Source organism: Chiloscyllium plagiosum, unplaced genomic scaffold, assembly GCF_037043375.1.
Source record: "Chiloscyllium plagiosum isolate Xiang-an unplaced genomic scaffold, Cpla_swu_hap1 HiC_scaffold_52, whole genome shotgun sequence".
Classification (NCBI taxonomy): domain Eukaryota; kingdom Metazoa; phylum Chordata; class Chondrichthyes; order Orectolobiformes; family Hemiscylliidae; genus Chiloscyllium; species Chiloscyllium plagiosum.
This window is the reverse complement of record NW_028270190.1, coordinates 20,353,371-20,424,536: the sequence shown is the minus strand read 5'-3', so window position 1 is coordinate 20,424,536 and position 71,166 is coordinate 20,353,371. Positions and strand designations below refer to the sequence as shown.

Below are 71,166 nucleotides of genomic sequence, written 5' to 3'. Positions count from 1 at the left end.
CGTTTGCAACTGTTCCATTTTCAAATGTAGGATGTAGCATGCTGTCTGAAGCAATCATCTTAGCATCTGATCTGTCACTGACGAACGCTGCAGGAAGGGGTGATAACTTGCTAAATATGCTGTCAAACGAAGATTGCATGAGCAACGTAAGTGATTGAGGAAAACGTGCAATTGGCTTCTGAGCTGTTGCTGACACCAAAGCAACTGCGTCGTTCGGGAGCAGAAAAAATCCCACTGTTCGATTACAATTCAAATGCATTTGGCATAAGGTTCGTAGCAGTTTATCAGCAGCACATAACCCTGACTCCAAAAGTCTGTGAGTATCCAGGAGAACAGTGAGCGATCGTTGAAGGTACGTTTCTCCAGACGATATTTGACAACATGACAAGCTGCAGCTGAGCTGGTGGCATTGCGATTGAAATTGCATGCGTCCGGACATTGTGCTTAATTTTGAATATCAGAGCAAATGGTTAAGTCGAGTAGGCGCGTTCGGAAAACTAAATGCTTTTTTTTCGTTGAAAAGCTTTGCAACGAAAGGAAGTATTTCAGACGATCGTGCGATCGACATGAAGCAGAAAATGAACAGCCGCCGCGGTTGTGAGCACCGGGAATATAGGCATTTGCTTTCGCGACTTGACTGCGTTGGTCGATTAGCTCAGCTGGTTAGAGCGTGGTATTAATAACGCCATGGTCGTGGGTTCAATCCCCGCACTGATCATGTGAGGCGCTTCCGTCGTTAGCAGGTCTGTGTCAGTGTTCGCCGTGGCTTTTACTTTCACCGTCTGCAAGAACTTGTCACATGGTCGGTTGAGATGTGCATTCATTCGAAAGGCGACCATCGCTGTCATGGAACATCAACCCGCTGGTCCCATGCCGGATCTCAGCTGCGTTGCTATTTTTCCAAACAACGTGCTCCACCAAACCACGAAACAGGAAGCCTCACCTGCGCAATAAAACATTTGACAGGGATAGACGCACGACTTTATCGCCGTACCCATGATGACTGCTGGATGTTGTCTGCAGCAAATCAATCAGTCTCAATTGTTTTCACAAACAAATGCAAAGCATGAAATATATGCAGTATTAAGCAGACCTGGCACAGTCTCGGAGCAGAACCAGAGTTCAGGCTTCAATTCAAATCAAAGATTCGTTCATGTTATTTTCCTTGATCTCTGTTAATACTTGTCACGCGACTTCCAGAGGGAATTCATTCGCTTGCACACCTCTCATGCATCGAAGCTGGAGTTATCATGACACCAGCAATACCATAGAGCCATTAATAAAATGAAATTACTGCGGGTGCTGGAATCGGAAACCAAAAGAGAGAATGCTGGAAAGTCTCAGCAGTTCTGGCACCATCTGCAAGGAGAGAAAAGAGCTGACGTTTCGATTCTAACTGATCATTTGTTAAAGATAAAAAAGGGGGAGAATTAGGGAGCTGTTTACACCAGGCTGAGAGATGGTGAGTCAGAGCTCCAGATGCAAAGGTGATAATGAGAGTGCATGGAGAGATCTAAGGGAGATTAGGAGCCGTGAATGACGCAGGTTGTAGCCAGTGCTATGTGAGAAAATATGTGGGGGGTGGGTGAACCTGAGACAAAATGGAAAACAGGGGAGAAGGGTAGCAAAGCGGGAAGTGGAAAGGAAAAAGATATTGATGGTGTGGGGAGCGAGAGAAAGAGAGACAATCAAGAAATAAGAGTTACAGAACAATGAAAAAATCACAAATAAAAAAGATAAATAAAATAATTGAAATAACATTACCTGAAGTTTTTTGAATTCAACAACTTGAGACAATTTTCTTCATTGAATTTATTTATCTTTTTTATCATTTCAGCTGCACTATCATAGAGCTCATTAGATATGGACAGCACTGAAAGCACAGTCTTCGGCCGAACTCGTCCATTCCAAACAGATATCTTCAATTGATCCAACCGCGATTGCATGCACTTGACCCATGTCTCTCCAAACCCTTCCTATTCAAATACACGTTAAGATTCCTTAAAAGTATTGGAATTATACCATCTATCACCTGCTTGTCTGGCAACTTATTCCACAAACACACCACCCTCTGCGCGCAGCCAATGCCCATCACTGCCTTTCCAATTCTCGCCCTCCCACACCTGGTTTATACCCTCTAGTTCTGCACTGCCACACTTGAGCGAAAGAAACTTATCTATTTACCCGATACATGCCCCTCATGATTGAAAAGCCTCCATAAGATCCGCTCCCAGCCTCTGACGCGCCAGGCAAAATAGTGAGTGAGTGTTCAGCCTGGAAACGTTTGGAACTGTTCCATTTTCAAATGTAGGATGTAGCATGCTGTCTGAAGCAATCATCTTAGCATCTGATCTGTCACTGACGAACGCTGCAGGAAGGGGTGATAACTTGCTAAATATGCTGTCAAACGAAGATTGCATGAGCAACGTAAGTGATTGAGGAAAACGTGCAATTGGCTTCTGAGCTGTTGCTGACACCAAAGCAACTGCGTCGTTCGGGAGCAGAAAAAATCCCACTGTTCGATTACAATTCAAATGCATTTGGCATAAGGTTCGTAGCAGTTTATCAGCAGCACATAACCCTGACTCCAAAAGTCTGTGAGTATCCAGGAGAACAGTGAGCGATCGTTGAAGGTACGTTTCTCCAGACGATATTTGACAACATGACAAGCTGCAGCTGAGCTGGTGGCATTGCGATTGAAATTGCATGCGTCCGGACATTGTGCTTAATTTTGAATATCAGAGCAAATGGTTAAGTCGAGTAGGCGCGTTCGGAAAACTAAATGCTTTTTTTTCGTTGAAAAGCTTTGCAACGAAAGGAAGTATTTCAGACGATCGTGCGATCGACATGAAGCAGAAAATGAACAGCCGCCGCGGTTGTGAGCACCGGGAATATAGGCATTTGCTTTCGCGACTTGACTGCGTTGGTCGATTAGCTCAGCTGGTTAGAGCGTGGTATTAATAACGCCATGGTCGTGGGTTCAATCCCCGCACTGATCATGTGAGGCGCTTCCGTCGTTAGCAGGTCTGTGTCAGTGTTCGCCGTGGCTTTTACTTTCACCGTCTGCAAGAACTTGTCACATGGTCGGTTGAGATGTGCATTCATTCGAAAGGCGACCATCGCTGTCATGGAACATCAACCCGCTGGTCCCATGCCGGATCTCAGCTGCGTTGCTATTTTTCCAAACAACGTGCTCCACCAAACCACGAAACAGGAAGCCTCACCTGCGCAATAAAACATTTGACAGGGATAGACGCACGACTTTATCGCCGTACCCATGATGACTGCTGGATGTTGTCTGCAGCAAATCAATCAGTCTCAATTGTTTTCACAAACAAATGCAAAGCATGAAATATATGCAGTATTAAGCAGACCTGGCACAGTCTCGGAGCAGAACCAGAGTTCAGGCTTCAATTCAAATCAAAGATTCGTTCATGTTATTTTCCTTGATCTCTGTTAATACTTGTCACGCGACTTCCAGAGGGAATTCATTCGCTTGCACACCTCTCATGCATCGAAGCTGGAGTTATCATGACACCAGCAATATCATAGAGTCATTAATAAAATGAAATTACTGCGGGTGCTGGAATCGGAAACCAAAAGAGAGAATGCTGGAAAGTCTCAGCAGTTCTGGCACCATCTGCAAGGAGAGAAAAGAGCTGACGTTTCGATTCTAACTGATCATTTGTTAAAGATAAAAAAGGGGGAGAATTAGGGAGCTGTTTACACCAGGCTGAGAGATGGTGAGTCAGAGCTCCAGATGCAAAGGTGATAATGAGAGTGCATGGAGAGATCTAAGGGAGATTAGGATCCGTGAATGACGCAGGTTGTAGCCAGTGCTATGTGACAAAATATGTGGGGGGTGGGTGAACCTGAGACAAAATGGAAAACAGGGGAGAAGGGTAGCAAAGCGGGAAGTGGAAAGGAAAAAGATATTGATGGTGTGGGGATCGCGAGAAAGATAGACAATCAAGAAATAAGAGTTACAGAACAATGAAAAAATCACAAATAAAAAAGATAAATAAAATAATTGAAATAACATTACCTGAAGTTTTTTGAATTCAACAACTTGAGACAATTTTCTTCATTGAATTTATTTATCTTTTTTATCATTTCAGCTGCACTATCATAGAGCTCATTAGATATGGACAGCACTGAAAGCACAGTCTTCGGCCGAACTCGTCCATTCCAAACAGATATCTTCAATTGATCCAACCGCGATTGCATGCACTTGACCCATGTCTCTCCAAACCCTTCCTATTCAAATACACGTTAAGATTCCTTAAAAGTATTGGAATTATACCATCCATCACCTGCTTGTCTGGCAACTTATTCCACAAACACACCACCCTCTGCGCGCAGCCATTGCCCATCACTGCCTTTCCAATTCTCGCCCTCCCACACCTGGTTTATACCCTCTAGTTCTGCACTGCCACACTTGAGCGAAAGAAACTTATCTATTTACCCGATACATGCCCCTCATGATTGAAAAGCCTCCATAAGATCCGCTCCCAGCCTCTGACGCGCCAGGCAAAATAGTGAGTGAGTGTTCAGCCTGGAAACGTTTGCAACTGTTCCATTTTCAAATGTAGGATGTAGCATGCTGTCTGAAGCAATCATCTTAGCATCTGATCTGTCACTGACGAACGCTGCAGGAAGGCGTGATAACTTGCTAAATATGCTGTCAAACGAAGATTGCATGAGCAACGTAAGTGATTGAGGAAAACGTGCAATTGGCTTCTGAGCTGTTGCTGACACCAAAGCAACTGCGTCGTTCGGGAGCAGAAAAAATCCCACTGTTCGATTACAATTCAAATGCATTTGGCATAAGGTTCGTAGCAGTTTATAAGCAGCACATAACCCTGACTCCAAAAGTCTGTGAGTATCCAGTAGAACAGTGAGCGATCGTTGAAGGTACGTTTCTCCAGACGATATTTGTCAACATGACAAGCTGCAGCTGAGCTGGTGGCATTGCGATTGAAATTGCATGCGTCCGGACATTGTGCTTAATTTTGAATATCAGAGCAAATGGTTAAGTCGAGTAGGCGCGTTCGGAAAACTAAATGCTTTTTTTTCGTTGAAAAGCTTTGCAACGAAAGGAAGTATTTCAGACGATCGTGTGATCGACATGAAGCAGAAAATGAACAGCCGCCGCGGTTGTGAGCACCGGGAATATAGGCATTTGCTTTCGCGACTTGACTGCGTTGGTCGGTTAGCTCAGCTGGTTAGAGCGTGGTGCTAATAACGCCAAGGTCGTGGGTTCAATCCCCGCATTGACCATGTGAGGCGCTTCCGTCGTTAGCAGGCCTGTGTAAGTGTTCGCCGTGGCTTTTACTTTCACCGTCTGCAAGAACTTGTCACATGGTCGGTTGAGATGTGCATTCATTCGAAAGGCGACCATCGCTGTCATGGAACATCAACCCGCTGGTCCCATGCCGGATCTCAGCTGCGTTGCTATTTTTCCAAACAACGTGCTCCACCAAACCACGAAACAGGAAGCCTCACCTGCGCAATAAAACATTTGACAGGGATAGACGCACGACTTTATCGCCGTACCCATGATGACTGCTGGATGTTGTCTGCAGCAAATCAATCAGTCTCAATTGTTTTCACAAACAAATGCAAAGCATGAAATATATGCAGTATTAAGCAGACCTGGCACAGTCTCGGAGCAGAACCAGAGTTCAGGCTTCAATTCAAATCAAAGATTCGTTCATGTTATTTTCCTTGATCTCTGTTAATACTTGTCACGCGACTTCCAGAGGGAATTCATTCGCTTGCACACCTCTCATGCATCGAAGCGGGAGTTATCATGACACCAGCAATATCATAGAGTCATTAATAAAATGAAATTACTGCGGGTGCTGGAATCGGAAACCAAAAGAGAGAATGCTGGAAAGTCTCAGCAGTTCTGGCACCATCTGCAAGGAGAGAAAAGAGCTGACGTTTCGATTCTAACTGATCATTTGTTAAAGATAAAAAAGGGGGAGAATTAGGGAGCTGTTTACACCAGGCTGAGAGATGGTGAGTCAGAGCTCCAGATGCAAAGGTGATAATGAGAGTGCATGGAGAGATCTAAGGGAGATTAGGATCCGTGAATGACGCAGGTTGTAGCCAGTGCTATGTGACAAAATATGTGGGGGGTGGGTGAACCTGAGACAAAATGGAAAACAGGGGAGAAGGGTAGCAAAGCGGGAAGTGGAAAGGAAAAAGATATTGATGGTGTGGGGATCGCGAGAAAGAGAGACAATCAAGAAATAAGAGTTACAGAACAATGAAAAAATCACAAATAAAAAAGATAAATAAAATAATTGAAATAACATTACCTGAAGTTTTTTGAATTCAACAACTTGAGACAATTTTCTTCTTTGAATTTATTTATCTTTTTTATCATTTCAGCTGCACTATCATAGAGCTCATTAGATATGGACAGCACTGAAAGCACAGTCTTCGGCCGAACTCGTCCATTCCAAACAGATATCTTCAATTGATCCAACCGCGATTGCATGCACTTGACCCATGTCTCTCCAAACCCTTCCTATTCAAATACACGTTAAGATTCCTTAAAAGTATTGGAATTATACCATCCATCACCTGCTTGTCTGGCAACTTATTCCACAAACACACCACCCTCTGCGCGCAGCCATTGCCCATCACTGCCTTTCCAATTCTCGCCCTCCCACACCTGGTTTATACCCTCTAGTTCTGCACTGCCACACTTGAGCGAAAGAAACTTATCTATTTACCCGATACATGCCCCTCATGATTGAAAAGCCTCCATAAGATCCGCTCCCAGCCTCTGACGCGCCAGGCAAAATAGTGAGTGAGTGTTCAGCCTGGAAACGTTTGCAACTGTTCCATTTTCAAATGTAGGATGTAGCATGCTGTCTGAAGCAATCATCTTAGCATCTGATCTGTCACTGACGAACGCTGCAGGAAGGCGTGATAACTTGCTAAATATGCTGTCAAACGAAGATTGCATGAGCAACGTAAGTGATTGAGGAAAACGTGCAATTGGCTTCTGAGCTGTTGCTGACACCAAAGCAACTGCGTCGTTCGGGAGCAGAAAAAATCCCACTGTTCGATTACAATTCAAATGCATTTGGCATAAGGTTCGTAGCAGTTTATAAGCAGCACATAACCCTGACTCCAAAAGTCTGTGAGTATCCAGTAGAACAGTGAGCGATCGTTGAAGGTACGTTTCTCCAGACGATATTTGTCAACATGACAAGCTGCAGCTGAGCTGGTGGCATTGCGATTGAAATTGCATGCGTCCGGACATTGTGCTTAATTTTGAATATCAGAGCAAATGGTTAAGTCGAGTAGGCGCGTTCGGAAAACTAAATGCTTTTTTTTCGTTGAAAAGCTTTGCAACGAAAGGAAGTATTTCAGACGATCGTGCGATCGACATGAAGCAGAAAATGAACAGCCGCCGCGGTTGTGAGCACCGGGAATATAGGCATTTGCTTTCGCGACTTGACTGCGTTGGTCGGTTAGCTCAGCTGGTTAGAGCGTGGTGCTAATAACGCCCACGTCGTGGGTTCAATCCCCGCACTGCCCATGTGAGGCGCTTCCGTCGTTAGCAGGTCTGTGTCAGTGTTCGCCGTGGCTTTTACTTTCACCGTCTGCAAGAACTTGTCACATGGTCGGTTGAGATGTGTATTCATTCGAAAGGCGACCATCGCTGTCATGGAACATCAACCCGCTGGTCCCATGCCGGATCTCAGCTGCGTTGCTATTTTTCCAAACAACGTGCTCCACCAAACCACGAAACAGGAAGCCTCACCTGCGCAATAAAACATTTGACAGGGATAGACGCACGACTTTATCGCCGTACCCATGATGACTGCTGGATGTTGTCTGCAGCAAATCAATCAGTCTCAATTGTTTTCACAAACAAATGCAAAGCATGAAATATATGCAGTATTAAGCAGACCTGGCACAGTCTCGGAGCAGAACCAGAGTTCAGGCTTCAATTCAAATCAAAGATTCGTTCATGTTATTTTCCTTGATCTCTGTTAATACTTGTCACGCGACTTCCAGAGGGAATTCATTCGCTTGCACACCTCTCATGCATCGAAGCGGGAGTTATCATGACACCAGCAATATCATAGAGTCATTAATAAAATGAAATTACTGCGGGTGCTGGAATCGGAAACCAAAAGAGAGAATGCTGGAAAGTCTCAGCAGTTCTGGCACCATCTGCAAGGAGAGAAAAGAGCTGACGTTTCGATTCTAACTGATCATTTGTTAAAGATAAAAAAGGGGGAGAATTAGGGAGCTGTTTACACCAGGCTGAGAGATGGTGAGTCAGAGCTCCAGATGCAAAGGTGATAATGAGAGTGCATGGAGAGATCTAAGGGAGATTAGGATCCGTGAATGACGCAGGTTGTAGCCAGTGCTATGTGACAAAATATGTGGGGGGTGGGTGAACCTGAGACAAAATGGAAAACAGGGGAGAAGGGTAGCAAAGCGGGAAGTGGAAAGGAAAAAGATATTGATGGTGTGGGGATCGCGAGAAAGAGAGACAATCAAGAAATAAGAGTTACAGAACAATGAAAAAATCACAAATAAAAAAGATAAATAAAATAATTGAAATAACATTACCTGAAGTTTTTTGAATTCAACAACTTGAGACAATTTTCTTCTTTGAATTTATTTATCTTTTTTATCATTTCAGCTGCACTATCATAGAGCTCATTAGATATGGACAGCACTGAAAGCACAGTCTTCGGCCGAACTCGTCCATTCCAAACAGATATCTTCAATTGATCCAACCGCGATTGCATGCACTTGACCCATGTCTCTCCAAACCCTTCCTATTCAAATACACGTTAAGATTCCTTAAAAGTATTGGAATTATACCATCCATCACCTGCTTGTCTGGCAACTTATTCCACAAACACACCACCCTCTGCGCGCAGCCATTGCCCATCACTGCCTTTCCAATTCTCGCCCTCCCACACCTGGTTTATACCCTCTAGTTCTGCACTGCCACACTTGAGCGAAAGAAACTTATCTATTTACCCGATACATGCCCCTCATGATTGAAAAGCCTCCATAAGATCCGCTCCCAGCCTCTGACGCGCCAGGCAAAATAGTGAGTGAGTGTTCAGCCTGGAAACGTTTGCAACTGTTCCATTTTCAAATGTAGGATGTAGCATGCTGTCTGAAGCAATCATCTTAGCATCTGATCTGTCACTGACGAACGCTGCAGGAAGGCGTGATAACTTGCTAAATATGCTGTCAAACGAAGATTGCATGAGCAACGTAAGTGATTGAGGAAAACGTGCAATTGGCTTCTGAGCTGTTGCTGACACCAAAGCAACTGCGTCGTTCGGGAGCAGAAAAAATCCCACTGTTCGATTACAATTCAAATGCATTTGGCATAAGGTTCGTAGCAGTTTATAAGCAGCACATAACCCTGACTCCAAAAGTCTGTGAGTATCCAGTAGAACAGTGAGCGATCGTTGAAGGTACGTTTCTCCAGACGATATTTGTCAACATGACAAGCTGCAGCTGAGCTGGTGGCATTGCGATTGAAATTGCATGCGTCCGGACATTGTGCTTAATTTTGAATATCAGAGCAAATGGTTAAGTCGAGTAGGCGCGTTCGGAAAACTAAATGCTTTTTTTTCGTTGAAAAGCTTTGCAACGAAAGGAAGTATTTCAGACGATCGTGCGATCGACATGAAGCAGAAAATGAACAGCCGCCGCGGTTGTGAGCACCGGGAATATAGGCATTTGCTTTCGCGACTTGACTGCGTTGGTCGGTTAGCTCAGCTGGTTAGAGCGTGGTGCTAATAACGCCCACGTCGTGGGTTCAATCCCCGCACTGCCCATGTGAGGCGCTTCCGTCGTTAGCAGGTCTGTGTCAGTGTTCGCCGTGGCTTTTACTTTCACCGTCTGCAAGAACTTGTCACATGGTCGGTTGAGATGTGTATTCATTCGAAAGGCGACCATCGCTGTCATGGAACATCAACCCGCTGGTCCCATGCCGGATCTCAGCTGCGTTGCTATTTTTCCAAACAACGTGCTCCACCAAACCACGAAACAGGAAGCCTCACCTGCGCAATAAAACATTTGACAGGGATAGACGCACGACTTTATCGCCGTACCCATGATGACTGCTGGATGTTGTCTGCAGCAAATCAATCAGTCTCAATTGTTTTCACAAACAAATGCAAAGCATGAAATATATGCAGTATTAAGCAGACCTGGCACAGTCTCGGAGCAGAACCAGAGTTCAGGCTTCAATTCAAATCAAAGATTCGTTCATGTTATTTTCCTTGATCTCTGTTAATACTTGTCACGCGACTTCCAGAGGGAATTCATTCGCTTGCACACCTCTCATGCATCGAAGCTGGAGTTATCATGACACCAGCAATATCATAGAGCCATTAATAAAATGACATTACTGCGGGTGCTGGAATCGGAAACCAAAAGAGAGAATGCTGGAAAGTCTCAGCAGTTCTGGCACCATCTGCAAGGAGAGAAAAGAGCTGACGTTTCGATTCTAACTGATCATTTGTTAAAGATAAAAAAGGGGGAGAATTAGGGAGCTGTTTACACCAGGCTGAGAGATGGTGAGTCAGAGCTCCAGATGCAAAGGTGATAATGAGAGTGCATGGAGAGATCTAAGGGAGATTAGGAGCCGTGAATGACGCAGGTTGTAGCCAGTGCTATGTGAGAAAATATGTGGGGGGTGGGTGAACCTGAGACAAAATGGAAAACAGGGGAGAAGGGTAGCAAAGCGGGAAGTGGAAAGGAAAAAGATATTGATGGTGTGGGGAGCGCGAGAAAGAGAGACAATCAAGAAATAAGAGTTACAGAACAATGAAAAAATCACAAATAAAAAAGATAAATAAAATAATTGAAATAACATTACCTGAAGTTTTTTGAATTCAACAACTTGAGACAATTTTCTTCATTGAATTTATTTATCTTTTTTATCATTTCAGCTGCACTATCATAGAGCTCATTAGATATGGACAGCACTGAAAGCACAGTCTTCGGCCGAACTCGTCCATTCCAAACAGATATCTTCAATTGATCCAACCGCGATTGCATGCACTTGACCCATGTCTCTCCAAACCCTTCCTATTCAAATACACGTTAAGATTCCTTAAAAGTATTGGAATTATACCATCCATCACCTGCTTGTCTGGCAACTTATTCCACAAACACACCACCCTCTGCGCGCAGCCATTGCCCATCACTGCCTTTCCAATTCTCGCCCTCCCACACCTGGTTTATACCCTCTAGTTCTGCACTGCCACACTTGAGCGAAAGAAACTTATCTATTTACCCGATACATGCCCCTCATGATTGAAAAGCCTCCATAAGATCCGCTCCCAGCCTCTGACGCGCCAGGCAAAATAGTGAGTGAGTGTTCAGCCTGGAAACGTTTGCAACTGTTCCATTTTCAAATGTAGGATGTAACATGCTGTCTGAAGCAATCATCTTAGCATCTGATCTGTCATTGACGAACGCTGCAGGAAGGCGTGATAACTTGCTAAATATGCTGTCAAACGAAGATTGCATGAGCAACGTAAGTGATTGAGGAAAACGTGCAATTGGCTTCTGAGCTGTTGCTGACACCAAAGCAACTGCGTCGTTCGGGAGCAGAAAAAATCCCACTGTTCGATTACAATTCAAATGCATTTGGCATAAGGTTCGTAGCAGTTTATAAGCAGCACATAACCCTGACTCCAAAAGTCTGTGAGTATCCAGTAGAACAGTGAGCGATCGTTGAAGGTACGTTTCTCCAGACGATATTTGTCAACATGACAAGCTGCAGCTGAGCTGGTGGCATTGCGATTGAAATTGCATGCGTCCGGACATTGTGCTTAATTTTGAATATCAGAGCAAATGGTTAAGTCGAGTAGGCGCGTTCGGAAAACTAAATGCATTTTTTTCGTTGAAAAGCTTTGCAACGAAAGGAAGTATTTCAGACGATCGTGCGATCGACATGAAGCAGAAAATGAACAGCCGCCGCGGTTGTGAGCACCGGGAATATAGGCATTTGCTTTCGCGAATTGACAGCGTTGGTCGGTTAGCTCAGCTGGTTAGAGCGTGGTGCTAATAACGCCCACGTCGTGGGTTCAATCCCCGCACTGCCCATGTGAGGCGCTTCCGTCGTTAGCAGGTCTGTGTCAGAGTTCGCCGTGGCTTTTACTTTCACCGTCTGCAAGAACTTGTCACATGGTCGGTTGAGATGTGTATTCATTCGAAAGGCGACCATCGCTGTCATGGAACATCAACCCGCTGGTCCCATGCCGGATCTCAGCTGCGTTGCTATTTTTCCAAACAACGTGCTCCACCAAACCACGAAACAGGAAGCCTCACCTGCGCAATAAAACATTTGACAGGGATAGACGCACGACTTGATCGCCGTACCCATGATGACTGCTGGATGTTGTCTGCAGCAAATCAATCAGTCTCAATTGTTTTCACAAACAAATGCAAAGCATGAAATATATGCAGTATTAAGCAGACCTGGCACAGTCTCGGAGCAGAACCAGAGTTCAGGCTTCAATTCAAATCAAAGATTCGTTCATGTTATTTTCCTTGTTCTCTGTTAATACTTGTCACGCGACTTCCAGAGGGAATTCATTCGCTTGCACACCTCTCATGCATCGAAGCTGGAGTTATCATGACACCAGCAATATCATAGAGCCATTAATAAAATGACATTACTGCGGGTGCTGGAATCGGAAACCAAAAGAGAGAATGCTGGAAAGTCTCAGCAGTTCTGGCACCATCTGCAAGGAGAGAAAAGAGCTGACGTTTCGATTCTAACTGATCATTTGTTAAAGATAAAAAAGGGGGAGAATTAGGGAGCTGTTTACACCAGGCTGAGAGATGGTGAGTCAGAGCTCCAGATGCAAAGGTGATAATGAGAGTGCATGGAGAGATCTAAGGGAGATTAGGATCCGTGAATGACGCAGGTTGTAGCCAGTGCTATGTGACAAAATATGTGGGGGGTGGGTGAACCTGAGACAAAATGGAAAACAGGGGAGAAGGGTAGCAAAGCGGGAAGTGGAAAGGAAAAAGATATTGATGGTGTGGGGAGCGCGAGAAAGAGAGACAATCAAGAAATAAGAGTTACAGAACAATGAAAAAATCACAAATAAAAAAGATAAATAAAATAATTGAAATAACATTACCTGAAGTTTTTTGAATTCAACAACTTGAGACAATTTTCTTCATTGAATTTATTTATCTTTTTTATCATTTCAGCTGCACTATCATAGAGCTCATTAGATATGGACAGCACTGAAAGCACAGTCTTCGGCCGAACTCGTCCATTCCAAACAGATATCTTCAATTGATCCAACCGCGATTGCATGCACTTGACCCATGTCTCTCCAAACCCTTCCTATTCAAATACACGTTAAGATTCCTTAAAAGTATTGGAATTATACCATCCATCACCTGCTTGTCTGGCAACTTATTCCACAAACACACCACCCTCTGCGCGCAGCCAATGCCCATCACTGCCTTTCCAATTCTCGCCCTCCCACACCTGGTTTATACCCTCTAGTTCTGCACTGCCACACTTGAGCGAAAGAAACTTATCTATTTACCCGATACATGCCCCTCATGATTGAAAAGCCTCCATAAGATCCGCTCCCAGCCTCTGACGCGCCAGGCAAAATAGTGAGTGAGTGTTCAGCCTGGAAACGTTTGCAACTGTTCCATTTTCAAATGTAGGATGTAGCATGCTGTCTGAAGCAATCATCTTAGCATCTGATCTGTCACTGACGAACGCTGCAGGAAGGCGTGATAACTTGCTAAATATGCTGTCAAACGAAGATTGCATGAGCAACGTAAGTGATTGAGGAAAACGTGCAATTGGCTTCTGAGCTGTTGCTGACACCAAAGCAACTGCGTCGTTCGGGAGCAGAAAAAATCCCACTGTTCGATTACAATTCAAATGCATTTGGCATAAGGTTCGTAGCAGTTTATAAGCAGCACATAACCCTGACTCCAAAAGTCTGTGAGTATCCAGTAGAACAGTGAGCGATCGTTGAAGGTACGTTTCTCCAGACGATATTTGTCAACATGACAAGCTGCAGCTGAGCTGGTGGCATTGCGATTGAAATTGCATGCGTCCGGACATTGTGCTTAATTTTGAATATCAGAGCAAATGGTTAAGTCGAGTAGGCGCGTTCGGAAAACTAAATGCTTTTTTTTCGTTGAAAAGCTTTGCAACGAAAGGAAGTATTTCAGACGATCGTGCGATCGACATGAAGCAGAAAATGAACAGCCGCCGCGGTTGTGAGCACCGGGAATATAGGCATTTGCTTTCGAGTCTTGACTGCGTTGGTCGGTTAGCTCAGCTGGTTAGAGCGTGGTGCTAATAACGCCAAGGTCGTGGGTTCAATCCCCGCATTGACCATGTGAGGCGCTTCCGTCGTTAGCAGGTCTGTGTCAGTGTTCGCCGTGGCTTTTACTTTCACCGTCTGCAAGAACTTGTCACATGGTCGGTTGAGATGTGCATTCATTCGAAAGGCGACCATCGCTGTCATGGAACATCAACCCGCTGGTCCCATGCCGGATCTCAGCTGCGTTGCTATTTTTCCAAACAACGTGCTCCACCAAACCACGAAACAGGAAGCCTCACCTGCGCAATAAAACATTTGACAGGGATAGACGCACGACTTGATCGCCGTACCCATGATGACTGCTGGATGTTGTCTGCAGCAAATCAATCAGTCTCAATTGTTTTCACAAACAAATGCAAAGCATGGAATATATGCAGTATTAAGCAGACCTGGCACAGTCTCGGAGCAGAACCAGAGTTCAGGCTTCAATTCAAATCAAAGATTCGTTCATGTTATTTTCCTTGATCTCTGTTAATACTTGTCACGCGACTTCCAGAGGGAATTCATTCGCTTGCACACCTCTCATGCATCGAAGCTGGAGTTATCATGACACCAGCAATATCATAGAGTCATTAATAAAATGAAATTACTGCGGGTGCTGGAATCGGAAACCAAAAGAGAGAATGCTGGAAAGTCTCAGCAGTTCTGGCACCATCTGCAAGGAGAGAAAAGAGCTGACGTTTCGATTCTAACTGATCATTTGTTAAAGATAAAAAAGGGGGAGAATTAGGGAGCTGTTTACACCAGGCTGAGAGATGGTGAGTCAGAGCTCCAGATGCAAAGGTGATAATGAGAGTGCATGGAGAGATCTAAGGGAGATTAGGATCCGTGAATGACGCAGGTTGTAGCCAGTGCTATGTGACAAAATATGTGGGGGGTGGGTGAACCTGAGACAAAATGGAAAACAGGGGAGAAGGGTAGCAAAGCGGGAAGTGGAAAGGAAAAAGATATTGATGGTGTGGGGAGCGAGAGAAAGAGAGACAATCAAGAAATAAGAGTTACAGAACAATGAAAAAATCACAAATAAAAAAGATAAATAAAATAATTGAAATAACATTACCTGAAGTTTTTTGAATTCAACAACTTGAGACAATTTTCTTCATTGAATTTATTTATCTTTTTTATCATTTCAGCTGCACTATCATAGAGCTCATTAGATATGGACAGCACTGAAAGCACAGTCTTCGGCCGAACTCGTCCATTCCAAACAGATATCTTCAATTGATCCAACCGCGATTGCATGCACTTGACCCATGTCTCTCCAAACCCTTCCTATTCAAATACACGTTAAGATTCCTTAAAAGTATTGGAATTATACCATCCATCACCTGCTTGTCTGGCAACTTATTCCACAAACACACCACCCTCTGCGCGCAGCCATTGCCCATCACTGCCTTTCCAATTCTCGCCCTCCCACACCTGGTTTATACCCTCTAGTTCTGCACTGCCACACTTGAGCGAAAGAAACTTATCTATTTACCCGATACATGCCCCTCATGATTGAAAAGCCTCCATAAGATCCGCTCCCAGCCTCTGACGCGCCAGGCAAAATAGTGAGTGAGTGTTCAGCCTGGAAACGTTTGCAACTGTTCCATTTTCAAATGTAGGATGTAGCATGCTGTCTGAAGCAATCATCTTAGCATCTGATCTGTCACTGAAGAACGCTGCAGGAAGGCGTGATAACTTGCTAAATATGCTGTCAAACGAAGATTGCATGAGCAACGTAAGTGATTGAGGAAAACGTGCAATTGGCTTCTGAGCTGTTGCTGACACCAAAGCAACTGCGTCGTTCGGGAGCAGAAAAAATCCCACTGTTCGATTACAATTCAAATGCATTTGGCATAAGGTTCGTAGCAGTTTATAAGCAGCACATAACCCTGACTCCAAAAGTCTGTGAGTATCCAGTAGAACAGTGAGCGATCGTTGAAGGTACGTTTCTCCAGACGATATTTGTCAACATGACAAGCTGCAGCTGAGCTGGTGGCATTGCGATTGAAATTGCATGCGTCCGGACATTGTGCTTAATTTTGAATATCAGAGCAAATGGTTAAGTCGAGTAGGCGCGTTCGGAAAACTAAATGCTTTTTTTTCGTTGAAAAGCTTTGCAACGAAAGGAAGTATTTCAGACGATCGTGCGATCGACATGAAGCAGAAAATGAACAGCCGCCGCGGTTGTGAGCACCGGGAATATAGGCATTTGCTTTCGAGTCTTGACTGCGTTGGTCGGTTAGCTCAGCTGGTTAGAGCGTGGTGCTAATAACGCCAAGGTCGTGGGTTCAATCCCCGCATTGACCATGTGAGGCGCTTCCGTCGTTAGCAGGTCTGTGTCAGTGTTCGCCGTGGCTTTTACTTTCACCGTCTGCAAGAACTTGTCACATGGTCGGTTGAGATGTGCATTCATTCGAAAGGCGACCATCGCTGTCATGGAACATCAACCCGCTGGTCCCATGCCGGATCTCAGCTGCGTTGCTATTTTTCCAAACAACGTGCTCCACCAAACCACGAAACAGGAAGCCTCACCTGCGCAATAAAACATTTGACAGGGATAGACGCACGACTTGATCGCCGTACCCATGATGACTGCTGGATGTTGTCTGCAGCAAATCAATCAGTCTCAATTGTTTTCACAAACAAATGCAAAGCATGAAATATATGCAGTATTAAGCAGACCTGGCACAGTCTCGGAGCAGAACCAGAGTTCAGGCTTCAATTCAAATCAAAGATTCGTTCATGTTATTTTCCTTGATCTCTGTTAATACTTGTCACGCGACTTCCAGAGGGAATTCATTCGCTTGCACACCTCTCATGCATCGAAGCTGGAGTTATCATGACACCAGCAATATCATAGAGTCATTAATAAAATGAAATTACTGCGGGTGCTGGAATCGGAAACCAAAAGAGAGAATGCTGGAAAGTCTCAGCAGTTCTGGCACCATCTGCAAGGAGAGAAAAGAGCTGACGTTTCGATTCTAACTGATCATTTGTTAAAGATAAAAAAGGGGGAGAATTAGGGAGCTGTTTACACCAGGCTGAGAGATGGTGAGTCAGAGCTCCAGATGCAAAGGTGATAATGAGAGTGCATGGAGAGATCTAAGGGAGATTAGGATCCGTGAATGACGCAGGTTGTAGCCAGTGCTATGTGACAAAATATGTGGGGGGTGGGTGAACCTGAGACAAAATGGAAAACAGGGGAGAAGGGTAGCAAAGCGGGAAGTGGAAAGGAAAAAGATATTGATGGTGTGGGGAGCGAGAGAAAGAGAGACAATCAAGAAATAAGAGTTACAGAACAATGAAAAAATCACAAATAAAAAAGATAAATAAAATAATTGAAATAACATTACCTGAAGTTTTTTGAATTCAACAACTTGAGACAATTTTCTTCATTGAATTTATTTATCTTTTTTATCATTTCAGCTGCACTATCATAGAGCTCATTAGATATGGACAGCACTGAAAGCACAGTCTTCGGCCGAACTCGTCCATTCCAAACAGATATCTTCAATTGATCCAACCGCGATTGCATGCACTTGACCCATGTCTCTCCAAACCCTTCCTATTCAAATACACGTTAAGATTCCTTAAAAGTATTGGAATTATACCATCCATCACCTGCTTGTCTGGCAACTTATTCCACAAACACACCACCCTCTGCGCGCAGCCATTGCCCATCACTGCCTTTCCAATTCTCGCCCTCCCACACCTGGTTTATACCCTCTAGTTCTGCACTGCCACACTTGAGCGAAAGAAACTTATCTATTTACCCGATACATGCCCCTCATGATTGAAAAGCCTCCATAAGATCCGCTCCCAGCCTCTGACGCGCCAGGCAAAATAGTGAGTGAGTGTTCAGCCTGGAAACGTTTGCAACTGTTCCATTTTCAAATGTAGGATGTAGCATGCTGTCTGAAGCAATCATCTTAGCATCTGATCTGTCACTGAAGAACGCTGCAGGAAGGCGTGATAACTTGCTAAATATGCTGTCAAACGAAGATTGCATGAGCAACGTAAGTGATTGAGGAAAACGTGCAATTGGCTTCTGAGCTGTTGCTGACACCAAAGCAACTGCGTCGTTCGGGAGCAGAAAAAATCCCACTGTTCGATTACAATTCAAATGCATTTGGCATAAGGTTCGTAGCAGTTTATAAGCAGCACATAACCCTGACTCCAAAAGTCTGTGAGTATCCAGTAGAACAGTGAGCGATCGTTGAAGGTACGTTTCTCCAGACGATATTTGTCAACATGACAAGCTGCAGCTGAGCTGGTGGCATTGCGATTGAAATTGCATGCGTCCGGACATTGTGCTTAATTTTGAATATCAGAGCAAATGGTTAAGTCGAGTAGGCGCGTTCGGAAAACTAAATGCTTTTTTTTCGTTGAAAAGCTTTGCAACGAAAGGAAGTATTTCAGACGATCGTGCGATCGACATGAAGCAGAAAATGAACAGCCGCCGCGGTTGTGAGCACCGGGAATATAGGCATTTGCTTTCGCGACTTGACTGCGTTGGTCGGTTAGCTCAGCTGGTTAGAGCGTGGTGTTAATAACGCCATGGTCGTGGGTTCAATCCCCGCCCTGATCATGTGAGGCGCTTCCGTCGTTAGCAGGTCTGTGTCAGTGTTCGCCGTGGCTTTTACTTTCACCGTCTGCAAGAACTTGTCACATGGTCGGTTGAGATGTGCATTCATTCGAAAGGCGACCATCGCTGTCATGGAACATCAACCCGCTGGTCCCATGCCGGATCTCAGCTGCGTTGCTATTTTTCCAAACAACGTGCTCCACCAAACCACGAAACAGGAAGCCTCACCTGCGCAATAAAACATTTGACAGGGATAGACGCACGACTTGATCGCCGTACCCATGATGACTGCTGGATGTTGTCTGCAGCAAATCAATCAGTCTCAATTGTTTTCACAAACAAATGCAAAGCATGAAATATATGCAGTATTAAGCAGACCTGGCACAGTCTCGGAGCAGAACCAGAGTTCAGGCTTCAATTCAAATCAAAGATTCGTTCATGTTATTTTCCTTGATCTCTGTTAATACTTGTCACGCGACTTCCAGAGGGAATTCATTCGCTTGCACACCTCTCATGCATCGAAGCTGGAGTTATCATGACACCAGCAATATCATAGAGTCATTAATAAAATGAAATTACTGCGGGTGCTGGAATCGGAAACCAAAAGAGAGAATGCTGGAAAGTCTCAGCAGTTCTGGCACCATCTGCAAGGAGAGAAAAGAGCTGACGTTTCGATTCTAACTGATCATTTGTTAAAGATAAAAAAGGGGGAGAATTAGGGAGCTGTTTACACCAGGCTGAGAGATGGTGAGTCAGAGCTCCAGATGCAAAGGTGATAATGAGAGTGCATGGAGAGATCTAAGGGAGATTAGGATCCGTGAATGACGCAGGTTGTAGCCAGTGCTATGTGACAAAATATGTGGGGGGTGGGTGAACCTGAGACAAAATGGAAAACAGGGGAGAAGGGTAGCAAAGCGGGAAGTGGAAAGGAAAAAGATATTGATGGTGTGGGGAGCGAGAGAAAGAGAGACAATCAAGAAATAAGAGTTACAGAACAATGAAAAAATCACAAATAAAAAAGATAAATAAAATAATTGAAATAACATTACCTGAAGTTTTTTGAATTCAACAACTTGAGACAATTTTCTTCATTGAATTTATTTATCTTTTTTATCATTTCAGCTGCACTATCATAGAGCTCATTAGATATGGACAGCACTGAAAGCACAGTCTTCGGCCGAACTCGTCCATTCCAAACAGATATCTTCAATTGATCCAACCGCGATTGCATGCACTTGACCCATGTCTCTCCAAACCCTTCCTATTCAAATACACGTTAAGATTCCTTAAAAGTATTGGAATTATACCATCCATCACCTGCTTGTCAGGCAACTTATTCCACAAACACACCACCCTCTGCGCGCAGCCATTGCCCATCACTGCCTTTCCAATTCTCGCCCTCCCACACCTGGTTTATACCCTCTAGTTCTGCACTGCCACACTTGAGCGAAAGAAACTTATCTATTTACCCGATACATGCCCCTCATGATTGAAAAGCCTCCATAAGATCCGCTCCCAGCCTCTGACGCGCCAGGCAAAATAGTGAGTGAGTGTTCAGCCTGGAAACGTTTGCAACTGTTCCATTTTCAAATGTAGGATGTAGCATGCTGTCTGAAGCAATCATCTTAGCATCTGATCTGTCACTGAAGAACGCTGCAGGAAGGCGTGATAACTTGCTAAATATGCTGTCAAACGAAGATTGCATGAGCAACGTAAGTGATTGAGGAAAACGTGCAATTGGCTTCTGAGCTGTTGCTGACACCAAAGCAACTGCGTCGTTCGGGAGCAGAAAAAATCCCACTGTTCGATTACAATTCAAATGCATTTGGCATAAGGTTCGTAGCAGTTTATAAGCAGCACATAACCCTGACTCCAAAAGTCTGTGAGTATCCAGTAGAACAGTGAGCGATCGTTGAAGGTACGTTTCTCCAGACGATATTTGTCAACATGACAAGCTGCAGCTGAGCTGGTGGCATTGCGATTGAAATTGCATGCGTCCGGACATTGTGCTTAATTTTGAATATCAGAGCAAATGGTTAAGTCGAGTAGGCGCGTTCGGAAAACTAAATGCTTTTTTTTCGTTGAAAAGCTTTGCAACGAAAGGAAGTATTTCAGACGATCGTGCGATCGACATGAAGCAGAAAATGAACAGCCGCCGCGGTTGTGAGCACCGGGAATATAGGCATTTGCTTTCGCGACTTGACTGCGTTGGTCGGTTAGCTCAGCTGGTTAGAGCGTGGTGTTAATAACGCCATGGTCGTGGGTTCAATCCCCGCCCTGATCATGTGAGGCGCTTCCGTCGTTAGCAGGTCTGTGTCAGTGTTCGCCGTGGCTTTTACTTTCACCGTCTGCAAGAACTTGTCACATGGTCGGTTGAGATGTGCATTCATTCGAAAGGCGACCATCGCTGTCATGGAACATCAACCCGCTGGTCCCATGCCGGATCTCAGCTGCGTTGCTACTTTTCCAAACAACGTGCTCCACCAAACCACGAAACAGGAAGCCTCACCTGCGCAATAAAACATTTGACAGGGATAGACGCACGACTTGATCGCCGTACCCATGATGACTGCTGGATGTTGTCTGCAGCAAATCAATCAGTCTCAATTGTTTTCACAAACAAATGCAAAGCATGAAATATATGCAGTATTAAGCAGACCTGGCACAGTCTCGGAGCAGAACCAGAGTTCAGGCTTCAATTCAAATCAAAGATTCGTTCATGTTATTTTCCTTGATCTCTGTTAATACTTGTCACGCGACTTCCAGAGGGAATTCATTCGCTTGCACACCTCTCATGCATCGAAGCTGGAGTTATCATGACACCAGCAATATCATAGAGTCATTAATAAAATGAAATTACTGCGGGTGCTGGAATCGGAAACCAAAAGAGAGAATGCTGGAAAGTCTCAGCAGTTCTGGCACCATCTGCAAGGAGAGAAAAGAGCTGACGTTTCGATTCTAACTGATCATTTGTTAAAGATAAAAAAGGGGGAGAATTAGGGAGCTGTTTACACCAGGCTGAGAGATGGTGAGTCAGAGCTCCAGATGCAAACGTGATAATGAGAGTGCATGGAGAGATCTAAGGGAGATTAGGATCCGTGAATGACGCAGGTTGTAGCCAGTGCTATGTGACAAAATATGTGGGGGGTGGGTGAACCTGAGACAAAATGGAAAACAGGGGAGAAGGGTAGCAAAGCGGGAAGTGGAAAGGAAAAAGATATTGATGGTGTGGGGAGCGAGAGAAAGAGAGACAATCAAGAAATAAGAGTTACAGAACAATGAAAAAATCACAAATAAAAAAGATAAATAAAATAATTGAAATAACATTACCTGAAGTTTTTTGAATTCAACAACTTGAGACAATTTTCTTCATTGAATTTATTTATCTTTTTTATCATTTCAGCTGCACTATCATAGAGCTCATTAGATATGGACAGCACTGAAAGCACAGTCTTCGGCCGAACTCGTCCATTCCAAACAGATATCTTCAATTGATCCAACCGCGATTGCATGCACTTGACCCATGTCTCTCCAAACCCTTCCTATTCAAATACACGTTAAGATTCCTTAAAAGTATTGGAATTATACCATCCATCACCTGCTTGTCTGGCAACTTATTCCACAAACACACCACCCTCTGCGCGCAGCCATTGCCCATCACTGCCTTTCCAATTCTCGCCCTCCCACACCTGGTTTATACCCTCTAGTTCTGCACTGCCACACTTGAGCGAAAGAAACTTATCTATTTACCCGATACATGCCCCTCATGATTGAAAAGCCTCCATAAGATCCGCTCCCAGCCTCTGACGCGCCAGGCAAAATAGTGAGTGAGTGTTCAGCCTGGAAACGTTTGCAACTGTTCCATTTTCAAATGTAGGATGTAGCATGCTGTCTGAAGCAATCATCTTAGCATCTGATCTGTCACTGAAGAACGCTGCAGGAAGGCGTGATAACTTGCTAAATATGCTGTCAAACGAAGATTGCATGAGCAACGTAAGTGATTGAGGAAAACGTGCAATTGGCTTCTGAGCTGTTGCTGACACCAAAGCAACTGCGTCGTTCGGGAGCAGAAAAAATCCCACTGTTCGATTACAATTCAAATGCATTTGGCATAAGGTTCGTAGCAGTTTATAAGCAGCACATAACCCTGACTCCAAAAGTCTGTGAGTATCCAGTAGAACAGTGAGCGATCGTTGAAGGTACGTTTCTCCAGACGATATTTGTCAACATGACAAGCTGCAGCTGAGCTGGTGGCATTGCGATTGAAATTGCATGCGTCCGGACATTGTGCTTAATTTTGAATATCAGAGCAAATGGTTAAGTCGAGTAGGCGCGTTCGGAAAACTAAATGCTTTTTTTTCGTTGAAAAGCTTTGCAACGAAAGGAAGTATTTCAGACGATCGTGCGATCGACATGAAGCAGAAAATGAACAGCCGCCGCGGTTGTGAGCACCGGGAATATAGGCATTTGCTTTCGCGACTTGACTGCGTTGGTCGGTTAGCTCAGCTGGTTAGAGCGTGGTGTTAATAACGCCATGGTCGTGGGTTCAATCCCCGCACTGATCATGTGAGGCGCTTCCGTCGTTAGCAGGTCTGTGTCAGTGTTCGCCGTGGCTTTTACTTTCACCGTCTGCAAGAACTTGTCACATGGTCGGTTGAGATGTGCATTCATTCGAAAGGCGACCATCGCTGTCATGGAACATCAACCCGCTGGTCCCATGCCGGATCTCAGCTGCGTTGCTATTTTTCCAAACAACGTGCTCCACCAAACCACGAAACAGGAAGCCTCACCTGCGCAATAAAACATTTGACAGGGATAGACGCACGACTTGATCGCCGTACCCATGATGACTGCTGGATGTTGTCTGCAGCAAATCAATCAGTCTCAATTGTTTTCACAAACAAATGCAAAGCATGAAATATATGCAGTATTAAGCAGACCTGGCACAGTCTCGGAGCAGAACCAGAGTTCAGGCTTCAATTCAAATCAAAGATTCGTTCATGTTATTTTCCTTGATCTCTGTTAATACTTGTCACGCGACTTCCAGAGGGAATTCATTCGCTTGCACACCTCTCATGCATCGAAGCTGGAGTTATCATGACACCAGCAATATCATAGAGTCATTAATAAAATGAAATTACTGCGGGTGCTGGAATCGGAAACCAAAAGAGAGAATGCTGGAAAGTCTCAGCAGTTCTGGCACCATCTGCAAGGAGAGAAAAGAGCTGACGTTTCGATTCTAACTGATCATTTGTTAAAGATAAAAAAGGGGGAGAATTAGGGAGCTGTTTACACCAGGCTGAGAGATGGTGAGTCAGAGCTCCAGATGCAAAGGTGATAATGAGAGTGCATGGAGAGATCTAAGGGAGATTAGGATCCGTGAATGACGCAGGTTGTAGCCAGTGCTATGTGACAAAATATGTGGGGGGTGGGTGAACCTTAGACAAAATGGAAAACAGGGGAGAAGGGTAGCAAAGCGGGAAGTGGAAAGGAAAAAGATATTGATGGTGTGGGGAGCGAGAGAAAGAGAGACAATCAAGAAATAAGAGTTACAGAACAATGAAAAAATCACAAATAAAAAAGATAAATAAAATAATTGAAATAACATTACCTGAAGTTTTTTGAATTCAACAACTTGAGACAATTTTCTTCATTGAATTTATTTATCTTTTTTATCATTTCAGCTGCACTATCATAGAGCTCATTAGATATGGACAGCACTGAAAGCACAGTCTTCGGCCGAACTCGTCCATTCCAAACAGATATCTTCAATTGATCCAACCGCGATTGCATGCACTTGACCCATGTCTCTCCAAACCCTTCCTATTCAAATAAGGTTAAGATTCCTTAAAAGTATTGGAATTATACCATCCATCACCTGCTTGTCTGGCAACTTATTCCACAAACACACCACCCTCTGCGCGCAGCCATTGCCCATCACTGCCTTTCCAATTCTCGCCCTCCCACACCTGGTTTATACCCTCTAGTTCTGCACTGCCACACTTGAGCGAAAGAAACTTATCTATTTACCCGATACATGCCCCTCATGATTGAAAAGCCTCCATAAGATCCGCTCCCAGCCTCTGACGCGCCAGGCAAAATAGTGAGTGAGTGTTCAGCCTGGAAACGTTTGCAACTGTTCCATTTTCAAATGTAGGATGTAGCATGCTGTCTGAAGCAATCATCTTAGCATCTGATCTGTCACTGAAGAACGCTGCAGGAAGGCGTGATAACTTGCTAAATATGCTGTCAAACGAAGATTGCATGAGCAACGTAAGTGATTGAGGAAAACGTGCAATTGGCTTCTGAGCTGTTGCTGACACCAAAGCAACTGCGTCGTTCGGGAGCAGAAAAAAATCCCACTGTTCGATTACAATTCAAATGCATTTGGCATAAGGTTCGTAGCAGTTTATAAGCAGCACATAACCCTGACTCCAAAAGTCTGTGAGTATCCAGTAGAACAGTGAGCGATCGTTGAAGGTACGTTTCTCCAGACGATATTTGTCAACATGACAAGCTGCAGCTGAGCTGGTGGCATTGCGATTGAAATTGCATGCGTCCGGACATTGTGCTTAATTTTGAATATCAGAGCAAATGGTTAAGTCGAGTAGGCGCGTTCGGAAAACTAAATGCTTTTTTTTCGTTGAAAAGCTTTGCAACGAAAGGAAGTATTTCAGACGGTCGTGCGATCGACATGAAGCAGAAAATGAACAGCCGCCGCGGTTGTGAGCACCGGGAATATAGGCATTTGCTTTCGCGACTTGACTGCGTTGGTCGGTTAGCTCAGCTGGTTAGAGCATGGTGCTAATAACGCCAAGGTCGTGGGTTCAATCCCCGCATTGACCCTGTGAGGCGCTTCCGTCGTTAGCAGGCCTGTGTCAGTGTTCGCCGTGGCTTTTACTTTCACCGTCTGCAAGAATTTGTCACATGGTCGGTTGAGATGTGTATTCATTCGAAAAGCGACCATCGCTGTCATGGAACATCAACCCGCTGGTCCCATGCCGGATCTCAGCTGCGTTGCTATTTTTCCAAACAACGTGCTCCACCAAACCACGAAACAGGAAGCCTCACCTGCGCAATAAAACATTTGACAGGGATAGACGCACGACTTGATCGCCGTACCCATGATGACTGCTGGATGTTGTCTGCAGCAAATCAATCAGTCTCAATTGTTTTCACAAACAAATGCAAAGCATGAAATATATGCAGTATTAAGCAGACCTGGCACAGTCTCGGAGCAGAACCAGAGTTCAGGCTTCAATTCAAATCAAAGATTCGTTCATGTTATTTTCCTTGATCTCTGTTAATACTTGTCACGCGACTTCCAGAGGGAATTCATTCGCTTGCACACCTCTCATGCATCGAAGCTGGAGTTATCATGACACCAGCAATATCATAGAGCCATTAATAAAATGACATTACTGCGGGTGCTGGAATCGGAAACCAAAAGAGAGAATGCTGGAAAGTCTCAGCAGTTCTGGCACCATCTGCAAGGAGAGAAAAGAGCTGACGTTTCGATTCTAACTGATCATTTGTTAAAGATAAAAAAGGGGGAGAATTAGGGAGCTGTTTACACCAGGCTGAGAGATGGTGAGTCAGAGCTCCAGATGCAAAGGTGATAATGAGAGTGCATGGAGAGATCTAAGGGAGATTAGGATCCGTGAATGACGCAGGTTGTAGCCAGTGCTATGTGACAAAATATGTGGGGGGTGGGTGAACCTGAGACAAAATGGAAAACAGGGGAGAAGGGTAGCAAAGCGGGAAGTGGAAAGGAAAAAGATATTGATGGTGTGGGGAGCGCGAGAAAGAGAGACAATCAAGAAATAAGAGTTACAGAACAATGAAAAAATCACAAATAAAAAAGATAAATAAAATAATTGAAATAACATTACCTGAAGTTTTTTGAATTCAACAACTTGAGACAATTTTCTTCATTGAATTTATTTATCTTTTTTATCATTTCAGCTGCACTATCATAGAGCTCATTAGATATGGACAGCACTGAAAGCACAGTCTTCGGCCGAACTCGTCCATTCCAAACAGATATCTTCAATTGATCCAACCGCGATTGCATGCACTTGACCCATGTCTCTCCAAACCCTTCCTATTCAAATACACGTTAAGATTCCTTAAAAGTATTGGAATTATACCATCCATCACCTGCTTGTCTGGCAACTTATTCCACAAACACACCACCCTCTGCGCGCAGCCATTGCCCATCACTGCCTTTCCAATTCTCGCTCTCCCACACCTGGTTTATACCCTCTAGTTCTGCACTGCCACACTTGAGCGAAAGAAACTTATCTATTTACCCGATACATGCCCCTCATGATTGAAAAGCCTCCATAAGATCCGCTCCCAGCCTCTGACGCGCCAGGCAAAATAGTGAGTGAGTGTTCAGCCTGGAAACGTTTGCAACTGTTCCATTTTCAAATGTAGGATGTAGCATGCTGTCTGAAGCAATCATCTTAGCATCTGATCTGTCACTGAAGAACGCTGCAGGAAGGCGTGATAACTTGCTAAATATGCTGTCAAACGAAGATTGCATGAGCAACGTAAGTGATTGAGGAAAACGTGCAATTGGCTTCTGAGCTGTTGCTGACACCAAAGCAACTGCGTCGTTCGGGAGCAGAAAAAAATCCCACTGTTCGATTACAATTCAAATGCATTTGGCATAAGGTTCGTAGCAGTTTATAAGCAGCACATAACCCTGACTCCAAAAGTCTGTGAGTATCCAGTAGAACAGTGAGCGATCGTTGAAGGTACGTTTCTCCAGACGATATTTGTCAACATGACAAGCTGCAGCTGAGCTGGTGGCATTGCGATTGAAATTGCATGCGTCCGGACATTGTGCTTAATTTTGAATATCAGAGCAAATGGTTAAGTCGAGTAGGCGCGTTCGGAAAACTAAATGCTTTTTTTTCGTTGAAAAGCTTTGCAACGAAAGGAAGTATTTCAGACGATCGTGCGATCGACATGAAGCAGAAAATGAACAGCCGCCGCGGTTGTGAGCACCGGGAATATAGGCATTTGCTTTCGCGACTTGACTGCGTTGGTCGGTTAGCTCAGCTGGTTAGAGCGTGGTGCTAATAACGCCAAGGTCGTGGGTTCAATCCCCGCATTGGCCATGTGAGGCGCTTCCGTCGTTAGCAGGCCTGTTTAAGTGTTCGCCGTGGCTTTTACTTTCACCGTCTGCAAGAATTTGTCACATGGTCGGTTGAGATGTGTATTCATTCGAAAAGCGACCATCGCTGTCATGGAACATCAACCCGCTGGTCCCATGCCGGATCTCAGCTGCGTTGCTATTTTTCCAAACAACGTGCTCCACCAAACCACGAAACAGGAAGCCTCACCTGCGCAATAAAACATTTGACAGGGATAGACGCACGACTTGATCGCCGTACCCATGATGACTGCTGGATGTTGTCTGCAGCAAATCAATCAGTCTCAATTGTTTTCACAAACAAATGCAAAGCATGAAATATATGCAGTATTAAGCAGACCTGGCACAGTCTCGGAGCAGAACCAGAGTTCAGGCTTCAATTCAAATCAAAGATTCGTTCATGTTATTTTCCTTGATCTCTGTTAATACTTGTCACGCGACTTCCAGAGGGAATTCATTCGCTTGCACACCTCTCATGCATCGAAGCTGGAGTTATCATGACACCAGCAATATCATAGAGCCATTAATAAAATGAAATTACTGCGGGTGCTGGAATCGGAAACCAAAAGAGAGAATGCTGGAAAGTCTCAGCAGTTCTGGCACCATCTGCAAGGAGAGAAAAGAGCTGACGTTTCGATTCTAACTGATCATTTGTTAAAGATAAAAAAGGGGGAGAATTAGGGAGCTGTTTACACCAGGCTGAGAGATGGTGAGTCAGAGCTCCAGATGCAAAGGTGATAATGAGAGTGCATGGAGAGATCTAAGGGAGATTAGGAGCCGTGAATGACGCAGGTTGTAGCCAGTGCTATGTGAGAAAATATGTGGGGGGTGGGTGAACCTGAGACAAAATGGAAAACAGGGGAGAACGGTAGCAAAGCGGGAAGTGGAAAGGAAAAAGATATTGATGGTGTGGGGAGCGAGAGAAAGAGAGACAATCAAGAAATAAGAGTTACAGAACAATGAAAAAATCACAAATAAAAAAGATAAATAAAATAATTGAAATAACATTACCTGAAGTTTTTTGAATTCAACAACTTGAGACAATTTTCTTCATTGAATTTATTTATCTTTTTTATCATTTCAGCTGCACTATCATAGAGCTCATTAGATATGGACAGCACTGAAAGCACAGTCTTCGGCCGAACTCGTCCATTCCAAACAGATATCTTCAATTGATCCAACCGCGATTGCATGCACTTGACCCATGTCTCTCCAAACCCTTCCTATTCAAATACACGTTAAGATTCCTTAAAAGTATTGGAATTATACCATCCATCACCTGCTTGTCTGGCAACTTATTCCACAAACACACCACCCTCTGCGCGCAGCCAATGCCCATCACTGCCTTTCCAATTCTCGCCCTCCCACACCTGGTTTATACCCTCTAGTTCTGCACTGCCACACTTGAGCGAAAGAAACTTATCTATTTACCCGATACATGCCCCTCATGATTGAAAAGCCTCCATAAGATCCGCTCCCAGCCTCTGACGCGCCAGGCAAAATAGTGAGTGATTGTTCAGCCTGGAAACGTTTGCAACTGTTCCATTTTCAAATGTAGGATGTAGCATGCTGTCTGAAGCAATCATCTTAGCATCTGATCTGTCACTGAAGAACGCTGCAGGAAGGCGTGATAACTTGCTAAATATGCTGTCAAACGAAGATTGCTTGAGCAACGTAAGTGATTGAGGAAAACGTGCAATTGGCTTCTGAGCTGTTGCTGACACCAAAGCAACTGCGTCGTTCGGGAGCAGAAAAAATCCCACTGTTCGATTACAATTCAAATGCATTTGGCATAAGGTTCGTAGCAGTTTATAAGCAGCACATAACCCTGACTCCAAAAGTCTGTGAGTATCCAGTAGAACAGTGAGCGATCGTTGAAGGTACGTTTCTCCAGACGATATTTGTCAACATGACAAGCTGCAGCTGAGCTGGTGGCATTGCGATTGAAATTGCATGCGTCCGGACATTGTGCTTAATTTTGAATATCAGAGCAAATGGTTAAGTCGAGTAGGCGCGTTCGGAAAACTAAATGCTTTTTTTTCGTTGAAAAGCTTTGCAACGAAAGGAAGTATTTCAGACGATCGTGCGATCGACATGAAGCAGAAAATGAACAGCCGCCGCGGTTGTGAGCACCGGGAATATAGGCATTTGCTTTCGCGACTTGACTGCGTTGGTCGGTTAGCTCAGCTGGTTAGAGCGTGGTGCTAATAACGCCACGATCGTGGGTTCAATCCCCGCATTGGCCATGTGAGGCGCTTCCGTCGTTAGCAGGCCTGTGTAAGTGTTCGCCGTGGCTTTTACTTTCACCGTCTGCAAGAATTTGTCACATGGTCGGTTGAGATGTGTATTCATTCGAAAAGCGACCATCGCTGTCATGGAACATCAACCCGCTGGTCCCATGCCGGATCTCAGCTGCGTTGCTATTTTTCCAAACAACGTGCTCCACCAAACCACGAAACAGGAAGCCTCACCTGCGCAATAAAACATTTGACAGGGATAGACGCACGACTTGATCGCCGTACCCATGATGACTGCTGGATGTTGTCTGCAGCAAATCAATCAGTCTCAATTGTTTTCACAAACAAATGCAAAGCATGAAATATATGCAGTATTAAGCAGACCTGGCACAGTCTCGGAGCAGAACCAGAGTTCAGGCTTCAATTCAAATCAAAGATTCGTTCATGTTATTTTCCTTGATCTCTGTTAATACTTGTCACGCGACTTCCAGAGGGAATTCATTCGCTTGCACACCTCTCATGCATCGAAGCTGGAGTTATCATGACACCAGCAATATCATAGAGCCATTAATAAAATGACATTACTGCGGGTGCTGGAATCGGAAACCAAAAGAGAGAATGCTGGAAAGTCTCAGCAGTTCTGGCACCATCTGCAAGGAGAGAAAAGAGCTGACGTTTCGATTCTAACTGATCATTTGTTAAAGATAAAAAAGGGGGAGAATTAGGGAGCTGTTTACACCAGGCTGAGAGATGGTGAGTCAGAGCTCCAGATGCAAAGGTGATAATGAGAGTGCATGGAGAGATCTAAGGGAGATTAGGATCCGTGAATGACGCAGGTTGTAGCCAGTGCTATGTGACAAAATATGTGGGGGGTGGGTGAACCTGAGACAAAATGGAAAACAGGGGAGAAGGGTAGCAAAGCGGGAAGTGGAAAGGAAAAAGATATTGATGGTGTGGGGAGCGCGAGAAAGAGAGACAATCAAGAAATAAGAGTTACAGAACAATGAAAAAATCACAAATAAAAAAGATAAATAAAATAATTGAAATAACATTACCTGAAGTTTTTTGAATTCAACAACTTGAGACAATTTTCTTCATTGAATTTATTTATCTTTTTTATCATTTCAGCTGCACTATCATAGAGCTCATTAGATATGGACAGCACTGAAAGCACAGTCTTCGGCCGAACTCGTCCATTCCAAACAGATATCTTCAATTGATCCAACCGCGATTGCATGCACTTGACCCATGTCTCTCCAAACCCTTCCTATTCAAATACACGTTAAGATTCCTTAAAAGTATTGGAATTATACCATCCATCACCTGCTTGTCTGGCAACTTATTCCACAAACACACCACCCTCTGCGCGCAGCCATTGCCCATCACTGCCTTTCCAATTCTCGCCCTCCCACACCTGGTTTATACCCTCTAGTTCTGCACTGCCACACTTGAGCGAAAGAAACTTATCTATTTACCCGATACATGCCCCTCATGATTGAAAAGCCTCCATAAGATCCGCTCCCAGCCTCTGACGCGCCAGGCAAAATAGTGAGTGAGTGTTCAGCCTGGAAACGTTTGCAACTGTTCCATTTTCAAATGTAGGATGTAGCATGCTGTCTGAAGCAATCATCTTAGCATCTGATCTGTCACTGACGAACGCTGCAGGAAGGGGTGATAACTTGCTAAATATGCTGTCAAACGAAGATTGCATGAGCAACGTAAGTGATTGAGGAAAACGTGCAATTGGCTTCTGAGCTGTTGCTGACACCAAAGCAACTGCGTCGTTCGGGAGCAGAAACAATCCCACTGTTCGATTACAATTCAAATGCATTTGGCATAAGGTTCGTAGCAGTTTATAAGCAGCACATAACCCTGACTCCAAAAGTCTGTGAGTATCCAGTAGAACAGTGAGCGATCGTTGAAGGTACGTTTCTCCAGACGATATTTGTCAACATGACAAGCTGCAGCTGAGCTGGTGGCATTGCGATTGAAATTGCATGCGTCCGGACATTGTGCTTAATTTTGAATATCAGAGCAAATGGTTAAGTCGAGTAGGCGCGTTCGGAAAACTAAATGCTTTTTTTTCGTTGAAAAGCTTTGCAACGAAAGGAAGTATTTCAGACGATCGTGCGATCGACATGAAGCAGAAAATGAACAGCCGCCGCGGTTGTGAGCACCGGGAATATAGGCATTTGCTTTCGCGACTTGACTGCGTTGGTCGGTTAGCTCAGCTGGTTAGAGCATGGTGCTAATAACGCCAAGGTCGTGGGTTCAATCCCCGCATTGACCATGTGAGGCGCTTCCGTCGTTAGCAGGCCTGTGTCAGTGTTCGCCGTGGCTTTTACTTTCACCATCTGCAAGAATTTGTCACATGGTCGGTTGAGATGTGTGTTCATTCGAAAAGCGACCATCGCTGTCATGGAACATCAACCCGCTGGTCCCATGCCGGATCTCAGCTGCGTTGCTATTTTTCCAAACAACGTGCTCCACCAAACCACGAAACAGGAAGCCTCACCTGCGCAATAAAACATTTGACAGGGATAGACGCACGACTTGATCGCCGTACCCATGATGACTGCTGGATGTTGTCTGCAGCAAATCAATCAGTCTCAATTGTTTTCACAAACAAATGCAAAGCATGAAATATATGCAGTATTAAGCAGACCTGGCACAGTCTCGGAGCAGAACCAGAGTTCAGGCTTCAATTCAAATCAAAGATTCGTTCATGTTATTTTCCTTGATCTCTGTTAATACTTGTCACGCGACTTCCAGAGGGAATTCATTCGCTTGCACACCTCTCATGCATCGAAGCTGGAGTTATCATGACACCAGCAATATCATAGAGCCATTAATAAAATGAAATTACTGCGGGTGCTGGAATCGGAAACCAAAAGAGAGAATGCTGGAAAGTCTCAGCAGTTCTGGCACCATCTGCAAGGAGAGAAAAGAGCTGACGTTTCGATTCTAACTGATCATTTGTTAAAGATAAAAAAGGGGGAGAATTAGGGAGCTGTTTACACCAGGCTGAGAGATGGTGAGTCAGAGCTCCAGATGCAAAGGTGATAATGAGAGTGCATGGAGAGATCTAAGGGAGATTAGGAGCCGTGAATGACGCAGGTTGTAGCCAGTGCTATGTGAGAAAATATGTGGGGGGTGGGTGAACCTGAGACAAAATGGAAAACAGGGGAGAAGGGTAGCAAAGCGGGAAGTGGAAAGGAAAAAGATATTGATGGTGTGGGGAGCGAGAGAAAGAGAGACAATCAAGAAATAAGAGTTACAGAACAATGAAAAAATCACAAATAAAAAAGATAAATAAAATAATTGAAATAACATTACCTGAAGTTTTTTGAATTCAACAACTTGAGACAATTTTCTTCATTGAATTTATTTATCTTTTTTATCATTTCAGCTGCACTATCATAGAGCTCATTAGATATGGACAGCACTGAAAGCACAGTCTTCGGCCGAACTCGTCCATTCCAAACAGATATCTTCAATTGATCCAACCGCGATTGCATGCACTTGACCCATGTCTCTCCAAACCCTTCCTATTCAAATACACGTTAAGATTCCTTAAAAGTATTGGAATTATACCATCCATCACCTGCTTGTCTGGCAACTTATTCCACAAACACACCACCCTCTGCGCGCAGCCAATGCCCATCACTGCCTTTCCAATTCTCGCCCTCCCACACCTGGTTTATACCCTCTAGTTCTGCACTGCCACACTTGAGCGAAAGAAACTTATCTATTTACCCGATACATGCCCCTCATGATTGAAAAGCCTCCATAAGATCCGCTCCCAGCCTCTGACGCGCCAGGCAAAATAGTGAGTGAGTGTTCAGCCTGGAAACGTTTGCAACTGTTCCATTTTCAAATGTAGGATGTAGCATGCTGTCTGAAGCAATCATCTTAGCATCTGATCTGTCACTGACGAACGCTGCAGGAAGGGGTGATAACTTGCTAAATATGCCGTCAAACGAAGATTGCATGAGCAACGTAAGTGATTGAGGAAAACGTGCAATTGGCTTCTGAGCTGTTGCTGACACCAAAGCAACTGCGTCGTTCGGGAGCAGAAAAAATCCCACTGTTCGATTACAATTCAAATGCATTTGGCATAAGGTTCGTAGCAGTTTATCAGCAGCACATAACCCTGACTCCAAAAGTCTGTGAGTATCCAGGAGAACAGTGAGCGATCGTTGAAGGTACGTTTCTCCAGACGATATTTGACAACATGACAAGCTGCAGCTGAGCTGGTGGCATTGCGATTGAAATTGCATGCGTCCGGACATTGTGCTTAATTTTGAATATCAGAGCAAATGGTTAAGTAGAGTAGGCGCGTTCGGAAAACTAAATGCTTTTTTTTCGTTGAAAAGCTTTGCAACGAAAGGAAGTATTTCAGACGATCGTGCGATCGACATGAAGCAGAAAATGAACAGCCGCCGCGGTTGTGAGCACCGGGAATATAGGCATTTGCTTTCGCGACTTGACTGCGTTGGTCGGTTAGCTCAGCTGGTTAGAGCGTGGTGTTAATAACGCCATGGTCGTGGGTTCAATCCCCGCACTGATCATGTGAGGCGCTTCCGTCGTTAGCAGGTCTGTGTCAGTGTTCGCCGTTCCTTTTACTTTCACCGTCTGCAAGAACTTGTCACATGGTCGGTTGAGATGTGCATTCATTCGAAAGGCGACCATCGCTGTCATGGAACATCAACCCGCTGGTCCCATGCCGGATCTCAGCTGCGTTGCTATTTTTCCAAACAACGTGCTCCACCAAACCACGAAACAGGAAGCCTCACCTGCGCAATAAAACATTTGACAGGGATAGACGCACGACTTGATCGCCGTACCCATGATGACTGCTGGATGTTGTCTGCAGCAAATCAATCAGTCTCAATTGTTTTCACAAACAAATGCAAAGCATGAAATATATGCAGTATTAAGCAGACCTGGCACAGTCTCGGAGCAGAACCAGAGTTCAGGCTTCAATTCAAATCAAAGATTCGTTCATGTTATTTTCCTTGATCTCTGTTAATACTTGTCACGCGACTTCCAGAGGGAATTCATTCGCTTGCACACCTCTCATGCATCGAAGCTGGAGTTATCATGACACCAGCAATATCATAGAGTCATTAATAAAATGAAATTACTGCGGGTGCTGGAATCGGAAACCAAAAGAGAGAATGCTGGAAAGTCTCAGCAGTTCTGGCACCATCTGCAAGGAGAGAAAAGAGCTGACGTTTCGATTCTAACTGATCATTTGTTAAAGATAAAAAAGGGGGAGAATTAGGGAGCTGTTTACACCAGGCTGAGAGATGGTGAGTCAGAGCTCCAGATGCAAAGGTGATAATGAGAGTGCATGGAGAGATCTAAGGGAGATTAGGATCCGTGAATGACGCAGGTTGTAGCCAGTGCTATGTGACAAAATATGTGGGGGGTGGGTGAACCTGAGACAAAATGGAAAACAGGGGAGAAGGGTAGCAAAGCGGGAAGTGGAAAGGAAAAAGATATTGATGGTGTGGGGAGCGAGAGAAAGAGAGACAATCAAGAAATAAGAGTTACAGAACAATGAAAAAATCACAAATAAAAAAGATAAATAAAATAATTGAAATAACATTACCTGAAGTTTTTTGAATTCAACAACTTGAGACAATTTTCTTCATTGAATTTATTTATCTTTTTTATCATTTCAGCTGCACTATCATAGAGCTCATTAGATATGGACAGCACTGAAAGCACAGTCTTCGGCCGAACTCGTCCATTCCAAACAGATATCTTCAATTGATCCAACCGCGATTGCATGCACTTGACCCATGTCTCTCCAAACCCTTCCTATTCAAATACACGTTAAGATTCCTTAAAAGTATTGGAATTATACCATCCATCACCTGCTTGTCTGGCAACTTATTCCACAAACACACCACCCTCTGCGCGCAGCCATTGCCCATCACTGCCTTTCCAATTCTCGCCCTCCCACACCTGGTTTATACCCTCTAGTTCTGCACTGCCACACTTGAGCGAAAGAAACTTATCTATTTACCCGATACATGCCCCTCATGATTGAAAAGCCTCCATAAGATCCGCTCCCAGCCTCTGACGCGCCAGGCAAAATAGTGAGTGAGTGTTCAGCCTGGAAACGTTTGCAACTGTTCCATTTTCAAATGTAGGATGTAGCATGCTGTCTGAAGCAATCATCTTAGCATCTGATCTGTCACTGACGAACGCTGCAGGAAGGCGTGATAACTTGCTAAATATGCTGTCAAACGAAGATTGCATGAGCAACGTAAGTGATTGAGGAAAACGTGCAATTGGCTTCTGAGCTGTTGCTGACACCAAAGCAACTGTGTCGTTCGGGAGCAGAAAAAATCCCACTGTTCGATTACAATTCAAATGCATTTGGCATAAGGTTCGTAGCAGTTTATAAGCAGCACATAACCCTGACTCCAAAAGTCTGTGAGTATCCAGTAGAACAGTGAGCGATCGTTGAAGGTACGTTTCTCCAGACGATATTTGTCAACATGACAAGCTGCAGCTGAGCTGGTGGCATTGCGATTGAAATTGCATGCGTCCGGACATTGTGCTTAATTTTGAATATCAGAGCAAATGGTTAAGTCGAATAGGCGCGTTCGGAAAACTAAATGCTTTTTTTTCGTTGAAAAGCTTTGCAACGAAAGGAAGTATTTCAGACGATCGTGCGATCGACATGAAGCAGAAAATGAACAGCCGCCGCGGTTGTGAGCACCGGGAATATAGGCATTTGCTTTCGCGACTTGACTGCGTTGGTCGGTTAGCTCAGCTGGTTAGAGCATGGTGCTAATAACGCCAAGGTCGTGGGTTCAATCCCCGCATTGACCATGTGAGGCGCTTCCGTCGTTAGCAGGCCTGTGTAAGTGTTCGCCGTGGCTTTTACTTTCACCGTCTGCAAGAATTTGTCACATGGTCGGTTGAGATGTGTATTCATTCGAAAAGCAACCATCGCTGTCATGGAACATCAACCCGCTGGTCCCATGCCGGATCTCAGCTGCGTTGCTATTTTTCCAAACAACGTGCTCCACCAAACCACGAAACAGGAAGCCTCACCTGCGCAATAAAACATTTGACAGGGATAGACGCACGACTTGATCGCCTTACCCATGATGACTGCTGGATGTTGTCTGCAGCAAATCAATCAGTCTCAATTGTTTTCACAAACAAATGCAAAGCATGAAATATATGCAGTATTAAGCAGACCTGGCACAGTCTCGGAGCAGAACCAGAGTTCAGGCTTCAATTCAAATCAAAGATTCGTTCATGTTATTTTCCTTGATCTCTGTTAATACTTGTCACGCGACTTCCAGAGGGAATTCATTCGCTTGCACACCTCTCATGCATCGAAGCTGGAGTTATCATGACACCAGCAATATCATAGAGCCATTAATAAAATGACATTACTGCGGGTGCTGGAATCGGAAACCAAAAGAGAGAATGCTGGAAAGTCTCAGCAGTTCTGGCACCATCTGCAAGGAGAGAAAAGAGCTGACGTTTCGATTCTAACTGATCATTTGTTAAAGATAAAAAAGGGGGAGAATTAGGGAGCTGTTTACACCAGGCTGAGAGATGGTGAGTCAGAGCTCCAGATGCAAAGGTGATAATGAGAGTGCATGGAGAGATCTAAGGGAGATTAGGAGCCGTGAATGACGCAGGTTGTAGCCAGTGCTATGTGACAAAATATGTGGGGGGTGGGTGAACCTGAGACAAAATGGAAAACAGGGGAGAAGGGTAGCAAAGCGGGAAGTGGAAAGGAAAAAGATATTGATGGTGTGGGGAGCGCGAGAAAGAGAGACAATCAAGAAATGAGAGTTACAGAACAATGAAAAAATCACAAATAAAAAAGATAAATAAAATAATTGAAATAACATTACCTGAAGTTTTTTGAATTCAACAACTTGAGACAATTTTCTTCATTGAATTTATTTATCTTTTTTATCATTTCAGCTGCACTATCATAGAGCTCATTAGATATGGACAGCACTGAAAGCACAGTCTTCGGCCGAACTCGTCCATTCCAAACAGATATCTTCAATTGATCCAACCGCGATTGCATGCACTTGACCCATGTCTCTCCAAACCCTTCCTATTCAAATACACGTTAAGATTCCTTAAAAGTATTGGAATTATACCATCCATCACCTGCTTGTCTGGCAACTTATTCCACAAACACACCACCCTCTGCGCGCAGCCATTGCCCATCACTGCCTTTCCAATTCTCGCCCTCCCACACCTGGTTTATACCCTCTAGTTCTGCACTGCCACACTTGAGCGAAAGAAACTTATCTATTTACCCGATACATGCCCCTCATGATTGAAAAGCCTCCATAAGATCCGCTCTCAGCCTCTGACGCGCCAGGCAAAATAGTGAGTGAGTGTTCAGCCTGGAAACGTTTGCAACTGTTCCATTTTCAAATGTAGGATGTAGCATGCTGTCTGAAGCAATCATCTTAGCATCTGATCTGTCACTGACGAACGCTGCAGGAAGGCGTGATAACTTGCTAAATATGCTGTCAAACGAAGATTGCATGAGCAACGTAAGTGATTGAGGAAAACGTGCAAATGGCTTCTGAGCTGTTGCTGACACCAAAGCAACTGCGTCGTTCGGGAGCAGAAACAATCCCACTGTTCGATTACAATTCAAATGCATTTGGCATAAGGTTCGTAGCAGTTTATAAGCAGCACATAACCCTGACTCCAAACGTCTGTGAGTATCCAGTAGAACAGTGAGCGATCGTTGAAGGTACGTTTCTCCAGACGATATTTGTCAACATGACAAGCTGCAGCTGAGCTGGTGGCATTGCGATTGAAATTGCATGCGTCCGGACATTGTGCTTAATTTTGAATATCAGAGCAAATGGTTAAGTCGAGTAGGCGCGTTCGGAAAACTAAATGCTTTTTTTTCGTTGAAAAGCTTTGCAACGAAAGGAAGTATTTCAGACGAACGTGCGATCGACATGAAGCAGAAAATGAACAGCCGCCGCGGTTGTGAGCACCGGGAATATAGGCATTTGCTTTCGCGACTTGACTGCGTTGGTCGGTTAGCTCAGCTGGTTAGAGCGTGGTGCTAATAACGCCAAGGTCGTGGGTTCAATCCCCGCATTGACCATGTGAGGCGCTTCCGTCGTTAGCAGGGCTGTGTAAGTGTTCGCCGTGGCTTTTACTTTCACCGTCTGCAAGAATTTGTCACATGGTCGGTTGAGATGTGTATTCATTCGAAAAGCGACCATCGCTGTCATGGAACATCAACCCGCTGGTCCCATGCCGGATCTCAGCTGCGTTGCTATTTTTCCAAACAACGTGCTCCACCAAACCACGAAACAGGAAGCCTCACCTGCGCAATAAAACATTTGACAGGGATAGACGCACGACTTGATCGCCGTACCCATGATGACTGCTGGATGTTGTCTGCAGCAAATCAATCAGTCTCAATTGTTTTCACAAACAAATGCAAAGCATGAAATATATGCAGTATTAAGCAGACCTGGCACAGTCTCGGAGCAGAACCAGAGTTCAGGCTTCAATTCAAATCAAAGATTCGTTCATGTTATTTTCCTTGATCTCTGTTAATACTTGTCACGCGACTTCCAGAGGGAATTCATTCGCTTGCACACCTCTCATGCATCGAAGCTGGAGTTATCATGACACCAGCAATATCATAGAGCCATTAATAAAATGAAATTACTGCGGGTGCTGGAATCGGAAACCAAAAGAGAGAATGCTGGAAAGTCTCAGCAGTTCTGGCACCATCTGCAAGGAGAGAAAAGAGCTGACGTTTCGATTCTAACTGATCATTTGTTAAAGATAAAAAAGGGGGAGAATTAGGGAGCTGTTTACACCAGGCTGAGAGATGGTGAGTCAGAGCTCCAGATGCAAAGGTGATAATGAGAGTGCATGGAGAGATCTAAGGGAGATTAGGAGCCGTGAATGACGCAGGTTGTAGCCAGTGCTATGTGACAAAATATGTGGGGGGTGGGTGAACCTGAGACAAAATGGAAAACAGGGGAGAAGGGTAGCAAAGCGGGAAGTGGAAAGGAAAAAGATATTGATGGTGTGGGGAGCGAGAGAAAGAGAGACAATCAAGAAATAAGAGTTACAGAACAATGAAAAAATCACAAATAAAAAAGATAAATAAAATAATTGAAATAACATTACCTGAAGTTTTTTGAATTCAACAACTTGAGACAATTTTCTTCATTGAATTTATTTATCTTTTTTATCATTTCAGCTGCACTATCATAGAGCTCATTAGATATGGACAGCACTGAAAGCACAGTCTTCGGCCGAACTCGTCCATTCCAAACAGATATCTTCAATTGATCCAACCGCGATTGCATGCACTTGACCCATGTCTCTCCAAACCCTTCCTATTCAAATACACGTTAAGATTCCTTAAAAGTATTGGAATTATACCATCCATCACCTGCTTGTCTGGCAACTTATTCCACAAACACACCACCCTCTGCGCGCAGCCATTGCCCATCACTGCCTTTCCAATTCTCGCCCTCCCACACCTGGTTTATACCCTCTAGTTCTGCACTGCCACACTTGAGCGAAAGAAACTTATCTATTTACCCGATACATGCCCCTCATGATTGAAAAGCCTCCATAAGATCCGCTCCCAGCCTCTGACGCGCCAGGCAAAATAGTGAGTGAGTGTTCAGCCTGGAAACGTTTGCAACTGTTCCATTTTCAAATGTAGGATGTAGCATGCTGTCTGAAGCAATCATCTTAGCATCTGATCTGTCACTGACGAACGCTGCAGGAAGGCGTGATAACTTGCTAAATATGCTGTCAAACGAAGATTGCATGAGCAACGTAAGTGATTGAGGAAAACGTGCAATTGGCTTCTGAGCTGTTGCTGACACCAAAGCAACTGTGTCGTTCGGGAGCAGAAAAAATCCCACTGTTCGATTACAATTCAAATGCATTTGGCATAAGGTTCGTAGCAGTTTATAAGCAGCACATAACCATGACTCCAAACGTCTGTGAGTATCCAGTAGAACAGTGAGCGATCGTTGAAGGTACGTTTCTCCAGACGATATTTGTCAACATGACAAGCTGCAGCTGAGCTGGTGGCATTGCGATTGAAATTGCATGCGTCCGGACATTGTGCTTAATTTTGAATATCAGAGCAAATGGTTAAGTCGAATAGGCGCGTTCGGAAAACTAAATGCTTTTTTTTCGTTGAAAAGCTTTGCAACGAAAGGAAGTATTTCAGACGATCGTGCGATCGACATGAAGCAGAAAATGAACAGCCGCCGCGGTTGTGAGCACCGGGAATATAGGCATTTGCTTTCGCGACTTGACTGCGTTGGTCGGTTAGCTCAGCTGGTTAGAGCATGGTGCTAATAACGCCAAAGTCGTGGGTTCAATCCCCGCATTGACCATGTGAGGCGCTTCCGTCGTTAGCAGGCCTGTGTAAGTGTTCGCCGTGGCTTTTACTTTCACCGTCTGCAAGAATTTGTCACATGGTCGGTTGAGATGTGTATTCATTCGAAAAGCAACCATCGCTGTCATGGAACATCAACCCGCTGGTCCCATGCCGGATCTCAGCTGCGTTGCTATTTTTCCAAACAACGTGCTCCACCAAACCACGAAACAGGAAGCCTCACCTGCGCAATAAAACATTTGACAGGGATAGACGCACGACTTGATCGCCTTACCCATGATGACTGCTGGATGTTGTCTGCAGCAAATCAATCAGTCTCAATTGTTTTCACAAACAAATGCAAAGCATGAAATATATGCAGTATTAAGCAGACCTGGCACAGTCTCGGAGCAGAACCAGAGTTCAGGCTTCAATTCAAATCAAAGATTCGTTCATGTTATTTTCCTTGATCTCTGTTAATACTTGTCACGCGACTTCCAGAGGGAATTCATTCGCTTGCACACCTCTCATGCATCGAAGCTGGAGTTATCATGACACCAGCAATATCATAGAGCCATTAATAAAATGAAATTACTGCGGGTGCTGGAATCGGAAACCAAAAGAGAGAATGCTGGAAAGTCTCAGCAGTTCTGGCACCATCTGCAAGGAGAGAAAAGAGCTGACGTTTCGATTCTAACTGATCATTTGTTAAAGATAAAAAAGGGGGAGAATTAGGGAGCTGTTTACACCAGGCTGAGAGATGGTGAGTCAGAGCTCCAGATGCAAAGGTGATAATGAGAGTGCATGGAGAGATCTAAGGGAGATTAGGAGCCGTGAATGACGCAGGTTGTAGCCAGTGCTATGTGACAAAATATGTGGGGGGTGGGTGAACCTGAGACAAAATGGAAAACAGGGGAGAAGGGTAGCAAAGCGGGAAGTGGAAAGGAAAAAGATATTGGTGGTGTGGGGAGCGAGAGAAAGAGAGACAATCAAGAAATAAGAGTTACAGAACAATGAAAAAATCACAAATAAAAAAGATAAATAAAATAATTGAAATAACATTACCTGAAGTTTTTTGAATTCAACAACTTGAGACAATTTTCTTCATTGAATTTATTTATCTTTTTTATCATTTCAGCTGCACTATCATAGAGCTCATTAGATATGGACAGCACTGAAAGCACAGTCTTCGGCCGAACTCGTCCATTCCAAACAGATATCTTCAATTGATCCAACCGCGATTGCATGCACTTGACCCATGTCTCTCCAAACCCTTCCTATTCAAATACACGTTAAGATTCCTTAAAAGTATTGGAATTATACCATCCATCACCTGCTTGTCTGGCAACTTATTCCACAAACACACCACCCTCTGCGCGCAGCCAATGCCCATCACTGCCTTTCCAATTCTCGCCCTCCCACACCTGGTTTATACCCTCTAGTTCTGCACTGCCACACTTGAGCGAAAGAAACTTATCTATTTACCCGATACATGCCCCTCATGATTGAAAAGCCTCCATAAGATCCGCTCCCAGCCTCTGACGCGCCAGGCAAAATAGTGAGTGAGTGTTCAGCCTGGAAACGTTTGCAACTGTTCCATTTTCAAATGTAGGATGTAGCATGCTGTCTGAAGCAATCATCTTAGCATCTGATCTGTCACTGACGAACGCTGCAGGAAGGCGTGATAACTTGCTAAATATGCTGTCAAACGAAGATTGCATGAGCAACGTAAGTGATTGAGGAAAACGTGCAATTGGCTTCTGAGCTGTTGCTGACACCAAAGCAACTGCGTCGTTCGGGAGCAGAAAAAATCCCACTGTTCGATTACAATTCAAATGCATTTGGCATAAGGTTCGTAGCAGTTTATCAGCAGCACATAACCCTGACTCCAAAAGTCTGTGAGCATCCAGGAGAACAGTGAGCGATCGTTGAAGGTACGTTTCTCCAGACGATATTTGACAACATGACAAGCTGCAGCTGAGCTGGTGGCATTGCGATTGAAATTGCATGCGTCCGGACATTGTGCTTAATTTTGAATATCAGAGCAAATGGTTAAGTCGAGTAGGCGCGTTCGGAAAACTAAATGCTTTTTTTTCGTTGAAAAGCTTTGCAACGAAAGGAAGTATTTCAGACGATCGTGCGATCGACATGAAGCAGAAAATGAACAGCCGCCGCGGTTGTGAGCACCGGGAATATAGGCATTTGCTTTCGCGACTTGACTGCGTTGGTCGGTTAGCTCAGCTGGTTAGAGCGTGGTGTTAATAACGCCATGGTCGTGGGTTCAATCCCCGCACTGATCATGTGAGGCGCTTCCGTCGTTAGCAGGTCTGTGTCAGTGTTCGCCGTGGCTTTTACTTTCACCGTCTGCAAGAACTTGTCACATGGTCGGTTGAGATGTGCATTCATTCGAAAGGCGACCATCGCTGTCATGGAACATCAACCCGCTGGTCCCATGCCGGATCTCAGCTGCGTTGCTATTTTTCCAAACAACGTGCTCCACCAAACCACGAAACAGGAAGCCTCACCTGCGCAATAAAACATTTGACAGGGATAGACGCACGACTTGATCGCCGTACCCATGATGACTGCTGGATGTTGTCTGCAGCAAATCAATCAGTCTCAATTGTTTTCACAAACAAATGCAAAGCATGAAATATATGCAGTATTAAGCAGACCTGGCACAGTCTCGGAGCAGAACCAGAGTTCAGGCTTCAATTCAAATCAAAGATTCGTTCATGTTATTTTCCTTGATCTCTGTTAATACTTGTCACGCGACTTCCAGAGGGAATTCATTCGCTTGCACACCTCTCATGCATCGAAGCTGGAGTTATCATGACACCAGCAATATCATAGAGTCATTAATAAAATGAAATTACTGCGGGTGCTGGAATCGGAAACCAAAAGAGAGAATGCTGGAAAGTCTCAGCAGTTCTGGCACCATCTGCAAGGAGAGAAAAGAGCTGACGTTTCGATTCTAACTGATCATTTGTTAAAGATAAAAAAGGGGGAGAATTAGGGAGCTGTTTACACCAGGCTGAGAGATGGTGAGTCAGAGCTCCAGATGCAAAGGTGATAATGAGAGTGCATGGAGAGATCTAAGGGAGATTAGGATCCGTGAATGACGCAGGTTGTAGCCAGTGCTATGTGACAAAATATGTGGGGGGTGGGTGAACCTGAGACAAAATGGAAAACAGGGGAGAAGGGTAGCAAAGCGGGAAGTGGAAAGGAAAAAGATATTGATGGTGTGGGGAGCGAGAGAAAGAGAGACAATCAAGAAATAAGAGTTACAGAACAATGAAAAAATCACAAATAAAAAAGATAAATAAAATAATTGAAATAACATTACCTGAAGTTTTTTGAATTCAACAACTTGAGACAATTTTCTTCATTGAATTTATTTATCTTTTTTATCATTTCAGCTGCACTATCATAGAGCTCATTAGATATGGACAGCACTGAAAGCACAGTCTTCGGCCGAACTCGTCCATTCCAAACAGATATCTTCAATTGATCCAACCGCGATTGCATGCACTTGACCCATGTCTCTCCAAACCCTTCCTATTCAAATACACGTTAAGATTCCTTAAAAGTATTGGAATTATACCATCCATCACCTGCTTGTCTGGCAACTTATTCCACAAACACACCACCCTCTGCGCGCAGCCATTGCCCATCACTGCCTTTCCAATTCTCGCCCTCCCACACCTGGTTTATACCCTCTAGTTCTGCACTGCCACACTTGAGCGAAAGAAACTTATCTATTTACCCGATACATGCCCCTCATGATTGAAAAGCCTCCATAAGATCCGCTCCCAGCCTCTGACGCGCCAGGCAAAATAGTGAGTGAGTGTTCAGCCTGGAAACGTTTGCAACTGTTCCATTTTCAAATGTAGGATGTAGCATGCTGTCTGAAGCAATCATCTTAGCATCTGATCTGTCACTGACGAACGCTGCAGGAAGGCGTGATAACTTGCTAAATATGCTGTCAAACGAAGATTGCATGAGCAACGTAAGTGATTGAGGAAAACGTGCAATTGGCTTCTGAGCTGTTGCTGACACCAAAGCAACTGCGTCGTTCGGGAGCAGAAAAAATCCCACTGTTCGATTACAATTCAAATGCATTTGGCATAAGGTTCGTAGCAGTTTATAAGCAGCACATAACCCTGACTCCAAAAGTCTGTGAGTATCCAGTAGAACAGTGAGCGATCGTTGAAGGTACGTTTCTCCAGACGATATTTGTCAACATGACAAGCTGCAGCTGAGCTGGTGGCATTGCGATTGAAATTGCATGCGTCCGGACATTGTGCTTAATTTTGAATATCAGAGCAAATGGTTAAGTCGAGTAGGCGCGTTCGGAAAACTAAATGCTTTTTTTTCGTTGAAAAGCTTTGCAACGAAAGGAAGTATTTCAGATGATCGTGCGATCGACATGAAGCAGAAAATGAACAGCCGCCGCGGTTGTGAGCACCGGGAATATAGGCATTTGCTTTCGCGACGTGACTGCGTTGGTCGGTTAGCTCAGCTGGTTAGAGCGTGGTGTTAATAACGCCATGGTCGTGGGTTCAATCCCCGCACTGATCATGTGAGGCGCTTCCGTCGTTAGCAGGCCTGTGTCAGTGTTCGCCGTGGCTTTTACTTTCACCGTCTGCAAGAACTTGTCACATGGTCGGTTGAGATGTGTATTCATTCGAAAGGCGACCATCGCTGTCATGGAACATCAACCCGCTGGTCCCATGCCGGATCTCAGCTGCGTTGCTATTTTTCCAAACAACGTGCTCCACCAAACCACGAAACAGGAAGCCTCACCTGCGCAATAAAACATTTGACAGGGATAGACGCACGACTTGATCGCCGTACCCATGATGACTGCTGGATGTTGTCTGCAGCAAATCAATCAGTCTCAATTGTTTTCACAAACAAATGCAAAGCATGAAATATATGCAGTATTAAGCAGACCTGGCACAGTCTCGGAGCAGAACCAGAGTTCAGGCTTCAATTCAAATCAAAGATTCGTTCATGTTATTTTCCTTGATCTCTGTTAATACTTGTCACGCGACTTCCAGAGGGAATTCATTCGCTTGCACACCTCTCATGCATCGAAGCTGGAGTTATCATGACACCAGCAATATCATAGAGTCATTAATAAAATGAAATTACTGCGGGTGCTGGAATCGGAAACCAAAAGAGAGAATGCTGGAAAGTCTCAGCAGTTCTGGCACCATCTGCAAGGAGAGAAAAGAGCTGACGTTTCGATTCTAACTGATCATTTGTTAAAGATAAAAAAGGGGGAGAATTAGGGAGCTGTTTACACCAGGCTGAGAGATGGTGAGTCAGAGCTCCAGATGCAAAGGTGATAATGAGAGTGCATGGAGAGATCTAAGGGAGATTAGGAGCCGTGAATGACGCAGGTTGTAGCCAGTGCTATGTGAGAAAATATGTGGGGGGTGGGTGAACCTGAGACAAAATGGAAAACAGGGGAGAAGGGTAGCAAAGCGGGAAGTGGAAAGGAAAAAGATATTGATGGTGTGGGGAGCGAGAGAAAGAGAGACAATCAAGAAATAAGAGTTACAGAACAATGAAAAAATCACAAATAAAAAAGATAAATAAAATAATTGAAATAACATTACCTGAAGTTTTTTGAATTCAACAACTTGAGACAATTTTCTTCATTGAATTTATTTATCTTTTTTATCATTTCAGCTGCACTATCATAGAGCTCATTAGATATGGACAGCACTGAAAGCACAGTCTTCGGCCGAACTCGTCCATTCCAAACAGATATCTTCAATTGATCCAACCGCGATTGCATGCACTTGACCCATGTCTCTCCAAACCCTTCCTATTCAAATACACGTTAAGATTCCTTAAAAGTATTGGAATTATACCATCCATCACCTGCTTGTCTGGCAACTTATTCCACAAACACACCACCCTCTGCGCGCAGCCAATGCCCATCACTGCCTTTCCAATTCTCGCCCTCCCACACCTGGTTTATACCCTCTAGTTCTGCACTGCCACACTTGAGCGAAAGAAACTTATCTATTTACCCGATACATGCCCCTCATGATTGAAAAGCCTCCATAAGATCCGCTCCCAGCCTCTGACGCGCCAGGCAAAATAGTGAGTGAGTGTTCAGCCTGGAAACGTTTGCAACTGTTCCATTTTCAAATGTAGGATGTAGCATGCTGTCTGAAGCAATCATCTTAGCATCTGATCTGTCACTGACGAACGCTGCAGGAAGGGGTGATAACTTGCTAAATATGCTGTCAAACGAAGATTGCATGAGCAACGTAAGTGATTGAGGAAAACGTGCAATTGGCTTCTGAGCTGTTGCTGACACCAAAGCAACTGCGTCGTTCGGGAGCAGAAAAAATCCCACTGTTCGATTACAATTCAAATGCATTTGGCATAAGGTTCGTAGCAGTTTATCAGCAGCACATAACCCTGACTCCAAAAGTCTGTGAGTATCCAGTAGAACAGTGAGCGATCGTTGAAGGTACGTTTCTCCAGACGATATTTGACAACATGACAAGCTGCAGCTGAGCTGGTGGCATTGCGATTGAAATTGCATGCGTCCGGACATTGTGCTTAATTTTGAATATCAGAGCAAATGGTTAAGTCGAGTAGGCGCGTTCGGAAAACTAAATGCTTTTTTTTCGTTGAAAAGCTTTGCAACGAAAGGAAGTATTTCAGACGATCGTGCGATCGACATGAAGCAGAAAATGAACAGCCGCCGCGGTTGTGAGCACCGGGAATATAGGCATTTGCTTTCGCGACTTGACTGCGTTGGTTGGTTAGCTCAGCTGGTTAGAGCGTAGTGTTAATAACGCCATGGTCGTGGGTTCAATCCCCGCACTGATCATTTGAGGCGCTTCCGTCGTTAGCAGGTCTGTGTCAGTGTTCGCCGTGGCTTTTACTTTCACCGTCTGCAAGAACTTGTCACATGGTCGGTTGAGATGTGTATTCATTCGAAAGGCGACCATCGCTGTCACGGAACACCAACCCGCTGGTCCCATGCCGGATCTCAGCTGCGTTGCTATTTTTCCAAACAACGTGCTCCACCAAACCACGAAACAGGAAGCCTCACCTGCGCAATAAAACATTTGACAGGGATAGACGCACGACTTGATCGCCGTACCCATGATGACTGCTGGATGTTGTCTGCAGCAAATCAATCAGTCTCAATTGTTTTCACAAACAAATGCAAAGCATGAAATATATGCAGTATTAAGCAGACCTGGCACAGTCTCGGAGCAGAACCAGAGTTCAGGCTTCAATTCAAATCAAAGATTCGTTCATGTTATTTTCCTTGATCTCTGTTAATACTTGTCACGCGACTTCCAGAGGGAATTCATTCGCTTGCACACCTCTCATGCATCGAAGCTGGAGTTATCATGACACCAGCAATATCATAGAGCCATTAATAAAATGAAATTACTGCGGGTGCTGGAATCGGAAACCAAAAGAGAGAATGCTGGAAAGTCTCAGCAGTTCTGGCACCATCTGCAAGGAGAGAAAAGAGCTGACGTTTCGATTCTAACTGATCATTTGTTAAAGATAAAAAAGGGGGAGAATTAGGGAGCTGTTTACACCAGGCTGAGAGATGGTGAGTCAGGGCTCCAGATGCAAAGGTGATAATGAGAGTGCATGGAGAGATCTAAGGGAGATTAGGAGCCGTGAATGACGCAGGTTGTAGCCAGTGCTATGTGAGAAAATATGTGGGGGGTGGGTGAACCTGAGACAAAATGGAAAACAGGGGAGAAGGGTAGCAAAGCGGGAAGTGGAAAGGAAAAAGACATTGATGGTGTGGGGAGCGAGAGAAAGAGAGACAATCAAGAAATAAGAGTTACAGAACAATGAAAAAATCACAAATAAAAAAGATAAATAAAATAATTGAAATAACATTACCTGAAGTTTTTTGAATTCAACAACTTGAGACAATTTTCTTCATTGAATTTATTTATCTTTTTTATCATTTCAGCTGCACTATCATAGAGCTCATTAGATATGGACAGCACTGAAAGCACAGTCTTCGGCCGAACTCGTCCATTCCAAACAGATATCTTCAATTGATCCAACCGCGATTGCATGCACTTGACCCATGTCTCTCCAAACCCTTCCTATTCAAATACACGTTAAGATTCCTTAAAAGTATTGGAATTATACCATCCATCACCTGCTTGTCTGGCAACTTATTCCACAAACACACCACCCTCTGCGCGCAGCCAATGCCCATCACTGCCTTTCCAATTCTCGCCCTCCCACACCTGGTTTATACCCTCTAGTTCTGCACTGCCACACTTGAGCGAAAGAAACTTATCTATTTACCCGATACATGCCCCTCATGATTGAAAAGCCTCCATAAGATCCGCTCCCAGCCTCTGACGCGCCAGGCAAAATAGTGAGTGAGTGTTCAGCCTGGAAACGTTTGCAACTGTTCCATTTTCAAATGTAGGATGTAGCATGCTGTCTGAAGCAATCATCTTAGCATCTGATCTGTCACTGACGAACGCTGCAGGAAGGCGTGATAACTTGCTAAATATGCTGTCAAACGAAGATTGCATGAGCAACGTAAGTGATTGAGGAAAACGTGCATTGGCTTCTGAGCTGTTGCTGACACCAAAGCAACTGCGTCGTTCGGGAGCAGAAAAAATCCCACTGTTCGATTACAATTCAAATGCATTTGGCATAAGGTTCGTAGCAGTTTATAAGCAGCACATAACCCTGACTCCAAAAGTCTGTGAGTATCCAGTAGAACAGTGAGCGATCGTTGAAGGTACGTTTCTCCAGACGATATTTGTCAACATGACAAGCTGCAGCTGAGCTGGTGGCATTGCGATTGAAATTGCATGCGTCCGGACATTGTGCTTAATTTTGAATATCAGAGCAAATGGTTAAGTCGAGTAGGCGCGTTCGGAAAACTAAATGCTTTTTTTTCGTTGAAAAGCTTTGCAACGAAAGGAAGTATTTCAGACGATCGTGCGATCGACATGAAGCAGAAAATGAACAGCCGCCGCGGTTGTGAGCACCGGGAATATAGGCATTTGCTTTCGCGACTTGACTGCGTTGGTCGGTTAGCTCAGCTGGTTAGAGCGTGGTGCTAATAACGCCAAGGTCGTGGGTTCAATCCCCACACTGATCATGTGAGGCGCTCCCGTCGTTAGCAGGTCTGTGTCAGTGTCCGCCGTGGCTTTTACTTTCACCGTCTGCAAGAACTTGTCACATGGTCGGTTCAGATGTGTATTCATTCGAAAGGCGACCATCGCTGTCATGGAACATCAACCCGCTGAGATGTGTATTCATTCGAAAGGCGACCATCGCTGTCATGGAACATCAACCCGCTGGTCCCATGCCGGACCTCAGCTGCGTTGCTATTTTTCCAAACAACGTGCTCCACCAAACCACGAAACAGGAAGCCTCACCTGCGCAATAAAACATTTGACAGGGATAGACGCACGACTTGATCGCCGTACCCATGATGACTGCTGGATGTTGTCTGCAGCAAATCAATCAGTCTCAATTGTTTTCACAAACAAATGCAAAGCATGAAATATATGCAGTATTAAGCAGACCTGGCACAGTCTCGGAGCAGAACCAGAGTTCAGGCTTCAATTCAAATCAAAGATTCGTTCATGTTATTTTCCTTGATCTCTGTTAATACTTGTCACGCGACTTCCAGAGGGAATTCATTCGCTTGCACACCTCTCATGCATCGAAGCTGGAGTTATCATGACACCAGCAATATCATAGAGCCATTAATAAAATGACATTACTGCGGGTGCTGGAATCGGAAACCAAAAGAGAGAATGCTGGAAAGTCTCAGCAGTTCTGGCACCATCTGCAAGGAGAGAAAAGAGCTGACGTTTCGATTCTAACTGATCATTTGTTAAAGATAAAAAAGGGGGAGAATTAGGGAGCTGTTTACACCAGGCTGAGGGATAGTGAGTCAGGGCTCCAGATGCAAAGGTGATAATGAGAGTGCATGGAGAGATCTAAGGGAGATTAGGAGCCGTGAATGACGCAGGTTGTAGCCAGTGCTATGTGACAAAATATGTGGGGGGTGGGTGAACCTGAGACAAAATGGAAAACAGGGGAGAAGGGTAGCAAAGCGGGAAGTGGAAAGGAAAAAGATATTGATGGTGTGGGGAGCGAGAGAAAGAGAGACAATCAAGAAATAAGAGTTACAGAACAATGAAAAAATCACAAATAAAAAAGATAAATAAAATAATTGAAATAACATTACCTGAAGTTTTTTGAATTCAACAACTTGAGACAATTTTCTTCATTGAATTTATTTATCTTTTTTATCATTTCAGCTGCACTATCATAGAGCTCATTAGATATGGACAGCACTGAAAGCACAGTCTTCGGCCGAACTCGTCCATTCCAAACAGATATCTTCAATTGATCCAACCGCGATTGCATGCACTTGACCCATGTCTCTCCAAATCCTTCCTATTCAAATACACGTTAAGATTCCTTAAAAGTATTGGAATTATACCATCCATCACCTGCTTGTCTGGCAACTTATTCCACAAACACACCACCCTCTGCGCGCAGCCATTGCCCATCACTGCCTTTCCAATTCTCGCCCTCCCACACCTGGTTTATACCCTCTAGTTCTGCACTGCCACACTTGAGCGAAAGAAACTTATCTATTTACCCGATACATGCCCCTCATGATTGAAAAGCCTCCATAAGATCCGCTCCCAGCCTCTGACGCGCCAGGCAAAATAGTGAGTGAGTGTTCAGCCTGGAAACGTTTGCAACTGTTCCATTTTCAAATGTAGGATGTAGCATGCTGTCTGAAGCAATCATCTTAGCATCTGATCTGTCACTGACGAACGCTGCAGGAAGGCGTGATAACTTGCTAAATATGCTGTCAAACGAAGATTGCATGAGCAACGTAAGTGATTGAGGAAAACGTGCAATTGGCTTCTGAGCTGTTGCTGACACCAAAGCAACTGCGTCGTTCGGGAGCAGAAAAAATCCCACTGTTCGATTACAATTCAAATGCATTTGGCATAAGGTTCGTAGCAGTTTATAAGCAGCACATAACCCTGACTCCAAAAGTCTGTGAGTATCCAGTAGAACAGTGAGCGATCGTTGAAGGTACCTTTCTCCAGACGATATTTGTCAACATGACAAGCTGCAGCTGAGCTGGTGGCATTGCGATTGAAATTGCATGCGTCCGGACATTGTGCTTAATTTTGAATATCAGAGCAAATGGTTAAGTCGAGTAGGCGCGTTCGGAAAACTAAATGCTTTTTTTTCGTTGAAAAGCTTTGCAACGAAAGGAAGTATTTCAGACGATCGTGCGATCGACATGAAGCAGAAAATGAACAGCCGCCGCGGTTGTGAGCACCGGGAATATAGGCATTTGCTTTCGCGACTTGACTGCGTTGGTCGGTTAGCTCAGCTGGTTAGAGCGTGGTGCTAATAACGCCAAGGTCGTGGGTTCAATCCCCGCATTGACCATGTGAGGCGCTTCCATCGTTAGCAGGTCTGTGTCAGTGTTCGCCGTGGCTTTTACTTTCACCGTCTGCAAGAACTTGTCACATGGTCGGTTGAGATGTGTATTCATTCGAAAGGCGACCATCGCTGTCATGGAACATCAACCCGCTGGTCCCATGCCGGATCTCAGCTGCGTTGCTATTTTTCCAAACAACGTGCTCCACCAAACCACGAAACAGGAAGCCTCACCTGCACAATAAAACATTTGACAGGGATAGACGCACGACTTGATCGCCGTACCCATGATGACTGCTGGATGTTGTCTGCAGCAAATCAATCAGTCTCAATTGTTTTCACAAACAAATGCAAAGCATGAAATATATGCAGTATTAAGCAGACCTGGCACAGTCTCGGAGCAGAACCAGAGTTCAGGCTTCAATTCAAATCAAAGATTCGTTCATGTTATTTTCCTTGATCTCTGTTAATACTTGTCACGCGACTTCCAGAGGGAATTCATTCGCTTGCACACCTCTCATGCATCGAAGCTGGAGTTATCATGACACCAGCAATATCATAGAGCCATTAATAAAATGAAATTACTGCGGGTGCTGGAATCGGAAACCAAAAGAGAGAATGCTGGAAAGTCTCAGCAGTTCTGGCACCATCTGCAAGGAGAGAAAAGAGCTGACGTTTCGATTCTAACTGATCATTTGTTAAAGATAAAAAAGGGGGAGAATTAGGGAGCTGTTTACACCAGGCTGAGAGATGGTGAGTCAGGGCTCCAGATGCAAAGGTGATAATGAGAGTGCATGGAGAGATCTAAGGGAGATTAGGAGCCGTGAATGACGCAGGTTGTAGCCAGTGCTATGTGAGAAAATATGTGGGGGGTGGGTGAACCTGAGACAAAATGGAAAACAGGGGAGAAGGGTAGCAAAGCGGGAAGTGGAAAGGAAAAAGACATTGATGGTGTGGGGAGCGAGAGAAAGAGAGACAATCAAGAAATAAGAGTTACAGAACAATGAAAAAATCACAAATAAAAAAGATAAATAAAATAATTGAAATAACATTACCTGAAGTTTTTTGAATTCAACAACTTGAGACAATTTTCTTCATTGAATTTATTTATCTTTTTTATCATTTCAGCTGCACTATCATAGAGCTCATTAGATATGGACAGCACTGAAAGCACAGTCTTCGGCCGAACTCGTCCATTCCAAACAGATATCTTCAATTGATCCAACCGCGATTGCATGCACTTGACCCATGTCTCTCCAAATCCTTCCTATTCAAATACACGTTAAGATTCCTTAAAAGTATTGGAATTATACCATCCATCACCTGCTTGTCTGGCAACTTATTCCACAAACACACCACCCTCTGCGCGCAGCCAATGCCCATCACTGCCTTTCCAATTCTCGCCCTCCCACACCTGGTTTATACCCTCTAGTTCTGCACTGCCACACTTGAGCGAAAGAAACTTATCTATTTACCCGATACATGCCCCTCATGATTGAAAACCCTCCATAAGATCCGCTCCCAGCCTCTGACGCGCCAGGCAAAATAGTGAGTGAGTGTTCAGCCTGGAAACGTTTGCAACTGTTCCATTTTCAAATGTAGGATGTAGCATGCTGTCTGAAGCAATCATCTTAGCATCTGATCTGTCACTGACGAACGCTGCAGGAAGGCGTGATAACTTGCTAAATATGCTGTCAAACGAAGATTGCATGAGCAACGTAAGTGATTGAGGAAAACGTGCATTGGCTTCTGAGCTGTTGCTGACACCAAAGCAACTGCGTCGTTCGGGAGCAGAAAAAATCCCACTGTTCGATTACAATTCAAATGCATTTGGCATAAGGTTCGTAGCAGTTTATAAGCAGCACATAACCCTGACTCCAAAAGTCTGTGAGTATCCAGTAGAACAGTGAGCGATCGTTGAAGGTACGTTTCTCCAGACGATATTTGTCAACATGACAAGCTGCAGCTGAGCTGGTGGCATTGCGATTGAAATTGCATGCGTCCGGACATTGTGCTTAATTTTGAATATCAGAGCAAATGGTTAAGTCGAGTAGGCGCGTTCGGAAAACTAAATGCTTTTTTTTCGTTGAAAAGCTTTGCAACGAAAGGAAGTATTTCAGACGATCGTGCGATCGACATGAAGCAGAAAATGAACAGCCGCCGCGGTTGTGAGCACCGGGAATATAGGCATTTGCTTTCGCGACTTGACTGCGTTGGTCGGTTAGCTCAGCTGGTTAGAGCGTGGTGCTAATAACGCCAAGGTCGTGGGTTCAATCCCCACACTGATCATGTGAGGCGCTCCCGTCGTTAGCAGGTCTGTGTCAGTGTCCGCCGTGGCTTTTACTTTCACCGTCTGCAAGAACTTGTCACATGGTCGGTTCAGATGTGTATTCATTCGAAAGGCGACCATCGCTGTCATGGAACATCAACCCGCTGAGATGTGTATTCATTCGAAAGGCGACCATCGCTGTCATGGAACATCAACCCGCTGGTCCCATGCCGGATCTCAGCTGCGTTGCTATTTTTCCAAACAACGTGCTCCACCAAACCACGAAACAGGAAGCCTCACCTGCGCAATAAAACATTTGACAGGGATAGACGCACGACTTGATCGCCGTACCCATGATGACTGCTGGATGTTGTCTGCAGCAAATCAATCAGTCTCAATTGTTTTCACAAACAAATGCAAAGCATGAAATATATGCAGTATTAAGCAGACCTGGCACAGTCTCGGAGCAGAACCAGAGTTCAGGCTTCAATTCAAATCAAAGATTCGTTCATGTTATTTTCCTTGATCTCTGTTAATACTTGTCACGCGACTTCCAGAGGGAATTCATTCGCTTGCACACCTCTCATGCATCGAAGCTGGAGTTATCATGACACCAGCAATATCATAGAGCCATTAATAAAATGACATTAATGCGGGTGCTGGAATCGGAAACCAAAAGAGAGAATGCTGGAAAGTCTCAGCAGTTCTGGCACCATCTGCAAGGAGAGAAAAGAGCTGACGTTTCGATTCTAACTGATCATTTGTTAAAGATAAAAAAGGGGGAGAATTAGGGAGCTGTTTACACCAGGCTGAGGGATAGTGAGTCAGGGCTCCAGATGCAAAGGTGATAATGAGAGTGCATGGAGAGATCTAAGGGAGATTAGGAGCCGTGAATGACGCAGGTTGTAGCCAGTGCTATGTGAGAAAATATGTGGGGGGTGGGTGAACCTGAGACAAAATGGAAAACAGGGGAGAAGGGTAGCAAAGCGGGAAGTGGAAAGGAAAAAGATATTGATGGTGTGGGGAGCGCGAGAAAGAGAGACAATCAAGAAATAAGAGTTACAGAACAATGAAAAAATCACAAATAAAAAAGATAAATAAAATAATTGAAATAACATTACCTGAAGTTTTTTGAATTCAACAACTTGAGACAATTTTCTTCATTGAATTTATTTATCTTTTTTATCATTTCAGCTGCACTATCATAGAGCTCATTAGATATGGACAGCACTGAAAGCACAGTCTTCGGCCGAACTCGTCCATTCCAAACAGATATCTTCAATTGATCCAACCGCGATTGCATGCACTTGACCCATGTCTCTCCAAACCCTTCCTATTCAAATACACGTTAAGATTCCTTAAAAGTATTGGAATTATACCATCCATCACCTGCTTGTCTGGCAACTTATTCCACAAACACACCACCCTCTGCGCGCAGCCATTGCCCATCACTGCCTTTCCAATTCTCGCCCTCCCACACCTGGTTTATACCCTCTAGTTCTGCACTGCCACACTTGAGCGAAAGAAACTTATCTATTTACCCGATACATGCCCCTCATGATTGAAAAGCCTCCATAAGATCCGCTCCCAGCCTCTGACGCGCCAGGCAAAATAGTGAGTGAGTGTTCAGCCTGGAAACGTTTGCAACTGTTCCATTTTCAAATGTAGGATGTAGCATGCTGTCTGAAGCAATCATCTTAGCATCTGATCTGTCACTGACGAACGCTGCAGGAAGGCGTGATAACTTGCTAAATATGCTGTCAAACGAAGATTGCATGAGCAACGTAAGTGATTGAGGAAAACGTGCAATTGGCTTCTGAGCTGTTGCTGACACCAAAGCAACTGCGTCGTTCGGGAGCAGAAAAAATCCCACTGTTCGATTACAATTCAAATGCATTTGGCATAAGGTTCGTAGCAGTTTATAAGCAGCACATAACCCTGACTCCAAAAGTCTGTGAGTATCCAGTAGAACAGTGAGCGATCGTTGAAGGTACGTTTCTCCAGACGATATTTGTCAACATGACAAGCTGCAGCTGAGCTGGTGGCATTGCGATTGAAATTGCATGCGTCCGGACATTGTGCTTAATTTTGAATATCAGAGCAAATGGTTAAGTCGAGTAGGCGCGTTCGGAAAACTAAATGCTTTTTTTTCGTTGAAAAGCTTTGCAACGAAAGGAAGTATTTCAGACGATCGTGCGATCGACATGAAGCAGAAAATGAACAGCCGCCGCGGTTGTGAGCACCGGGAATATAGGCATTTGCTTTCGCGACTTGACTGCGTTGGTCGGTTAGCTCAGCTGGTTAGAGCGTGGTGCTAATAACGCCAAGGTCGTGGGTTCAATCCCCGCACTGCCCATGTGAGGCGCTTCCGTCGTTAGCAGGTCTGTGTCAGTGTTCGCCGTGGCTTTTACTTTCACCGTCTGCAAGAACTTGTCACATGGTCGGTTGAGATGTGTATTCATTCGAAAGGCGACCATCGCTGTCATGGAACATCAACCCGCTGGTCCCATGCCGGATCTCAGCTGCGTTGCTATTTTTCCAAACAACGTGCTCCACCAAACCACGAAACAGGAAGCCTCACCTGCGCAATAAAACATTTGACAGGGATAGACGCACGACTTGATCGCCGTACCCATGATGACTGCTGGATGTTGTCTGCAGCAAATCAATCAGTCTCAATTGTTTTCACAAACAAATGCAAAGCATGAAATATATGCAGTATTAAGCAGACCTGGCACAGTCTCGGAGCAGAACCAGAGTTCAGGCTTCAATTCAAATCAAAGATTCGTTCATGTTATTTTCCTTGATCTCTGTTAATACTTGTCACGCGACTTCCAGAGGGAATTCATTCGCTTGCACACCTCTCATGCATCGAAGCTGGAGTTATCATGACACCAGCAATATCATAGAGCCATTAATAAAATGACATTACTGCGGGTGCTGGAATCGGAAACCAAAAGAGAGAATGCTGGAAAGTCTCAGCAGTTCTGGCACCATCTGCAAGGAGAGAAAAGAGCTGACGTTTCGATTCTAACTGATCATTTGTTAAAGATAAAAAAGGGGGAGAATTAGGGAGCTGTTTACACCAGGCTGAGAGATGGTGAGTCAGAGCTCCAGATGCAAAGGTGATAATGAGAGTGCATGGAGAGATCTAAGGGAGATTAGGATCCGTGAATGACGCAGGTTGTAGCCAGTGCTATGTGACAAAATATGTGGGGGGTGGGTGAACCTGAGACAAAATGGAAAACAGGGGAGAAGGGTAGCAAAGCGGGAAGTGGAAAGGAAAAAGATATTGATGGTGTGGGGAGCGCGAGAAAGAGAGACAATCAAGAAATAAGAGTTACAGAACAATGAAAAAATCACAAATAAAAAAGATAAGTAAAATAATTGAAATAACATTACCTGAAGTTTTTTGAATTCAACAACTTGAGACAATTTTCTTCATTGAATTTATTTATCTTTTTTATCATTTCAGCTGCACTATCATAGAGCTCATTAGATATGGACAGCACTGAAAGCACAGTCTTCGGCCGAACTCGTCCATTCCAAACAGATATCTTCAATTGATCCAACCGCGATTGCATGCACTTGACCCATGTCTCTCCAAACCCTTCCTATTCAAATACACGTTAAGATTCCTTAAAAGTATTGGAATTATACCATCCATCACCTGCTTGTCTGGCAACTTATTCCACAAACACACCACCCTCTGCGCGCAGCCATTGCCCATCACTGCCTTTCCAATTCTCGCCCTCCCACACCTGGTTTATACCCTCTAGTTCTGCACTGCCACACTTGAGCGAAAGAAACTTATCTATTTACCCGATACATGCCCCTCATGATTGAAAAGCCTCCATAAGATCCGCTCCCAGCCTCTGACGCGCCAGGCAAAATAGTGAGTGAGTGTTCAGCCTGGAAACGTTTGCAACTGTTCCATTTTCAAATGTAGGATGTAGCATGCTGTCTGAAGCAATCATCTTAGCATCTGATCTGTCACTGACGAACGCTGCAGGAAGGGGTGATAACTTGCTAAATATGCTGTCAAACGAAGATTGCATGAGCAACGTAAGTGATTGAGGAAAACGTGCAATTGGCTTCTGAGCTGTTGCTGACACCAAAGCAACTGCGTCGTTCGGGAGCAGAAAAAATCCCACTGTTCGATTACAATTCAAATGCATTTGGCATAAGGTTCGTAGCAGTTTATAAGCAGCACATAACCCTGACTCCAAACGTCTGTGAGTATCCAGTAGAACAGTAGAACAGTGAGCGATCGTTGAAGGTACGATATTTGTCAACATGACAAGCTGCAGCTGAGCTGGTGGCATTGCGATTGAAATTGCATGCGTCCGGACATTGTGCTTAATTTTGAATATCAGAGCAAATGGTTAAGTCGAGTAGGCGCGTTCGGAAAACTAAATGCTTTTTTTCGTTGAAAAGCTTTGCAACGAAAGGAAGTATTTCAGACGATCGTGCGATCGACATGAAGCAGAAAATGAACAGCCGCCGCGGTTGTGAGCACCGGGAATATAGGCATTTGCTTTCGCGACTTGACTGCGTTGGTCGGTTAGCTCAGCTCAATCCCCGCATTGACCATGTGAGGCGCTTCCGTCGTTAGCAGGCCTGTGTAAGTGTTCGCCGTGGCTTTTACTTTCACCGTCTGCAAGAACTTGTCACATGGTCGGTTGAGATGTGTATTCATTCGAAAGGCGACCATCGCTGTCATGGAACGTCAACCCGCTGGTCCCATGCCGGATCTCAGCTGCGTTGCTATTTTTCCAAACAACGTGCTCCACCAAACCACGAAACAGGAAGCCTCACCTGCGCAATAAAACATTTGACAGGGATAGACGCACGACTTGATCGCCGTACCCATGATGACTGCTGGATGTTGTCTGCAGCAAATCAATCAGTCTCAATTGTTTTCACAAACAAATGCAAAGCATGAAATATATGCAGTATTAAGCAGACCTGGCACATTCTCGGAGCAGAACCAGAGTTCAGGCTTCAATTCAAATCAAAGATTCGTTCATGTTATTTTCCTTGATCTCTGTTAATACTTGTCACGCGACTTCCAGAGGGAATTCATTCGCTTGCACACCTCTCATGCATCGAAGCTGGAGTTATCATGACACCAGCAATATCATAGAGCCATTAATAAAATGACATTACTGCGGGTGCTGGAATCGGAAACCAAAAGAGAGAATGCTGGAAAGTCTCAGCAGTTCTGGCACCATCTGCAAGGAGAGAAAAGAGCTGACGTTTCGATTCTAACTGATCATTTGTTAAAGATAAAAAAGGGGGAGAATTAGGGAGCTGTTTACACCAGGCTGAGAGATGGTGAGTCAGAGCTCCAGATGCAAAGGTGATAATGAGAGTGCATGGAGAGATCTAAGGGAGATTAGGATCCGTGAATGACGCAGGTTGTAGCCAGTGCTATGTGACAAAATATGTGGGGGGTGGGTGAACCTGAGACAAAATGGAAAACAGGGGAGAAGGGTAGCAAAGCGGGAAGTGGAAAGGAAAAAGATATTGATTGTGTGGGGAGCGCGAGAAAGAGAGACAATCAAGAAATAAGAGTTACAGAACAATGAAAAAATCACAAATAAAAAAGATAAATAAAATAATTGAAATAACATTACCTGAAGTTTTTTGAATTCAACAACTTGAGACAATTTTCTTCATTGAATTTACTTATCTTTTTTATCATTTCAGCTGCACTATCATAGAGCTCATTAGATATGGACAGCACTGAAAGCACAGTCTTCGGCCGAACTCGTCCATTCCAAACAGATATCTTCAATTGATACAACCGCGATTGCATGCACTTGACCCATGTCTCTCCAACCCCTTCCTATTCAAATACACGTTAAGATTCCTTAAAAGTATTGGAATTATACCATCCATCACCTGCTTGTCTGGCAACTTATTCCACAAACACACCACCCTCTGCGCGCAGCCATTGCCCATCACTGCCTTTCCAATTCTCGCCCTCCCACACCTGGTTTATACCCTCTAGTTCTGCACTGCCACACTTGAGCGAAAGAAACTTATCTATTTACCCGATACATGCCCCTCATGATTGAAAAGCCTCCATAAGATCCGCTCCCAGCCTCTGACGCGCCAGGCAAAATAGTGAGTGAGTGTTCAGCCTGGAAACGTTTGCAACTGTTCCATTTTCAAATGTAGGATGTAGCATGCTGTCTGAAGCAATCATCTTAGCATCTGATCTGTCACTGACGAACGCTGCAGGAAGGCGTGATAACTTGCTAAATATGCTGTCAAACGAAGATTGCATGAGCAACGTAAGTGATTGAGGAAAACGTGCAATTGGCTTCTGAGCTGTTGCTGACACCAAAGCAACTGCGTCGTTCGGGAGCAGAAAAAATCCCACTGTTCGATTACAATTCAAATGCATTTGGCATAAGGTTCGTAGCAGTTTATAAGCAGCACATAACCCTGACTCCAAAAGTCTGTGAGTATCCAGTAGAACAGTGAGCGATCGTTGAAGGTACGTTTCTCCAGACGATATTTGTCAACATGACAAGCTGCAGCTGAGCTGGTGGCATTGCGATTGAAATTGCATGCGTCCGGACATTGTGCTTAATTTTGAATATCAGAGCAAATGGTTAAGTCGAGTAGGCGCGTTCGGAAAACTAAATGTTTTTTTTTCGTTGAAAAGCTTTGCAACGAAAGGAAGTATTTCAGACGATCGTGCGATCGACATGAAGCAGAAAATGAACAGCCGCCGCGGTTGTGAGCACCGGGAATATAGGCATTTGCTTTCGCGACTTGACTGCGTTGGTCGGTTAGCTCAGCTGGTTAGAGCGTGGTGCTAATAACGCCAAGGTCGTGGGTTCAATCCCCGCATTGACCATGTGAGGCGCTTCCGTCGTTAGCAGGCCTGTGTAAGTGTTCGCCGTGGCTTTTACTTTCACCGTCTGCAAGAATTTGTCACATGGTCGGTTGAGATGTGTCTTCATTCGAAAAGCGACCATCGCTGTCATGGAACATCAACCCGCTGGTCCCATGCCGGATCTCAGCTGCGTTGCTATTTTTCCAAACAACGTGCTCCACGAAACAGGAAGCCTCACCTGCGAAATAAAACATTTGACAGGGATAGACGCACGACTTGATCGCCGTACCCATGATGACTGCTGGATATTGTCTGCAGCAAATCAATCAGTCTCAATTGTTTTCACAAACAAATGCAAAGCATGAAATATATGCAGTATTAAGCAGACCTGGCACAGTCTCGGAGCAGAACCAGAGTTCAGGCTTCAATTCAAATCAAAGATTCGTTCATGTTATTTTCCTTGATCTCTGTTAATACTTGTCACGCGACTTCCAGAGGGAATTCATTCGCTTGCACACCTCTCATGCATCGAAGCTGGAGTTATCATGACACCAGCAATATCATAGAGCCATTAATAAAATGACATTACTGCGGGTGCTGGAATCGGAAACCAAAAGAGAGAATGCTGGAAAGTCTCAGCAGTTCTGGCACCATCTGCAAGGAGAGAAAAGAGCTGACGTTTCGATTCTAACTGATCATTTGTTAAAGATAAAAAAGGGGGAGAATTAGGGAGCTGTTTACACCAGGCTGAGAGATGGTGAGTCAGAGCTCCAGATGCAAAGGTGATAATGAGAGTGCATGGAGAGATCTAAGGGAGATTAGGATCCGTGAATGACGTAGGTTGTAGCCAGTGCTATGTGACAAAATATGTGGGGGGTGGGTGAACCTGAGACAAAATGGAAAACAGGGGAGAAGGGTAGCAAAGCGGGAAGTGGAAAGGAAAAAGATATTGATGGTGTGGGGAGCGCGAGAAAGAGAGACAATCAAGAAATAAGAGTTACAGAACAATGAAAAAATCACAAATAAAAAAGATAAGTAAAATAATTGAAATAACATTACCTGAAGTTTTTTGAATTCAACAACTTGAGACAATTTTCTTCATTGAATTTATTTATCTTTTTTATCATTTCAGCTGCACTATCATAGAGCTCATTAGATATGGACAGCACTGAAAGCACAGTCTTCGGCCGAACTCGTCCATTCCAAACAGATATCTTCAATTGATCCAACCGCGATTGCATGCACTTGACCCATGTCTCTCCAAACCCTTCCTATTCAAATACACGTTAAGATTCCTTAAAAGTATTGGAATTATACCATCCATCACCTGCTTGTCTGGCAACTTATTCCACAAACACACCACCCTCTGCGCGCAGCCATTGCCCATCACTGCCTTTCCAATTCTCGCCCTCCCACACCTGGTTTATACCCTCTAGTTCTGCACTGCCACACTTGAGCGAAAGAAACTTATCTATTTACCCGATACATGCCCCTCATGATTGAAAAGCCTCCATAAGATCCGCTCCCAGCCTCTGACGCGCCAGGCAAAATAGTGAGTGAGTGTTCAGCCTGGAAACGTTTGCAACTGTTCCATTTTCAAATGTAGGATGTAGCATGCTGTCTGAAGCAATCATCTTAGCATCTGATCTGTCACTGACGAACGCTGCAGGAAGGGGTGATAACTTGCTAAATATGCTGTCAAACGAAGATTGCATGAGCAACGTAAGTGATTGAGGAAAACGTGCAATTGGCTTCTGAGCTGTTGCTGACACCAAAGCAACTGCGTCGTTCGGGAGCAGAAAAAATCCCACTGTTCGATTACAATTCAAATGCATTTGGCATAAGGTTCGTAGCAGTTTATAAGCAGCACATAACCCTGACTCCAAAAGTCTGTGAGTATCCAGTAGAACAGTGAGCGATCGTTGAAGGTACGTTTCTCCAGACGATATTTGTCAACATGACAAGCTGCAGCTGAGCTGGTGGCATTGCGATTGAAATTGCATGCGTCCGGACATTGTGCTTAATTTTGAATATCAGAGCAAATGGTTAAGTCGAGTAGGCGCGTTCGGAAAACTAAATGCTTTTTTTTCGTTGAAAAGCTTTGCAACGAAAGGAAGTATTTCAGACGATCGTGCGATCGACATGAAGCAGAAAATGAACAGCCGCCGCGGTTGTGAGCACCGGGAATATAGGCATTTGCTTTCGCGACTTGACTGCGTTGGTCGGTTAGCTCAGCTGGTTAGAGCGTGGTGCTAATAACGCCAAGGTCGTGGGTTCAATCCCCGCACTGCCCATGTGAGGCGCTTCCGTCGTTAGCAGGTCTGTGTCAGTGTTCGCCGTGGCTTTTACTTTCACCGTCTGCAAGAACTTGTCACATGGTCGGTTGAGATGTGTATTCATTCGAAAGGCGACCATCGCTGTCATGGAACATCAACCCGCTGGTCCCATGCCGGATCTCAGCTGCGTTGCTATTTTTCCAAACAACGTGCTCCACCAAACCACGAAACAGGAAGCCTCACCTGCGCAATAAAACATTTGACAGGGATAGACGCACGACTTGATCGCCGTACCCATGATGACTGCTGGATGTTGTCTGCAGCAAATCAATCAGTCTCAATTGTTTTCACAAACAAATGCAAAGCATGAAATATATGCAGTATTAAGCAGACCTGGCACAGTCTCGGAGCAGAACCAGAGTTCAGGCTTCAATTCAAATCAAAGATTCGTTCATGTTATTTTCCTTGATCTCTGTTAATACTTGTCACGCGACTTCCAGAGGGAATTCATTCGCTTGCACACCTCTCATGCATCGAAGCTGGAGTTATCATGACACCAGCAATATCATAGAGCCATTAATAAAATGACATTACTGCGGGTGCTGGAATCGGAAACCAAAAGAGAGAATGCTGGAAAGTCTCAGCAGTTCTGGCACCATCTGCAAGGAGAGAAAAGAGCTGACGTTTCGATTCTAACTGATCATTTGTTAAAGATAAAAAAGGGGGAGAATTAGGGAGCTGTTTACACCAGGCTGAGAGATGGTGAGTCAGAGCTCCAGATGCAAAGGTGATAATGAGAGTGCATGGAGAGATCTAAGGGAGATTAGGATCCGTGAATGACGCAGGTTGTAGCCAGTGCTATGTGACAAAATATGTGGGGGGTGGGTGAACCTGAGACAAAATGGAAAACAGGGGAGAAGGGTAGCAAAGCGGGAAGTGGAAAGGAAAAAGATATTGATTGTGTGGGGAGCGCGAGAAAGAGAGACAATCAAGAAATAAGAGTTACAGAACAATGAAAAAATCACAAATAAAAAAGATAAATAAAATAATTGAAATAACATTACCTGAAGTTTTTTGAATTCAACAACTTGAGACAATTTTCTTCATTGAATTTACTTATCTTTTTTATCATTTCAGCTGCACTATCATAGAGCTCATTAGATATGGACAGCACTGAAAGCACAGTCTTCGGCCGAACTCGTCCATTCCAAACAGATATCTTCAATTGATACAACCGCGATTGCATGCACTTGACCCATGTCTCTCCAAACCCTTCCTATTCAAATACACGTTAAGATTCCTTAAAAGTATTGGAATTATACCATCCATCACCTGCTTGTCTGGCAACTTATTCCACAAACACACCACCCTCTGCGCGCAGCCATTGCCCATCACTGCCTTTCCAATTCTCGCCCTCCCACACCTGGTTTATACCCTCTAGTTCTGCACTGCCACACTTGAGCGAAAGAAACTTATCTATTTACCCGATACATGCCCCTCATGATTGAAAAGCCTCCATAAGATCCGCTCCCAGCCTCTGACGCGCCAGGCAAAATAGTGAGTGAGTGTTCAGCCTGGAAACGTTTGCAACTGTTCCATTTTCAAATTTAGGATGTAGCATGCTGTCTGAAGCAATCATCTTAGCATCTGATCTGTCACTGACGAACGCTGCAGGAAGGCGTGATAACTTGCTAAATATGCTGTCAAACGAAGATTGCATGAGCAACGTAAGTGATTGAGGAAAACGTGCAATTGGCTTCTGAGCTGTTGCTGACACCAAAGCAACTGCGTCGTTCGGGAGCAGAAAAAATCCCACTGTTCGATTACAATTCAAATGCATTTGGCATAAGGTTCGTAGCAGTTTATAAGCAGCACATAACCCTGACTCCAAAAGTCTGTGAGTATCCAGTAGAACAGTGAGCGATCGTTGAAGGTACGTTTCTCCAGACGATATTTGTCAACATGACAAGCTGCAGCTGAGCTGGTGGCATTGCGATTGAAATTGCATGCGTCCGGACATTGTGCTTAATTTTGAATATCAGAGCAAATGGTTAAGTCGAGTAGGCGCGTTCGGAAAACTAAATGCTTTTTTTTCGTTGAAAAGCTTTGCAACGAAAGGAAGTATTTCAGACGATCGTGCGATCGACATGAAGCAGAAAATGAACAGCCGCCGCGGTTGTGAGCACCGGGAATATAGGCATTTGCTTTCGCGACTTGACTGCGTTGGTCGGTTAGCTCAGCTGGTTAGAGCGTGGTGCTAATAACGCCAAGGTCGTGGGTTCAATCCCCGCATTGACCATGTGAGGCGCTTCCGTCGTTAGCAGGCCTGTGTAAGTGTTCGCCGTGCCTTTTACTTTCACCGTCTGCAAGAATTTGTCACATGGTCGGTTGAGATGTGTCTTCATTCGAAAAGCGACCATCGCTGTCATGGAACATCAACCCGCTGGTCCCATGCCGGATCTCAGCTGCGTTGCTATTTTTCCAAACAACGTGCTCCACGAAACAGGAAGCCTCACCTGCGAAATAAAACATTTGACAGGGATAGACGCACGACTTGATCGCCGTACCCATGATGACTGCTGGATATTGTCTGCAGCAAATCAATCAGTCTCAATTGTTTTCACAAACAAATGCAAAGCATGAAATATATGCAGTATTAAGCAGACCTGGCACAGTCTCGGAGCAGAACCAGAGTTCAGGCTTCAATTCAAATCAAAGATTCGTTCATGTTATTTTCCTTGATCTCTGTTAATACTTGTCACGCGACTTCCAGAGGGAATTCATTCGCTTGCACACCTCTCATGCATCGAAGCTGGAGTTATCATGACACCAGCAATATCATAGAGCCATTAATAAAATGAAATTACTGCGGGTGCTGGAATCGGAAACCAAAAGAGAGAATGCTGGAAAGTCTCAGCAGTTCTGGCACCATCTGCAAGGAGAGAAAAGAGCTGACGTTTCGATTCTAACTCATCATTTGTTAAAGATAAAAAAAGGGGGAGAATTAGGGAGCTGTTTACACCAGGCTGAGAGATGGTGAGTCAGAGCTCCAGATGCAAAGGTGATAATGAGAGTGCATGGAGAGATCTAAGGGAGATTAGGAGCCGTGAATGACGCAGGTTGTAGCCAGTGCTATGTGAGAAAATATGTGGGGGGTGGGTGAACCTGAGACAAAATGGAAAACAGGGGAGAAGGGTAGCAAAGCGGGAAGTGGAAAGGAAAAAGATATTGATGGTGTGGGGAGCGAGAGAAAGAGAGACAATCAAGAAATAAGAGTTACAGAACAATGAAAAAATCACAACTAAAAAAGATAAATAAAATAATTGAAATAACATTACCTGAAGTTTTTTGAATTCAACAACTTGAGACAATTTTCTTCATTGAATTTACTTATCTTTTTTATCATTTCAGCTGCACTATCATAGAGCTCATTAGATATGGACAGCACTGAAAGCACAGTCTTCGGCCGAACTCGTCCATTCCAAACAGATATCTTCAATTGATACAACCGCGATTGCATGCACTTGACCCATGTCTCTCCAAACCCTTCCTATTCAAATACACGTTAAGATTCCTTAAAAGTATTGGAATTATACCATCCATCACCTGCTTGTCTGGCAACTTATTCCACAAACACACCACCCTCTGCGCGCAGCCATTGCCCATCACTGCCTTTCCAATTCTCGCCCTCCCACACCTGGTTTATACCCTCTAGTTCTGCACTGCCACACTTGAGCGAAAGAAACTTATCTATTTACCCGATACATGCCCCTCATGATTGAAAAGCCTCCATAAGATCCGCTCCCAGCCTCTGACGCGCCAGGCAAAATAGTGAGTGAGTGTTCAGCCTGGAAACGTTTGCAACTGTTCCATTTTCAAATGTAGGATGTAGCATGCTGTCTGAAGCAATCATCTTAGCATCTGATCTGTCACTGACGAACGCTGCAGGAAGGGGTGATAACTTGCTAAATATGCTGTCAAACGAAGATTGCATGAGCAACGTAAGTGATTGAGGAAAACGTGCAATTGGCTTCTGAGCTGTTGCTGACACCAAAGCAACTGCGTCGTTCGGGAGCAGAAAAAATCCCACTGTTCGATTACAATTCAAATGCATTTGGCATAAGGTTCGTAGCAGTTTATAAGCAGCACATAACCCTGACTCCAAAAGTCTGTGAGTATCCAGTAGAACAGTGAGCGATCGTTGAAGGTACGTTTCTCCAGACGATATTTGTCAACATGACAAGCTGCAGCTGAGCTGGTGGCATTGCGATTGAAATTGCATGCGTCCGGACATTGTGCTTAATTTTGAATATCAGAGCAAATGGTTAAGTCGAGTAGGCGCGTTCGGAAAACTAAATGCTTTTTTTTCGTTGAAAAGCTTTGCAACGAAAGGAAGTATTTCAGACGATCGTGCGATCGACATGAAGCAGAAAATGAACAGCCGCCGCGGTTGTGAGCACCGGGAATATAGGCATTTGCTTTCGCGACTTGACTGCGTTGGTCGGTTAGCTCAGCTGGTTAGAGCGTGGTGCTAATAACGCCAAGGTCGTGGGTTCAATCCCCGCATTGACCATGTGAGGCGCTTCCGTCGTTAGCAGGCCTGTGTAAGTGTTCGCCGTGGCTTTTACTTTCACCGTCTGCAAGAATTTGTCACATGGTCGGTTGAGATGTGTCTTCATTCGAAAAGCGACCATCGCTGTCATGGAACATCAACCCGCTGGTCCCATGCCGGATCTCAGCTGCGTTGCTATTTTTCCAAACAACGTGCTCCACCAAACCACGAAACAGGAAGCCTCACCTGCGAAATAAAACATTTGACAGGGATAGACGCACGACTTGATCGCCGTACCCATGATGACTGCTGGATGTTGTCTGCAGCAAATCAATCAGTCTCAATTGTTTTCACAAACAAATGCAAAGCATGAAATATATGCAGTATTAAGCAGACCTGGCACAGTCTCGGAGCAGAACCAGAGTTCAGGCTTCAATTCAAATCAAAGATTCGTTCATGTTATTTTCCTTGATCTCTGTTAATACTTGTCACGCGACTTCCAGAGGGAATTCATTCGCTTGCACACCTCTCATGCATCGAAGCTGGAGTTATCATGACACCAGCAATATCATAGAGCCATTAATAAAATGAAATTACTGCGGGTGCTGGAATCGGAAACCAAAAGAGAGAATGCTGGAAAGTCTCAGCAGTTCTGGCACCATCTGCAAGGAGAGAAAAGAGCTGACGTTTCGATTCTAACTCATCATTTGTTAAAGATAAAAAAAGGGGGAGAATTAGGGAGGTGTTTACACCAGGCTGAGAGATGGTGAGTCAGAGCTCCAGATGCAAAGGTGATAATGAGAGTGCATGGATTGATCTAAGGGAGATTAGGAGCCGTGAATGACGCAGGTTGTAGCCAGTGCTATGTGAGAAAATATGTGGGGGGTGGGTGAACCTGAGACAAAATGGAAAACAGGGGAGAAGGGTAGCAAAGCGGGAAGTGGAAAGGAAAAAGATATTGATGGTGTGGGGAGCGAGAGAAAGAGAGACAATCAAGAAATAAGAGTTACAGAACAATGAAAAAATCACAAATAAAAAAGATAAATAAAATAATTGAAATAACATTACCTGAAGTTTTTTGAATTCAACAACTTGAGACAATTTTCTTCATTGAATTTATTTATCTTTTTTATCATTTCAGCTGCACTATCATAGAGCTCATTAGATATGGACAGCACTGAAAGCACAGTCTTCGGCCGAACTCGTCCATTCCAAACAGATATCTTCAATTGATCCAACCGCGATTGCATGCACTTGACCCATGTCTCTCCAAACCCTTCCTATTCAAATACACGTTAAGATTCCTTAAAAGTATTGGAATTATACCATCCATCACCTGCTTGTCTGGCAACTTATTCCACAAACACACCACCCTCTGCGCGCAGCCATTGCCCATCACTGCCTTTCCAATTCTCGCCCTCCCACACCTGGTTTATACCCTCTAATTCTGCACTGCCACACTTGAGCGAAAGAAACTTATCTATTTACCCGATACATGCCCCTCATGATTGAAAAGCCTCCATAAGATCCGCTCCCAGCCTCTGACGCGCCAGGCAAAATAGTGAGTGAGTGTTCAGCCTGGAAATGTTTGCAACTGTTCCATTTTCAAATGTCGGATGTAGCATGCTGTCTGAAGCAATCATCTTAGCATCTGATCTGTCACTGACGAACGCTGCAGGAAGGCGTGATAACTTGCTAAATATGCTGTCAAACGAAGATTGCATAAGCAACATGTGTGATTGAGCAAAACGTGCAATTGGCTTCTGAGCTGTTGCTGACACCAAACCAACTGCGTCGTTCGGGAGCAGAAAAAATCCCACTGTTCGATTACAATTCAAATGCATTTGGCATAAGTTTCGTCGCAGTTTATCAGCAGCACATAACCCTGACTCCAGAAGTCTGTGAGTATCCAGTAGAACAGTGAGCGATCGTTGAAGGTACGTTTCTCCAGACGATATTTGTCAACATGACAAGCTGCAGCTGAGCTGG

At 44.4% G+C, this 71,166-nt stretch overlaps 19 non-coding genes across 19 annotated transcripts; all 19 read left to right on the top strand.

Annotated features, from left to right (window-relative positions):
- Positions 1-5,206: 5,206 nt before the first annotated feature.
- trnai-aau (transfer RNA isoleucine (anticodon AAU)) lies at positions 5,207-5,280 on the top strand. The gene has a single exon. It is a non-coding gene; the product is annotated as a tRNA-Ile (tRNA).
- A 9,050-nt stretch (positions 5,281-14,330) lies between these two features.
- Positions 14,331-14,404, top strand: trnai-aau (transfer RNA isoleucine (anticodon AAU)). The gene has a single exon. It is a non-coding gene; the product is annotated as a tRNA-Ile (tRNA).
- A 2,207-nt stretch (positions 14,405-16,611) lies between these two features.
- trnai-aau (transfer RNA isoleucine (anticodon AAU)) lies at positions 16,612-16,685 on the top strand. Its single transcript has one exon. It is a non-coding gene; the product is annotated as a tRNA-Ile (tRNA).
- A 6,769-nt stretch (positions 16,686-23,454) lies between these two features.
- On the top strand, positions 23,455-23,528 carry trnai-aau (transfer RNA isoleucine (anticodon AAU)). The gene has a single exon. It is a non-coding gene; the product is annotated as a tRNA-Ile (tRNA).
- Positions 23,529-25,735: 2,207 nt separating this feature from the next.
- On the top strand, positions 25,736-25,809 carry trnai-aau (transfer RNA isoleucine (anticodon AAU)). Its single transcript has one exon. It is a non-coding gene; the product is annotated as a tRNA-Ile (tRNA).
- Positions 25,810-28,017: 2,208 nt separating this feature from the next.
- Positions 28,018-28,091, top strand: trnai-aau (transfer RNA isoleucine (anticodon AAU)). The gene has a single exon. It is a non-coding gene; the product is annotated as a tRNA-Ile (tRNA).
- A 4,488-nt stretch (positions 28,092-32,579) lies between these two features.
- Positions 32,580-32,653, top strand: trnai-aau (transfer RNA isoleucine (anticodon AAU)). The gene has a single exon. It is a non-coding gene; the product is annotated as a tRNA-Ile (tRNA).
- Positions 32,654-34,860: 2,207 nt separating this feature from the next.
- On the top strand, positions 34,861-34,934 carry trnai-aau (transfer RNA isoleucine (anticodon AAU)). Its single transcript has one exon. It is a non-coding gene; the product is annotated as a tRNA-Ile (tRNA).
- Positions 34,935-37,141: 2,207 nt separating this feature from the next.
- Positions 37,142-37,215, top strand: trnai-aau (transfer RNA isoleucine (anticodon AAU)). Its single transcript has one exon. It is a non-coding gene; the product is annotated as a tRNA-Ile (tRNA).
- Positions 37,216-39,422: 2,207 nt separating this feature from the next.
- trnai-aau (transfer RNA isoleucine (anticodon AAU)) lies at positions 39,423-39,496 on the top strand. The gene has a single exon. It is a non-coding gene; the product is annotated as a tRNA-Ile (tRNA).
- Positions 39,497-41,703: 2,207 nt separating this feature from the next.
- On the top strand, positions 41,704-41,777 carry trnai-aau (transfer RNA isoleucine (anticodon AAU)). The gene has a single exon. It is a non-coding gene; the product is annotated as a tRNA-Ile (tRNA).
- A 2,207-nt stretch (positions 41,778-43,984) lies between these two features.
- trnai-aau (transfer RNA isoleucine (anticodon AAU)) lies at positions 43,985-44,058 on the top strand. Its single transcript has one exon. It is a non-coding gene; the product is annotated as a tRNA-Ile (tRNA).
- A 2,207-nt stretch (positions 44,059-46,265) lies between these two features.
- Positions 46,266-46,339, top strand: trnai-aau (transfer RNA isoleucine (anticodon AAU)). The gene has a single exon. It is a non-coding gene; the product is annotated as a tRNA-Ile (tRNA).
- A 4,487-nt stretch (positions 46,340-50,826) lies between these two features.
- trnai-aau (transfer RNA isoleucine (anticodon AAU)) lies at positions 50,827-50,900 on the top strand. The gene has a single exon. It is a non-coding gene; the product is annotated as a tRNA-Ile (tRNA).
- A 2,262-nt stretch (positions 50,901-53,162) lies between these two features.
- On the top strand, positions 53,163-53,236 carry trnai-aau (transfer RNA isoleucine (anticodon AAU)). The gene has a single exon. It is a non-coding gene; the product is annotated as a tRNA-Ile (tRNA).
- Positions 53,237-55,442: 2,206 nt separating this feature from the next.
- Positions 55,443-55,516, top strand: trnai-aau (transfer RNA isoleucine (anticodon AAU)). Its single transcript has one exon. It is a non-coding gene; the product is annotated as a tRNA-Ile (tRNA).
- Positions 55,517-62,296: 6,780 nt separating this feature from the next.
- Positions 62,297-62,370, top strand: trnai-aau (transfer RNA isoleucine (anticodon AAU)). Its single transcript has one exon. It is a non-coding gene; the product is annotated as a tRNA-Ile (tRNA).
- A 4,480-nt stretch (positions 62,371-66,850) lies between these two features.
- Positions 66,851-66,924, top strand: trnai-aau (transfer RNA isoleucine (anticodon AAU)). The gene has a single exon. It is a non-coding gene; the product is annotated as a tRNA-Ile (tRNA).
- A 2,200-nt stretch (positions 66,925-69,124) lies between these two features.
- trnai-aau (transfer RNA isoleucine (anticodon AAU)) lies at positions 69,125-69,198 on the top strand. The gene has a single exon. It is a non-coding gene; the product is annotated as a tRNA-Ile (tRNA).
- The last annotated feature ends 1,968 nt before the right edge of the window (positions 69,199-71,166 follow it).